At 36.9% G+C, this 71,530-nt stretch overlaps 4 protein-coding genes and 1 pseudogene across 7 annotated transcripts; 2 read left to right on the top strand and 3 right to left on the bottom strand.

The window, feature by feature from the left end:
• The first annotated feature begins 29,649 nt into the window (after window positions 1-29,649).
• LOC113288268 (snRNA-activating protein complex subunit-like) lies at window positions 29,650-33,898 on the top strand. Of its 3 annotated transcripts, none has more exons than XM_026537247.1 (12): window positions 29,650-29,799; window positions 30,141-30,392; window positions 30,686-30,741; window positions 30,870-30,936; window positions 31,016-31,065; window positions 31,170-31,386; window positions 31,738-31,826; window positions 31,913-32,003; window positions 32,216-32,311; window positions 32,434-32,559; window positions 32,639-32,899; window positions 33,512-33,898. In XM_026537247.1, the coding sequence occupies exons 2-12, from the start codon at window positions 30,231-30,233 to the stop codon at window positions 33,794-33,796; spliced, it is 1,500 nt and encodes a 499-aa protein (XP_026393032.1). In that variant the 5' UTR covers window positions 29,650-29,799; window positions 30,141-30,230; the 3' UTR covers window positions 33,797-33,898. The 3 variants fall into 3 exon arrangements, with proteins under 3 accessions (XP_026393032.1, XP_026393031.1, XP_026393033.1); XM_026537246.1 differs by having other exon boundaries at window positions 29,650-29,844; XM_026537248.1 differs by lacking the exon at window positions 33,512-33,898 and adding an exon at window positions 33,272-33,499 and having other exon boundaries at window positions 29,650-29,844.
• Window positions 33,899-35,009: 1,111 nt separating this feature from the next.
• LOC113288267 (KH domain-containing protein At5g56140-like) lies at window positions 35,010-38,848 on the bottom strand. Its single transcript, XM_026537244.1, has 7 exons — window positions 38,432-38,848; window positions 38,118-38,203; window positions 37,310-37,455; window positions 36,486-36,605; window positions 36,247-36,363; window positions 35,809-35,952; window positions 35,010-35,716 (listed from the first exon to the last, which is right to left on the bottom strand). Exons 1-7 carry the CDS (start codon window positions 38,554-38,556, stop codon window positions 35,567-35,569), a joined length of 888 nt encoding a protein of 295 aa, XP_026393029.1. The 5' UTR covers window positions 38,557-38,848; the 3' UTR covers window positions 35,010-35,566.
• A 10,939-nt stretch (window positions 38,849-49,787) lies between these two features.
• On the top strand, window positions 49,788-53,034 carry LOC113288266 (THO complex subunit 3). Its single transcript, XM_026537243.1, has 11 exons — window positions 49,788-49,957; window positions 50,059-50,154; window positions 50,310-50,439; window positions 50,602-50,693; window positions 50,783-50,851; window positions 50,941-50,998; window positions 51,206-51,305; window positions 51,481-51,567; window positions 52,300-52,378; window positions 52,565-52,697; window positions 52,818-53,034. The coding sequence occupies exons 1-11, from the start codon at window positions 49,880-49,882 to the stop codon at window positions 52,850-52,852; spliced, it is 957 nt and encodes a 318-aa protein (XP_026393028.1). The 5' UTR covers window positions 49,788-49,879; the 3' UTR covers window positions 52,853-53,034.
• A 179-nt stretch (window positions 53,035-53,213) lies between these two features.
• Window positions 53,214-56,907, bottom strand: LOC113288264 (E3 ubiquitin-protein ligase WAV3-like). 2 transcript variants are annotated; one of them, XM_026537241.1, is made up of 3 exons: window positions 56,235-56,896; window positions 55,704-55,799; window positions 53,214-55,007 (listed from the first exon to the last, which is right to left on the bottom strand). In XM_026537241.1, the coding sequence occupies exons 1-3, from the start codon at window positions 56,343-56,345 to the stop codon at window positions 53,502-53,504; spliced, it is 1,713 nt and encodes a 570-aa protein (XP_026393026.1). In that variant the 5' UTR covers window positions 56,346-56,896; the 3' UTR covers window positions 53,214-53,501. The 2 variants fall into 2 exon arrangements, with proteins under 2 accessions (XP_026393026.1, XP_026393027.1); XM_026537242.1 differs by lacking the exon at window positions 55,704-55,799 and having other exon boundaries at window positions 56,235-56,907.
• A 1,057-nt stretch (window positions 56,908-57,964) lies between these two features.
• Window positions 57,965-62,871, bottom strand: LOC113288263 (annotated as a pseudogene).
• Between the last annotated feature and the right edge of the window lie 8,659 nt (window positions 62,872-71,530).

Below are 71,530 nucleotides of genomic sequence, written 5' to 3'. Positions count from 1 at the left end.
CTTGGCAGCCAAGGGCAAGAGGCAGGATTGTGCACTGACTTCAGTGCACAGTAGCTACAAGATGCAGGAACATAAAAAGCAAGAAAATATAGCTGAAATGCAAACACACAGGACTTGAAAAAGTGACTGAAATTAAGATTGACTGAAAGAGAAGTGGTGGGTAAGCCAAGGCTTATGATCCACCTTGTGTCCTAATCAAGTGACATGGTCTAGGTTATGTTCAATCCTAAGCATACAACTAGAAATGAAAGAACACCAACTTGCTCACTAGTCTACCCCTAGCATTGGCTGTCTTTTGACAGTACAGCCAATCACAGGCTCTATGAACATTGACATCTCTCATTTGCACAATCTAAACACAGCAGGGAAGAACTATCTAGCTCATTCACACTTGACAGTGCACAAGGCTTCACTGAGCCTTGGCCTGAAGATGATTAGCTCATGCTAACCATGAAGTGACAACATGCATACACTAACATAGATAATTCATACATAACTAGCAACATATCAGATAATTCAACACATAAGCAACTTGCAACTGTTAACTGAGAAGAACACTGAAATTTGAAATTCATAAAATTTTAGCAAATTCTCTACTGGCTAGTCCAGAGAGGTAAAATAGTCTTCTACACCCTTCACCCAACACCCCTTTATACCCAATACACATAATTTTGGTTTTTCCCAATTTTTCCCCAAGTCAGTAGAACTAGGGTTTGGTGAAATTGATTTACCTACTGTTGATGAGATACTCGCTCCATCTCGTCGACCCAATCTTCTCCTGCTTCTTCTCGTTCCTCTCGAGCTCCAATTGATGCTTTAATCATCATTATATCACCAATTTCTCACCTAGGGTTTCAGGCAGAGAGATGAGAAATTGAGGTTGTAAATGATGATTAAAGAGATGGTACGTGATGGGTTTAGGTAGAATAGAGTTGGGGAGAAATTAGTGGAGTGATTTGGGGGCGTCAGGGAGAGGTGGTGATGATGGTGGTGCGGCAGGTGAAGAAGGTGGTTCTGCAGCAGGGTAATGGCGGAGAAGAAAGGGTTCGATGGTTTGGGAGAGAAGGGTGTTTGGTTAGGTGGATGGGTTCGGTCGCTAGGGTGTGAGGCGGCTTCATCCAATCTTGATGTTCTGTGACGCTGAGTCACTGGATGCGAAGCTGGTAGATAGATCGGACGGTGATGTGAAGTGAAGATTGTAGAGACCGTCAGATTTTTTGATACAACGAAGTTAACGGCTCTAGATGGGGTTAGGTGTTGTAGTGTAAGGCGGAGATATCAAACGTTGATGAACAGCAAGGAGCGACCGTTGGATTCAACTACCATCTAATCTGAAGGCTTGGAATTTCAGCGCTGTGGTGCTTGGCAGAGACTCAGATTTTGATGCTCTATGAAGGAGCGACCATCGGATGCTTCTGGGAACTGATCTGACGGCTGAGAACGGAGGCGCTTTTGTGTGTAGAAATGAGGTTGTGCGCCAATTCTTCGCGGCTTCCTTGCGTAATTTCCCCGCTTTTCACTACTTTTCTGCTCTTTTCGCTCCGCGACTCATCCGAACTTTATTTATTACCTAAAAATGCAAATTAATTAATAAAATATTTATTCTTGAAAACAATGAAAATACAGAATATGGGATAAAATGTAGAATTAATGCATAAAAGATGAGTTAAAATGCCAACAAAAAGGGATAAATATATACATATTTGGCACTCATCAAATACCCCCAAACCTGAATTTTACTTGTCCTCAAGTAAAACAGAACTAAGGAAATCCTAACTATACCACTGTCGCTGGTCTCTCGAATGCATTTAGCGTATGCACTAAGCCTTTTAAACCACTAAGTGTCCCTAGTGGACGAGTTGAAGTCTCGTGAAGGTTTACCAGAGGTGTGCCTACAAAACCTAAGGACAAAATATAAGCTCATTCCATCAAAGTGACATGTGCAAAACAGTTAAGCTCACAGCAAAATGGAGATGTCAATCTAGCTATCGAAGGCACAATCCTAGCACTGATAACAAAAAAAGACATGTGATAAGAGTGTAAAGTGTATCTACACATGTGTAAAGAAAGATCTGAAGTCATGACTACTAATCACCAAGAGATAGTTTCTCAGGCTAAGAACTGAGGTCGAAATCTAGCTAGCTGTCCGGACTTTACGAGAATTGTGAATGAGTTGGAGGTATTTCACAATTACTCGCGTTGTACATCAATGGCATACACCCTCCTTGCTTATTACAAAAACAACAAAAATGACTCTTTACATGACTCTTATTTACATTGACATTCTCTTTTTATTTTTGGAACAAGAGATGATGGAATTGATAAATACTTGATTTTTTTGTATTTTTTTTATTTTTTTTTTTTTTTTTTTTTTTTTTTTTTTTTGAATATACATCGTTTTTTTTTTTTTTTTTTTTTTTTTTTTTTTTTTTTTTTAAGAACACTTTGATACATATACAAAAGGAAACAAAATTACATGACACTTTGCAAGAGGTAGCCCTTTTTGATGCACCCAGTTAAATTCGATGGTTGTCTTTCTTAATGTAACCTCCACCTTCTATCCCAACCAACCAAAGAACAAGCTAGTCAAGTTTCGTTCAGTATTCTAAAGTGATTGGCAATCGTAACTTCCTATCAAACACCTTGAAGATCGAGGCCAAACATGTATTGGTAGATCGTGCGCGTGCAAATTTCTTATCACTATGTGAATTGTGCTAGAATCAGGGTGCCTAAATATCTAGACTAAGACTCCTAATAAAAATACATATTTGCACAAGAGTCAACATTTCACGGTAAATGAGCTCCATTTTTATGATTTTTTTATTTTTTAATTTTTTTAATTTGATTTTTCAATTTTTTTGGAATTTTTCAATTTTTTTCAAAAAGAAGGAGTTTTTTCAATTATGCATTTATGGTATCTACTCTATACCCCCAAACCTAAACTAAACATTGTCCTCAATGTTTCAAAAATGGAAAGAATTAAAACAATATGAAGAGGACATGCTGAGTAGAGTAAAAAGGAGAATACCCGATTGTACGGTGGTAGCTCGATTAAAACTCCGTTATTTCAAGGCAAAAATCCATCATATTAGCAGTCACAATGGATGAGCACAAAATATATACAAAAGGAAATTTAACTAACACATTATCTACAAGAAAATTTGGTTTTGATGGGAAAACGAAAATTTTGGTTTTTAGGGAACATTTGGAAAACTTTTTGGTTATTTAGGGAAAGAGTGGACCAGTTTAGTCCACATAGACTGGGTCCTCCAGGTCGGTTGTTTCAATGTCGGGTGGAAATGGCTCAAGGAATGGCTTTAATCTCTGCCCGTTGACTTTGAAAACGTTCTTGTTGGAGACATCCTCCAACTCTACAGCTCCATGAGGAAAAACTGTGCGTACTAGGTACGGACCCTTCCATCTGGAACGCAGTTTTCCTGGAAAAAGATGTAATCGGGAGTCATACAGCAAGACTTTCTGACCAGGAGTGAAGGATTTGCGCAGAATGCGCTTGTCATGAAATATCTTCATCTTCTGCTTGTACAGCTTGGCACTGTCATAAGCCTCATTTCTCAATTCTTCCAACTCGTTGAGTTGAAGTTTCCGTTGAATTCCAGCTTCGTCAGAGAAAAGTTCAGCTCTTTGATTGCCCAGTAGGCACGATGTTCTAATTCCACAGGTAGATGGCACGGCTTTCCATACACTAGACGATAGGGGGACATGCCAATTGGTGTCTTATAAGCTGTTCTATAGGCCCACAAAGCATCATTCAATCTCAATGACCAATCTTTCCTGGACGGGTTGACCGTCTTCTCCAGAATGTGCTTGATTTCCCTATTAGACACTTCCACTTGTCCACTAGTCTGAGGGTGGTACGGAGTAGCAACCTTGTGAGTTATGCCATACTTGCGTACTAAAGACTCAAAGTACTTGTTACGAAAATGTGAACCGCCGTCACTGATGATAGCTCTAGGGGTACCAAAACGTGCAAATATGTTTTCCTTTAGAAATGAAAGTACCACCTTGTGGTCATTTGTTCTGGTTGCTATGGCTTCTACCCACTTAGAAACGTAATCAACTGCGACTAGGATGTACAACTTGCTGAAATCTTTGATGAATCGCCGGTAAAAACCAGCATGACCTAGAAATGATCTGATCTCCTTCACAGAGCAAGGTTGTGGTAGATGTTGAATGAGGTCAACTTTAGCTTTATCCACTTCAATTCCTTTCTCTGAGATGATGTGTCCTAGAACTATTCCTGAATTCACCATAAAATGGCATTTTTCCCAATTTAGAACAAGGTTCTTTTCTTTACATCTGGATATCACGAGGGCAAGATGCTTCAAACACTCGTCAAACGAGGAACCAAAAACAGAGAAATCATCCATAAAGATCTCGAGAAAACTATCTATCATGTCAGAAAAAATGCTCATCATGCAACGCTGAAAAGTAGCAGGTGCATTACACAACCCGAAGGGCATACGTCTATAAGCAAACGTCCCAAATGGACACGTGAATGTAGTTTTTTCCTGATCTTCCGGAGCAATGTGAATTTGGTTATAACCGGAAAAGCCATCTAGAAAACAGTAGTGACTGTGTCCAGACACACGTTCTAGCATTTGGTCAATGAAAGGGAGCGGGAAGTGATCCTTCCTTGTTACTGTGTTCAACTTCCTGTAGTCGATGCATACTCGCCATCCTGTGGTTGTACGAGTAGGGACTAATTCATTCTTGTCGTTCTGAACAACAGTAATGCCTGACTTCTTAGGCACAACTTGAATGGGACTAACCCATTTGCTATCGGGAATTGGGTATATGATACCCGCATCAAGTAGTTTCAGGATCTCTCCTTTGACTACATCTCTCATGTTAGGATTAAGTCTCCTTTGCATTTCCCTCGATGGTTTGGCATTCTCTTCAAGGTTAATGTGGTGCATGCAAATGGTGGGACTAATTCCTTTGAGATCTGAGATGGTCCATCCTAAGGCCTCTTTGTGTTCCTTAAGTACTTCTAAAAGCTTACTTTCCTGTTCCGTGTCTAAACATGATGAAATAATGACAGGTAAAGTATCAGAAGAACCTAGGAATGCGTACTTCAACGTACTAGGCAATGGTTTCAATTCAAGCTTGGGTGGCTCAACAATGGATGGAATAAGCTTGGAATCAGAGAATAGGGGTTGTTCCACTTCATATTTCCTTTCAGTGACGTCCATTTGAGGTACAGATTCGAGCAGAGATAGGACGTCACTACAGTATGCATCATCATAGAAATCAGGGTTAAAGTTCTCCATACATGCTTGAAAGGGGTCAACGGATAGAATGTTAGTCAACGAATCTTGCATTAATCCTTCAATCATATTAACTTCATGTACATCATCATCATCAAGATTCACAGGTTGTTGACTAATATCGAACACATTCTACCGTCATGTTACCAAAAGACAGTTCAACACTCCATTCCGACAGTTGATGATCGCGTTGGACGTAGCCAAGAAAGGACGTCCTAAGATGACAGGAATGTGACAGTCTGGGTTTTGTACAGGTTGAGTGTCTAAGACAATGAAGTCTACGGGAAAATAGAATTTGTCAACCTTGATCAAAACATCTTCCACCACTCCACGAGGAATCTTGACAGATCGGTCTGCCAGTTGTAGAGTGATAGATGTTGGTTTCAACTCCCCAAGACCTAACTGCTCATAAACAGAATATGGCAGTAGGTTAACACTTGCACCTAGGTCTAATAACGCTTTATTGACCGTGTGTTCTCCTATAGTGCAAGAAATTGTTGGACATCCTGGATCCCTAAACTTGGGTGGAGTTTTGTTCAGAATGATGGAACTCACCTGCTCAGCTAAGAAAGCACGTTTTTGCACATTGAGCTTGCGCTTTTGAGTGCACAAGTCTTTGAGGAATTTGGCATAAGCAGGGATTTGCTTGATTGCTTCAAGAAAAGGAATGTTGATGTTGACTCTCTTGAACAGATCTAACATCTCATTGTAATGGGTACTTTTCTGTTGAACAATCTTTGAGGAAATGGAGCAACAGGAAGATGAGTTGGCAAAGGGACATTCACAGCAGTAGAATTGTCAGATTTTCCAACTTGCTCAGATTCTTTGGTTTTCTGGGGTTGTGGAGACAACGTGGAATTTGTATCAGACTCATTAGGTTCGCCTACGTTGTTCTCGATGACTTTACCACTTCGGAGGGTGGTAATGGCATGGATTTGATCAGGTGAGGTTTCAGTGCAGGATGTTGTGCCTGTTTGAAATATCCTCTTTGGATTTTGTTGGGGTTGGCTCGGAAGTTTACCCTTTTCTCTCTCACATATTTGATCCATCTTTTGATCTAGATTTTTCTGACTTTGCATCAAACTCTGGAACATTTCCTCTAAGGTGGACAATCTCTTGTCGGTATTTGTTGAGGATGATTGTTGTTGAGAGTTTGATTGTTGTGAGGGTTTCTCGGTGTTGATAACCTTGATTGTTCTGATATCCCTGATTGTTTGATAGCTCTGATTGGGTTGAGATGGTCCTCCTTGAGTGGGCCTTTTGACCATGAAAAGTTAGGGTGGTTTCTCCATCCTGGATTGTAGGTCTGTGAATAAGGGTTATGCTCTGGTTTCTGAAACATGGCATGTGCCTGTTCAAGCCTAGACTCCTGGACTGCAAGCAAATCTGGACAATTTTGGAATTGATGGTTGGGGTCGTTACAAGCAGCACAAACAGATGAAGCGACATGTTCTCGGAGAGTAGTGGTGGAAGGTTTTGAATTTTTATGTAGTTCTAACTCTTCTAATCTCCTAACTATTGATGCCATGTTTGCTCTACCCTCAAAATCCGCTTCAATCCTAAAAGCCTTTGCTTCGGATGTAGTCTTTCTGGTTTCACGGATGGATTCCCACTGTTGCGTCTTTTCAGCTACTTCAATTAAGAAGTCCCAAGACGCGTCAGCAGTTTTATCTACGAATAGACCATTACACATCGACTCAACCGTTGTTCGGGTGGACACATCTAGACCTTCATACAAAATTTGCACAAGTCTCCATTTTTCAAAACCATGATGGGGACATTGGAGCAATAATTCATTGAATCTCTCCAGGTATCTAGCTAAGGTCTCACCTTCTAATTGCACAAAGCTATTCAGACTTTGACGAATTGTCGCAGTCTTGTGGTTCGGGAAAAACTTTTTGAAAAACTCCTTTGTGAGGTCATCCCATGTCATGATGGATTGAGGCTGTAAAGCATAGAGCCAGGCCTTTGCCTTATCTTTCAGGGAGAAAGGAAAAAGCCTTAACTTCAGGGTTTCGTCGGTCATTTGAGTGAAACGCAGAGTTCCACAAATTTCCTCGAATTCTCTCACGTGGTGGTACGGGTTTTCATTCTCAACACCTCTAAAAATAGGAAGCATCTGTATTGTGCTAGATTTCAGCTCATAATGGCCATTAGCCTCGGGTAGCAAAATACAGGACGGTTGACTGGCTCTAGTTGGGTACATATAATCCTTGAGGGTACGTGGTTCTCCCATTGTTTCTGGTTGATCTGGACTGTCTCCCTCAGAACTTAGAATTTCGATAGGTTCGTCTGGGTTAATTCTAACAAGTCTGTTTGTCTGGTCTCTGTAGGTCACAATCATGTCCTAGTAGGTACCTTAACTAACATGTTGGTCAGACAGAGCAATCGGAAACAATTTGGCCCAAGGGTTATGAAGATTTGGTTTTGAATGGGTTTTGGTTTAAAGAAGGGGTTTTGTTTTTGGTTTAAAAATTTTGGTTTTTGAAAATTTTTGAACTAAACCTATCATAAATTATCACAACTCATAAAAGAAAATAAAAACAATAATAATAATTAAACAAACCCATAAAAGAAAAAAGAAAAATAAAAGAAAAATAAAGAAAAAAAAAAAGAAAATAAAAAATTATTACAATCCCAAATAATAAAAAAAAAAAAAAAAGAAAAAAAAATTATTACAATCCCAAATAAATAATTAAATAAATTATTACAAGCCCAAATTTGAATTTAAATGAGGCCCAAGTGGGTTAACTCATGGGTTAGGCTTACTTGTTTTTGGAGGGAAGCCCAAAAATAGGCTTTTAGTCCCCTTTTAGTTGCAAGCCCAGTTGGGCTTTAGGATCGTCCTAGCAGCTCACGTCCAAGCCCAGCAGCAGCAAGTGTAGCAGAGCCCAGCAGAGCAACGGAGCCCAGCTGAAGTTGCAAGCCCAAGAGCAGAAGTTGCACAAGCCCAGCAGAAGTTGAGGTTACTGAGCCCAGCTCAGTTGGTTCAAGCCCAGCGCAGAGATTGTTGCACAAGCCCAGTTCAGAAGAGTTGCACAAGCCCAGCAGCAGAGGTTGGCAGCAGCAGGCTGGCAGCAAGCTTGGCAAGTGCAACAGCTTGGCAGCAACCACCAGCAGATCAGCAGCAGCAGTTGGCAGCAGTTGCAAGTTGGCAGCACCAGCAGCAGCAGAAAGTTGGCAACAGCAGACTTGGCAGCAGCAGCTCAACCAGCACAGCAGCACTGCAGCAGCTTCACAGCAGAGTCACCAACACTTGCACACCAACAGCAGACCTTGAAAACTTCAAGATAAGGCAGCCAGCTCCCCGGCAGCGGCGCCAAAAACTTGGTGTGATTCTAGAGATGCACACAATACACTTGCAAGTATACAAGGTCAATATTTGTAATAAAAGAGTGAGTAGGGGTTTGTCCACAGGGAGAGGAGCATATGAGAAGTTTTCCTAGCTAAGGTGTGTAATGAGCTAAGGGCAGGCAAGGTTTCAGGCAAGAAAAAGAACACAAGGTAAAGCAATAGAGAAACAGGCTAAGAACCAAGCAGGGAAAGATAAGCAAAGAACCAAAAATGCAGGGTAAAGCAATAAAGAAGCAGTTAAGAAAAGCAACAAACAACCAAGGCTTGGCAGCCAAGGGCAAGAGGCAGGATTGCACTGACTTCAGTGCACAGTAGCTACAAGATGCAGGAAATAAAAGCAAGAAATATAGCTGAAATGCAAACACACAGGACTTGAAAAAGTGACTGAAATTAAGATTGACTGAAAGAGAAGTGGTGGGTAAGCCAAGGCTATGATCCACCTTGTGTCCTAATCAAGTGACATGGTCTAGGTTATGTTCAATCCTAAGCATACAACTAGAAATGAAAGAACACCAACTTGCTCACTAGTCTACCCCTAGCATTGGCTGTCTTTTGACAGTACAGCCAATCACAGGCTCTATGAACATTGACATCTCTCATTTGCACAATCAAACACAGCAGGGAAGAACTATCTAGCTCATTCACACTTGACAGTGCACAAGGCTTCACTGAGCCTTGGCCTGAAGATGATTAGCTCATGCTAACCATGAAGTGACAACATGCATACACTAACATAGATAATTCATACATAACTAGCAACATATCAGATAATTCAACACATAAGCAACTTGCAACTGTTAACTGAGAAGAACACTGAAATTTGAAATTCATAAAATTTTAGCAAATTCTCTACTGGCTAGTCCAGAGAGGTAAATAGTCTTCTACACCTTCACCCAACACCCCTTTATACCCAATACACAATTTGGTTTTTCCCAATTTTTCCCCAAAGTCAGTAGAACTAGGGTTTGGTGAAATTGATTTACCTACTGTTGATGAGATACTCGCTCCATCTCGTCGACCCAATCTTCTCCTGCTTCTTCTCGTTCCTCTCGAGCTCCAATTGATGCTTTAATTCATCATTATATCACCAATTTCTCACCTAGGGTTTCAGGCAGAGAGATGAGAAATTGAGGTTGTAAATGATGATTAAAGAGATGGTACGTGATGGGTTTAGGTAGAGTTGGGGAGAAATAGTGGAGTGATTTGGGGGTCAGGTGGTGGTGATGATGGTGGTGCGGCAGGTGAGAGGTGGTTCTGCAGAGGTATGGGAGAGATGGGTTCGATGGTTTGGGAGAGAAGGGTGTTTGTTGGTGGATGGGTTCGGTCGCTAGGGTGTGAGGCGAGTATCGAATCTTGATGTTCTGTGACGCTGAGCCTGATGGAAGCTGGTAGATAGATCGGACGGTGATGAAGTGAAGCTTGTAGCGACCGTGATTTTTTGATACAACAAGTCAACGGCTCTAGATGGGGTTAGGTGTTGTAGTGTAAGGCGGAGATATCAAACGTTGATGAACAGCAAGGGAGCGACCGTTGGATTCAACTACCATCTAATCTGAAGGCTTGGAATTTCAGCGCTGTGGTGCTTGGCAGAGACTTCAGATTTTGATGCTCTATGAAGGAGCGACCATCGGATGCTTCTGGGAACTGATCTGACGGCTGAGAACGGAGGCGCTTTTGTGTGTAGAAAATGAGGTTGTGCGCACCATTCTTCGCGGCTTCCTTGCGTAATTTCTCCCGGCTTTTCACTACTTTTCTGCTCTTTTCGCTCCGCGACTCATCCGAACTTTATTTATTACCTAAAAATGCAGAATTAATTAATAAAAATATTTATTCTTGAAAACAATGAAAATACAGAATATGGGATAAAATGTAGAATTAATGCATAAAAGATGAGTTAAAATGCCAACAAAAAGGGATAAATATATACAATATTTGGCACTCATCATTGCAATAGTCTAATTAGTCATGCGACAACGCCTCATAGATAGAAATATGAATATAACTTAAGAAATAGGTGGTTCAGTCTTCACTGACCTTTTGTTGAAGAAGTTCTCCAAATTCTTCGGTTGATCTTCGACTTCAAGCGGTAGAACACGGTAATGTGCGATTCTCAACTACATACCTCTATCCTAATCAGAGACTTAACTAATTGTAGACTAGAAATCAAGATATAGTTTTGATCAACTAAATTTTACAACAAACTTGATATAGCAACACTTGTGAGTTCGACCGAGCAATGCTCTAACAATGTATAACACACCCGTTATGAGAAAGTGTCAAAAAGAGCGGATAATTGATAAGTAGAGGAGTAATGGGTGCACAACCATCCAGTCCTCCTTCAACAATAAGGACACAGTTTTGGTCAATTTTACACGATCTCTATATTTTCACTACTTCACAACCTCCACTTCCTATGAGATCGGGGTGTTCAATTATGACTCGATATAAAATAGACTCTAAAATCTATTCACGGATCATCACAAGTATCCATAAAACACAGAGAAGACAACATATTACCATTTACAAGCAAGTTCTACCTTCTGATACATAATCATAAAAAATAACATCCTACAGAACTTGTCACTCTGATCTCAACGCTTACTCTGCTTCCCTCCCTATGAGCGACCCTTCTACTTCCTTTATGACCGAAGCAAGACTGAACAAACCATTTCTTGGTTTAGGACATAATTGTACAGACTGATCTCTTGAATCTAAAGTACTCCTGTGCAATATATTTTTTTAGGGTTTAAACTCGCTTCTCATCAACCAACCCCATTTTACCATTTTGACAGAATCAGTTTTACCCTACTATAGTGATATAGGTCGCCGGACCAAAAACCTGGTGAATACTCCCCCCCCCCCCCCCCCCCCCCCCCCCGAATTGATGTCTCATGTGAAAGTCTGCCTTGTAGATGTATTTCACATGGTTAACTGTTGACTAGTTAGACTATGAGTCTTAACTGATGAATTAAACATAGTTCATAATTCTATGATAGACGGATCACGAAGTGTTTGCTGGAACAATAACATCCTTTGTGGACCATAAACGTTGAGTCAGATGGATTACTGATAATTGTGACTTATCATTGTGCTAGATGGCGCAACAATGATAGTTGAATGACTTGGATTGATAAGCATAGGTTTGATGAGATTTCTGGGTCGATCATAAACCATTATGTTGTTGTGTCAAGCATTTGACAGGAGAATGATCATAGAAGGTTTATCTCGATCCATATGTCATGAGTAAGTCGAATGACGCAGAGAGATTACAACATTAAAATAATGGTCGAACTAGGTTGGTGTACCAACTAATTGTTGGTCGATGGACCAAGAAACTACTGTTATAGCTGGATCAACATGAAATATGACTCATATTTGAATCAATATTGCTTCGCAGAGCAATTGATAATTGGATCAATAAAATATTGATTGAAACATTAATAAAATATTGGTAGCTGGACCGAATATTAATTATTAATTAAAATATTGATTGTTGGATCAACATAAACTATTGGTGTTTGAACCTGTTCAGAATTATGCTTTGCGAAGAATTTAGGTCCAAAACCTTAATTTTGATAGATGGATGATATGCCAATGACTGAATGAGGATCAACCATGGATGAGAGGGGACTGGCCATGGTGGTGATGGATCAACATAAACCTTTGTGGCGCCAATGACTGGCCATGGTGGTGATGGACTGGCCATGATATACCAATGACTGAATGAGGATCAACCATGGATGAGAGGGGACTGGCCATGGTGGTGATGGATCAATATAAACCTTTGTGGCTCCCAGATGCTCGATTGAGCATTCACCAAAGGCAGTTACAGAGCATTTGGCGAATGGATGATTACTTGATGTTTAATCATAATTATAATAGTGCTATGTGGAGCATTAGGTAGTAAAACCTAATTATGGAAGAGGGACGACCAACCAATGGTATAGAAACCGGTTGTTGGTGGTCGTCGTTGGAGAGAGTTTGAACCAATTATGAACTCCAAAAGATTAATTAGGTCCTTAATCAATGATGGATGTGGGACCGTATTTTGGAAGCCAAGGAAACCGACCATGGTGGCATGCTTTGATAGGGTGTAGAATACATCCTATTTATTATCTATTGTTTATGCTTTCTCTGCTATTTTTCTTGTAAATTATGTATTTTACGCGTGTTTTGAGTTTTATAGGTACTTTGGAGTCACGCGGAAGAAAAGAAGAAGAAATAATCCAAATTGAGCGACAAGGGCAAACTAGTCATTTCAGAGGCGAACACAATTCAGAGCCAGTAAAATTGAGCTGACTCGGATAACTCCCTTCCTTGACGCATCTGACTAACAGAAGACCGTTAGATTGACAGTTAAATATAACGGTACCGGACAGAATATTCTGTCAGCGGCGATGAAGATTCCAGCGACCGGCAGAGAGCTTTCCGGTGGTACCAGTGAAGTTCCGGCGACTCAATTAATGAAGAATTTTCTAGACCCATCTAGACTCACGGGTTTGAAGAATTGGGCTTGGATTTGGAAAGAGAAGATGGAAGATTTGAGAAAGACTTGGATTTGGAAGTTGATCTACAAAGGGAAAGTGGTGTTATTATGGAATGAGGATTCTATTCCTAAGAGGATTGCTAGGAAATTGAAGCCTATAAATAGAGAAGTTCTCTACACACCTCTACACACACAACACTTGTGTTTTTGCTTGCTTTCAAAATTCTTCTTTTAATTATTTGTGTGAACTTTAAAAATTTTCCTTTTAATTATTTGTGTGAATTTCAAAAACATGAGTAGCTAATTTTCTTATTTATTGAGGATGAATTCCTAGTTCTTAACTCATGATTTGAGTTTTTGTTTTAAATCTACTTTGAAGTTTTTCACATGATTATCGTTTGTTTTTACTAATAGGAATGTTTATACATTCATGGTTGATTGATAGGTCGTTTAGGATGCATACTAAATTAATTTGTTAATTTATCTAAAGCTACTGAAAGTTAGGGGATGAGTAATCGTTTCTTGACTCTTTACACAAGTGGCAAACACGAGACCTTGCGGAGGGATTCCGTGGAGCAATTGTGTGTGAAAACAACATTAGCAAGTAGACCTTGAGCTAAGAGTCTAACTACTAATATCAACTTAATAAATTCATAAATCTTAATGCATTTAACTAAATTACATCTTGAGTGGGCTACTACTAGGTGGTTTGGTGAATAGAATTCGGTAGTCGAGAACTTCCGTATCCGGTGATACTAGGGATTTAGGGGTTTAGCACTGAGCTAGCTGCTTTACCTACGGTTGGTGATAATTTGTGACTAATAAAAAGTGGAAAAGAACATAACTTGAATCATTGTTTTGCAACGAAGAAGGATTCCTTGATCTAATCTCTCTTATTGGTTTCAACATACACTTGTAATTGTTTTATTTACTTTCTTTTGTTTTTAAAATCTAAAACCAATCCCCCCTTTTTGTGACAACTAAAAAATTAAAACCTCTTGCTCCTCGTGGGAACGAACTTGACTACACTATATTACTTGTTAATTAGGTGGAAAAATATTAATTAATTTGTTGTGGTTACGACACGCATCAAATTTTGGAGTCGCTGCCCGGGAGCAGCGGACGATTTTAATTGTTCTTATTTTTCTTTTTCCTTTATTCTTGCTTTGTTGGATTCTATATGGTATCTAACTTAGTTTTTTGAGAATCTTATTTCAGGTACCAGTTTTCCATGTATGGTGGACAAGAGCAAGCATATTACAACAATCCATACGGTTTTCAACCTCAAAATTATGGCAACTTCCAACCATCCTTAGGATACACACTTTATGGATATTCTCATACATATCAACAACCTTATGACGGGTATGTAAGTGAATAATCACTAGGAGGGGAGGATAGTAATGCTTCTAAATATATGCGTGATCTCCTCGGTGTAAGGCAACCTAGTTTGAGGAAAATTGAGAGAAGGTTCTATCTATTGATCGATGAAGGCCTAGCATCGGATGAAGCAATTCTTGAAGCTAAAAGAGCTTTAAGAATGGAGCATGAAAAACATTATTATACAGGTCACGATGATGATTTTGAACCTTATGAAAATTATTGTAACAAGGATAAAGTTATTCCAACTCCGGATCATAATAACGATCCTTCACCTCTTCAAAAGGAGGAGATTGGGTGTGACTTACCTATTGTTATAAACGGTGTAACACCCTGATAGACGCATTTATGTGTCTATTTTGTTCTCAATATTCTGTATTGTTAGACTCGATTAAGTACTTATTGTGTTATTTTGTGTTGTTGTAGATGTTTTTAGAGAAATAAGCCTTTGCGGCGAAATGAGCTCGAAAAGTAGTGTTTTACACCCCAGGATAATGTACCGGAGGCACCTCATAAATGCACCGGAAGCGTCCCAGAAATGTACCGGAGGAACCCAGAAAAAATACTATTTCCACCCCAAAATTACTATTTCCACCCCAATTGCTAAAGGGATGCCCGTACAGGATTAGGGGGAGGACACTTTTCTTCTCATAATTCAAATTTTGGAAAAAGGCGGAAAAATATTTCTTCTCACTGGCAGTTGGGTCGATCGATTTTTGGAGGGGTTAAAGTTCGATTAAACCTCTGATTTTCAATGGGTATTTGTGATATGGATAGAGGAAGACATTTTGGGTGTTAGGATCGATCATAATTGGCTGGAATCATCGCAATCAAGAAATCAGGAAGCACGTTCAAGAAATGAATATCACACGATCACATCAAATTTAGACGTGACTCATGTGTTTGGAGAGTGTTGATTCAATTCTACAGCGTGTAAGATCATGTTTGGAGTGTTTATACATCATTTCAGCGCGTGGAGAGCTAATTAAAGGAAGAAAATATCCAAAAAATATTTTCTCTTTAAGCCGAGTAAAGAGATAATTATCTTGAGTTATAGCGTGATTAAATGAGGCTGAGGAGTATAAATAGATTTCTGGTATCACAGAGAATGGGTGTCGAGAGTTTGGGGTCGAGAGGAGGTCCAGAGAAGCAAAAATCAAGAGTTGATGAAACTCTGTTTCTGCTGCTGCTGATGATGAAGAACACCAAGAACACGAAGAACAGACTCGGAAGGACGGTAGTTTATCAACAGTTTCTAAGACGCACAGCCGTGGGCCGCAGTGCAGTCTAAACAGCAGCAACACTTGTTTTTTATCGTTCATTCTATGACGCTTTTTGTGCGTCGCAGATTACAGTTTTACACCATTTTCTCTTCTTCTCTTCATTGTAAACACCATTTGAGCAATAAATAAATATTTTGAGCGTGTTTTTATCATGATGAGCTAAAACCCAACACTGAGACGACGAAGGAGGGTGAATTTCATACACGGGTAAATTTATTTTATTCTTTTTTATGACTTTTGCATTGATCTAAAATTGAAATATGATTTCAATTAATTGGTTGTTATTTAATTTGATGATGTATGCTTAGCTTAGGTGTTTTGATACATCATGCTTAGGACTTACAATCGATGTTTTGAGAATCTATCTTGGCAAAATCAGAGTCTATGTTAATTTTATTGAGTTTTATTTGTCAAAGAATATATGAATGAACCCTGTGTAGTGAATTCGGCCAAATCCTTAGTCCCAGTACCTCTCGCCCATTGTTAATACTTTTGTATATATATTTTTTTTTATTAAATCTAAAAATTTCATTTCCTTCACAAGTCTGAAACGAATCCTATTTACTACAACCCCATCAAAAATCAGTAATCACACCCTCACAAGAATATCTTGAGATTTACACCGAAGAGGATTTTATGAGAGAGGACTGGCCCGATTCCGATGATGAAAATGTTGAAGAGATGATGCTCGAGAATGAAACCAAATTGAATGATATTGTGGAAGACCCAATTGAACTTGCCAAAGATTTTAATGATGCCAAGAATTTGGTTAAGGAAGAAAACGACAAAGAATGGTTGCAAGGTTTGATAGAGGACCATGATATACAAGATGTAAGTAATTCACTTGAATTTTTTAAGGATGAAGAGGATTCTGTAATACAAGAGATTGTGCAAGGTTTGTCTAACTTTTTGCATATTGATTCTTCTCCTTTACCTCTTATTGGTTTGAATGTATGTGCTTCAAAAGTATTTTTGGATGATTTTGTTTCTAGATATCCACCATTGGAAATACTTGATGCTAACACTATGCAGGTTTGCCAAGAGAAATACATGGAAGTTCCCAAATTCTATGTTCTTTATACACTTCCGAGTGTGGACAAGAATAAATGTGGGGGAAATTTCTACCGGGCGATAATTTCACTATTGTTTTCTTGTGCTAATATTTGTATGAAGCCAGTGTTTGCAAAACAGGTACTATGGATGGATCCCCAAATTTCCGACTGTTAGTATATGGGGAGTAAATCTTACAAGTGGCAAGTCAGGCCGTCGACTTTAAAACAAACGCTTAATGGGAGGCAACCCATAGGTTTTGTATTTCTTATCCTTTTACTTTTTATTTTCTTTTTGTTTTGTTTATTTATTTATTTTCTTGTTCCACATCATACTAGGATTTCCCACCTTGACTTTACTTGGACGATTCGATTACATTGAGGACAATGTAAGGTTTAAGAATGGGGGAGTGGTTAAGCATATTAAAAAAAAATTTGCATAAAACCTCCAACTTTTAGAGATTTTAGAGTCACTAGCATACTTCTGGGTATGTTTACATAGAGAATTCTGACCGACATAACTGAACTTGGAAGTGTTAGGGAACTACGTTCGGATTTCTTGCTTGTTAGAGTGTTAAATAATGGATTTAATCATGCCTGTGATGCAGATTAGGAGCAGGGAGACATGCATTATTAGAGTTTCTGATCAATCATTAGTGGAGACTACCCTATTTATATCATACGAGGCACCGACCAAAAATTCTTTATAAATAACTAAAGAGCTTTCTTTTGAGTGTGTGTCACTATAAATTAATTCTGGGTAGAATGGTGAGCTACCCAACCTCCCACCAATAAAAGCACTACTTTTTGATCTCTTGAGTGCTAATTTTGTCAATCATGAGGGTGACGTCTATAGATGAAAGCCTCCTTCTTGTAGTTCGATTTGCAGTTAGCACAATTCTCTCTCTCGACAACAACGGGTCCATAGAAATACCATCATCATCAACAAGGGAGCGACATCAAAATCTACAAGGAAAGTTGAAAAAGTTCAAGGTTTACAAGCAACAGAACAAAAAAAGAGTAAATTTCATATCCAAGTAAAGCAACATAAAATGAGCGGATTTTTATATATACATGTTGAAGACTTACATAGCAATGAGCATAATTTTATATCCAAGTTGAACACTTATTTACAAGAGCAAAGAAAAGCAATAGGTGAGAATTATTGAAGTTTATGACTTCGAGACGATACAAGTTGTGAAGAATTAAGCGGTAAAGTATTTTTTCCCACGGCCATGGTTTGTTTTTATTTTCACCTTGTTTTGTATTTTATTTCTCTTGTCTCTAAAAAAAAGTAAAATGAAAAAAAAAAATGAGACAAGAGAAAAATTTATCATTGTTTTTAATATTCATTTAATAAGCCGTGGGGAAGGAAAAATCTATAAGGAAGTTTCAAGCGACAAGGATTTAAGGTAAAGAGTTACAAATTGTCAAGGAATTACGAAGTTCGAGCATTTATCATCAATAGTTGAAGCCGAAGCCGAAGACCAAGAAAATAAAGACGAGGAGCTGAAGACGTTTCTATTGGATGCTGTGAGAGTGGTGTTATCATCATTGGGGATCGGATGTGAAGGTGAGTAAGTAATCTCATCCTCGATAATAGTGGTTGATTTCCTTTCTTGGAGATCGTCAGAAAAATAGTTTTTCAAGATGTTAAAAGATGTGGGTTTTTAAAATATTTCGGAAGTTTCCTTCCCACCATTCAACGTGTTGCAGGAATTCTCTCTTCATTCCTACCTGCACAAATGTGAGAACCATAAAAGTACGTCTTTTGAGTGCAATTTCATAAAACCCTTTTTGGTGAGGCAGAAGTCGAGGCGAAATGCTTATTGATCGCTTCTCAAACACGCGTTCTCTCATTATGGTGTGGTTATTTCTCACTCAACATTTGAGAATAATAATATGTTCTTTAGTATTTCTAACTTCTTATTACTAGCATGCAGAAACTCTATGTCCTCATAACTCTTTGGATGCTTGGGACGCTGGAACGCTTTGAAGCTGTAAGTTTTAGTTTGATTTGCTCGAGGACTAGCAAATTCTAAGTGTGAGGGAATTTGATAGGGTGTAGAATACATCCTATTTATTATCTATTGTTTATGCTTTCTCTGCTATTTTTCTTGTAAATTATGTATTTTACGCGTATTTTGAGTTTATAGGTACTTTGGAGTCATGTGGAAGAAAAGAAGAAGAAATCATCCAAATTGAGCGACAAGGGAAAACTAGTCATTTCAGAGGTGAACAAAATTCATAGCCAGTAATATTGAGCTGACTCGGCTAACTCCCTTCCTTGACCCAGCTGACTAACAAAAGACCGTTAGATTGACAGTTAAAAATAACGGTACCGGACGGAACATTCTGTCAGCGGCGATGAAGATTCCAGCGACCGGCAGGGAGCTTTCCTGTGCCGTATTCCGGTGGTACCAGTGAAGTTCCGGCGAATCAATTGATGAAGAATTTTCTAGACTCATCTAGACTCATGGGTTTGAAGAATTGGGCTTGGATTTGGAAAGAGAAGATGGAAGATTTGAGAAAGACTTGGATTTGGAAGTTGAGCTACAAAGGGAAAGTGGTTTTATTATGGAATGAGGATTCTATTCCTAAGAGGATTGCTAGGAAATTGAAGCCTATAAATAGAGAAGTTCTCTACACAACTTTTAGACACACCTCTACACACACAACACTTGTGTTTTTGCTTACTTTCAAAATTCTTCTTTTAATTATTTGTGTGAAATTTAAAAATTCTCCTTTTAATTATTTGTATGAATTTCAAAAACATGAATAGCTAATTTTCTTATTGATTGAGGATGAATTCCTAGTTCTTAACACATGATTTGAGTTTTTTTTTTAAATCTACTTTGAAGTTTTTCACATGATTATCGTTTGTTTTTACTAATAGGAATGTTTATACATTCATGGTTGATTGATAGGTCGTTTAGGATGCATACTAAATTGATTTGTTAATCGATCTAAGGCTAGTGAAAGTTAGGGGATAAGTAATCGTTTCTTGACTCTTTACACAAGTGGCAAACACAAGACCTTGCGGATGGATTCCGTGGAGCAATTGTGTGTGGAAACAACGTTAGCAAGTAGACCTTGAGCTAAGAGTCTAACTACTAATATCAACCTAATAAATTCATAAATCTTAATGTGTTTAACTAAATTACATCTTGAGTGAGCTACTACTAGGTGGGTTGGTGAATAGAATCCGGTAGTCGAGAACTTTCGTATCCGGTGATACTAGGGATTTAGGGGTTTAACACTAAGTTAGCTGATTTACCTATGGTTGGTGATAATCCGTGACTAATAAAAAGTGGAAAAGAACATAACTTGAATGATTGTTTTGCAACGAATAAGGATTCCTTGATATAATCTCTCTTATTGGTTTCAACATATACTTTTAATTGATTTATTTACTTTCTTTTGTTTTAAAAATCTAAAACCAATCCCCTCTTTTTGTGACAACTAAACAACTAAAACCTTTTGCTCCTCGTGGGAACGAACTTGACTACACTATATTACTTGTTAATTAGGTGGAAAAATATTAATTAATTTTTTGTGGTTACGACACGCATCATGCTCGTGTTGCCATGTCTCCCGCGACCATTCCTGAGAATTTTGGTATTTCATGATGGTCCGTCGAGCGTTATTTGGTCCTTTATGAATAATGTGAGTTTGATCGAAACTCTTAATTTTGCTTGAAAGACCAAAAGTTAACGATATTTAAATAATACTATTATAATATTTATTATGGTGGAAAGTCGTATTGGTTGCAGGAACGCTTGCTTTGCAAACCATATGGTCCATGAAGTAAGATTTGCCAAGATAAGGAAATCATGAGTTTTGATCAAAATAAGAAGTTCTTGAAAGAGGTAACCCTAAAATAATAATAATATTCTAATATAAAATAAAAGGGAAAAGAGGTGGGGACAAATCAAAACCGGCATTGTGGCCGACCGGCAAATAATATTTGATTTGAGTTTAATAGATGTGATTGTCGATAGGTTGTACGATCCATTAATATGAAAAACATAGGTGACCGCATCTTTCCAACAACAAAATGACAAGTAACTTGTTATAACTCGATTGGCCAGGGTTCTCGTACTTTTGTTCACTAGTTAAAGCCATTAAACTATTTTAAGCACGGGAAAGAAATAAGAATCCAAGATCTAATGCGCGTCAACATAACAATTTTTTTATCAACAAAGCATATCGTCACTTATTTATTTTTGATTTGGTGGAATGTTTTGTGTCACCACGGTAAATTTTTCACGATATAATGAAATATTTTGATTCACGAAATAGATATGTAAAGGTTAAAATAAGAGATTAAGATCACAATACATAAATATTTTGAAATATATTGCAAATTCTCGTCACATAATAATTTTTGTTATCTTGAGTAGATTTTAAGTGTTAAGATAAGGTTCCGCAAATCCAACAAATTTTGTATCACATCTTGGATCGTGAAACATGCAGTTTTTAAAACATCTAACAAATTTGGGTCACATGATGGATTTTTGTACTCTAAAAAATTTGAATCACACATGAACATACTTTGAGTCCCGATGCATATTTGAAGTCACCACCGAAGTCGGATCATGAGGTAGATTTTAGTAACCAAGGAAAATTACCCCGAGACGGTTTTGATGCTCATTTGACTTGAATTCTCATATTTTGAAGTGATTATCGAGCTACGACTATGAGAGCCACTCTACCAATATTATTCACTCTCTCTCCCCACTATTTTCCCAACTCCTAACACCCCATCCACTATTTTCTTGTAATGAGAATACAATTAGTGGGTAACAACTTATATAATCTACCATTGGGTAGTTTTTTTAAGAAAAAAGCCTAGTGAGGCATTTGATATAGTTCTCAAGTTCGTTATTACTGTTGTAGTCATGGACAATCTAACTTTTTCATGTATATAGTCAGCATACTCTTCTGCAAATCTAGTCGTTCTGACTCGCAACAGATGCATATCTACCCACTTCAAACTTCACTATTCATTTGCTTTCCCTTTATACATATCCTCATCCCGAGTCAGTGGTAAATATCTCTTTTTAAGGAAAAGATGATTATGAGATTTGATCATGTATTTCGTCACTCATTCTTCACCAACATAGTCATGTATCGACTATTGAGATTGGTCTACATGGCAAGGAAAATTCTGCCGCTACAATTGTATTTAATGTTTCTTGCCTTTTCACAAGCTGGACATTGACACAATATAAAAACTTCTTGTATATAAAAAACAAGATTTACAAATGAAACAAAACATTGTAAAACAAAATGTCAATGTCAAGTTAATACTTGATATATAATGTGTTCCACCAAGATCATCTTTCTAGCATTCTTTTGGAGAACGTGTCATTTAGTAACTCATTTTTTTTTTAAATCTTATCACCGCACATGACCCTGGTTCACATTTCAACATCTCTAGTAAATGCTAAATTGAGATACATAAAAACAAAGTTATTTATAAGTTGTTCCAAATGAAAACACAGTTAGTGCCAAATAACTCATATAATCTACTTCTAAGTAGTTTTTTCTAGAAAAAAAAAATCAGCGAGGAACTCAATGTAGTTCTTAGCAAGTTCATTAATATTGATGTGGTCATGAGAGAATTTAGATTTTCCACGTGTATAATCAACTTGGTCTTTTATGGATCTGGTCGTTATAACTCGCAACAAATGTGTATCCACCCACTTTAAACTTTGTTATTTATTTCCTCTTCCATTACACATGCCCTCATCTTGGGAAACCAGTAGATATCTCTTTTAAAGGTAAATGTGATTCTAAGATTTTATCATGTATTTCGTCACCCAATCTTCACCAACATAGCATGCCTTAAGATTGCTCCACACGGCAAGTGGATTCCCCCCCCCCCCCAACAAATTTTGTATCACATCTTGGATCGTGAAACATGCAGTTGTTGAAACATCTAACAAATTTGGGTCACATGATGGATTTTTGTACTCTAAAAAATTTGAATCACACATGAACATACTTTGAGTCCCGATGCATATTTGAAGTCACCACCGAAGTCGGATCATGAGGTAGATTTTAGTAACCAAGGAAAATTACCTCGAGACGGTTTTGACGCTCATTTGACTTGAATTCTCATATTTTTAAGTGATTATCGAGCTACGACTATGATAGTCACTCTCCCAATCTTACTCACTCTCTCTCCCCACTATTTTCCGAACTCCTAACACCCCATCCACTATTTTCTTTTAATGAGAATACAATTAGTGGATAACAACTTATATAATCTACCATTGGGTAGTTCTTTTAAGAAAAAAGCCTAGTGAGGCATTTGATATAGTTCTCAAGTTCGTTATTACTGTTGTAGTCATGTACAATCTAACTTTTTCATGTATATAGTCAGCATACTCTTCTGCAAATCTGGTCGTTCTGACTCGCAGCAGATGCATATCTACCCACTTCAAACTTCACTATTCATTTGCTTTCCCTTTATACAGATCCTCATCCCGAGTCAGTGGTAAATATCTCTTTTTAAGGAAAAGATGATTATGAGATTTGTCATGTATTTCGTCACTCATTCTTCACCAACATAGTCATGTATTGACTATTGAGATTGGTCTACATGGCAAGGAAAATTTTGCCGCTACAATTGTATTTAATGTTTCTTGCCTTTTCACAAGCTGGACATTGACACAATATAAAAACTTCTTGTATATAAAAAACAAGATTACAAATGAAACAAAACAATTTAAAACAAAATGTCAATGTCAAGTTAATACTTGATATATAATGTGTTCCACCAAGATGATCTTTCTAGCATTCTTTTGGAGAACGTGTCATTTAGAAACTCAATTTTTTTTAAATCTTATCACCGCACATGACCCTGGTTCACATTTCAACATCTCTAGTAAATGCTAAATTGAGATACATAAAAACAAAGTTATTTATAAGTTGTTCCAAATAAAAACACAGTTAGTGCCAAATAACTCATATAATCTACTTCTAAGTAGTTTTTCTAGAAAAAAAATTCAGCGAGGAACTCAATGTGGTTCTTAGCAAGTTCATTAATATTGTTGTGGTCATGAGAGAATTTAGATTTTCCACGTGTATAATCAATTTGATCTTTTATGGATCTGGTCATTCTAACTCGCAACAAATGTGTATCCACCCACTTTCAACTTTGCTATTTATTTCCTCTTCCTTTACACATGCCCTCATCTTGGGAAACTAGTAGATATCTCTTTTTAAGGTAAATGTGATTCTAAGATTTGATCATGCATATCGTCACCCAATCTTCACCAACATAGCATGCCTTAAGATTGCTCCACACGGCAAGTAGATCCCCCCAACCCCTCCCCCCCACCCCCCACCCATAATTGTATTTAATGTTTTCTTAACTTGGAATTGCGTTTTCACAAACTGGACAATGACACACAATATGAAACTTTCTTGTATAGGAAATAAGAAAATAAATGAAAATCGACATTGTGAAACATAATGTCTGTATCAAATTAATACTTGATAGTGTGTTCCACCAAGATCATCATTTTAGCATTATCTTAGGAAACATGCGATTTTAGTTGCTCCAAAAACTTAAATCTTGTTGTTACAGTTGACCTTGGTTCATATTTTAACATATCCAGTAGATGCTAACTTGGGATACGGAAGAACGAGGTTATTTATAGATTTTTGAATGAGCTGTTAGAATGAAATCAACGACTAAAAACTAACCGTCATCTCAAAAAATTATATATATTTTTTTTCCTTTGAAAATTTTTAAACTTGGTGTTTGTCAGTAGGTTCAACCATACAAAGCAGCATAAATGAAATGTAACATTCAAATCTAACATTGTTTGAAACCACGTTTCAGTGAGGCGGGTCAAAAACTTACGCTTAGTTATGATTGTACAATATGGTGATGTATGCTGAGTTACCAGGTGCATATTGAAACTACCTTTGATCAAATTTGGCATAACTATTGATAACCTGTTTGGATACATATGCATAAATTACTTTTCGGCTGGGTAAAAAATTAGAATGACTTCTAAGAACAAAAAAAGTAATTTTTTTTTTTGTGAAACAAAATAATTTTGCGAAAAGCACTTCTCCTTAAAATATGTCAAGTGCTATTGTGCCTAAATCTGGGATCAACAGGTTTAGCCAGAATCATGCATAATTTTTGGTGGGGTCACTCAACTGAAGCAAGGAAGACTCATTTTATAAAGTGGTAAAAAATGGAGAACAACAAAGCCGCTGGTGGTCTCGGCATCAGATCCTTCCACGAGCTAAATAAGGCTTTAATTTGTAAGAACATTTGGAGATTCTTAAGTGAACCAGATTGCCTTTTGAGTATGATCATGAGAGCCAAATATCTAAAATACTCATCTTTTTGGGATTGTAAGAGAAAAACTAGAGGTTCTTCAACCTAGAATGCTATGCTAGATTGCAGAGAAGACATGAAGAAAGGATGGTGTTGGTTGGTTTGGGAAGGAACTAGAATTGAAGTATGGAAGGACCCATGGCTGCCTCAAACTCCGAATCACTTCATACAGGAAGAAGTCACTCCAAGATGTGAGATCAGATATGTCAGTGACTTAATGGAGAGGAACCCCAGAAGGTGGAACAAAGAGCTCATATAAGAGTTGTTCTCAACCCAAACTGTTTTGAAAAGACGAGGGTACCCAAATATACCTCAATCTAAAACTTTTCCACGTATAAGTTCTTTCTCCGAAAGTGATTGACTATGGACAGAGTCGAGACAATACAACTAATAAGTTCACACTTCATATGATCGTCTATGGATACGAGATCGAGACAATACACTTCTTGATAATAGGTTCAGACTTAACCAAGCACGATAGGATTTCTATCAAGTAAATAAGAATTAAATTTTGTGTATTTTACTACTAATTATAATAAAAACAATTATATTTCGGAAATAGAAAAGTAAAAGACACAACAAGATTTTGTTAACGAGGAAACCGCAAATGTAGAAAAACCCCGGGACCTTGTCCATAATTGGATACTCTCAGGATTAAGCCGCTATACAAAATCTAAACCAACTTCGTATAGTGGAGACCAAGCAACTAAACCTATAGTTCACCTAGTTCCGTCTGTATCCCTGCGCCTCCAACTTGCAATAAGTCGTGCACTTGGAACAATTCCTTTGGTTCGTATTCCAAATAGTAAAGGAACAACAAATTTGTTCGGTAACAACTCTTTTCAAACAACGTGATATGAGTTTGACAAAAGGCTCTTTTATTTATCCCAATAAACTCTTTTGTCATGTTCTTAGATATATCCAATAAAAACTACCGAAGTAATTGTCAAGACTTTGCAATCAATACTTCGAATCACAAAGAAACCTATTGATGCCGATCTACTCAACTAGTCAATCAAGGTTATCACAAAAATAAACCGATTATAGTTGGATCCCCATCCGATCAAGTTTTGTGCACACCAAAGATTATGAACCCAAATCAGAAACCTTCTTCGTATTCAAATCTACTTAGATCTTCAATAAACACCTGCACACAATCAACTTGAATCTCTTGTGATCAATCATATACAGAACGTAGTATGTTAACAATGGATTATCACAAGACGTCTTTAGATCTATATACAATTCTAAATATCCCTGTCGAAACTTCGATCTAGTTTGAGTGAATCTTATATCAGAAGAGAAGATTCTCAAGCATAAACAAAATAGGTGCAATCAAATTTCAACAACCGTTAGTCAGTCAAATCAATCGAAAACTAATAATAAACTGCAATTATCTAGTTTACCACCAACGGTACTTGTAGAGATTCCCAATCCCAAAGAAGTCTTTAAAACGAGCGCTCGTAAGAGATTTCGCCTAATTATGGTACTTTCCTCTCTGAATAGACGACTCCACCAGTAACAACATACTAGGTTGTTTTGCTGGCTCTGAGGATTAGTTTCCTCTAAATGCAAACTTCAATATTTATAGACCAAGGAATTTCCAAAACCGAATATTCTCAAAGATATGCAATAAGGGAAAAAACGGTTTTCATAATTCCTGGAAATGCTCCGTCCAAATATTGACCGAAAATCTCAGTAGAAAATCTCCAACTAGTAAATGCACATTACTAATTTATATTTTCTAAAGATATGCATTTTAATTGCTGAAAATTAAAAGCATATAAAACTAAAAACCTTAATTAAAAGATTCTCAATTTATTTCGATCCGGGATTCTCCTTTAGCTATTAAGGAATATCTTTGAACAATAAAAGATTAGAGTTACTGCACATGTTCAAATTATGTCGACATCTTTACTTGGTAAATTCTTTTTCATATTTACCATCTTGGAAAAGATTTGCCACACTTCCAAACAAGTTTAGAATTGGTTCATCTGACTTCCAAGAACTATGTGATTGATTATCCTATCAAATCACCAACCATGAGTTTAAACGGTTCTACCAAAACAAGTTTCGGTTCTACCTCCATGTGGGTACTATAATTAGTCACGCTAGTTACCATAACTTGGTTGACTAGGTACTAGGATCGGTTCCCACATATATATGGTATCTAACTTGTATTTGGTGCACATGTTCATAGGATCGGTTACCCAATAACTAAAAACTTGTTGCACCTCTTACAAGGATCGATTCCCCTTTTGTGATCGGTTGCACCTCTTACTAGGATCGGTTCCCCAATGTCTAGAGTAGGTCATACCAATTACAACAAATCGATCATACCATCTCAGGTGATTATTTAAGATCGGTTTCACTAATAAAAGTCATACCAATACAAAAGTTAGGTCTTGTGAATAGTTTTACCAAGATACATAAACAAGTTATGAACGGTTATACTAAACACACATATTGGTAACCAAAAGATTTTCAATGGATAACAATACCAATAAGCCTAGGGATTTCCCTTTCGATTCACAAAACAAGTTCATGAATTTACTTCCTTTTAAACGAATGAAAAAAATTGTTTCCTAGGACGAAATCTTCACCCATAACCATACATAATCACAATAGCATTCATACGATTATGTCGTTGTCTTATATACGAAGTTCAAATATAGACGTTATACTTCGTATTTTAATTCCTTAATACTATGTCTAACTAGAGTATAATCAGTCACAGCTTCGCAGTTATGTTTTGAATATGCACCACTTGAAAGATACGTTAGGAATGAAACAATTCAATTCAAATATTACTAACCTCAAGTGGAAGGATGATGTCGCCGTTGTAGCTCTTTACTTCTTCACATTCTTCAAGTCTTTATGTAATACTCGTAAGTCTCATATCCTAGTAACTTTCTAGCTAACCTATACGAAGTTGACTCTAGTAAATAATCAAGTGACTCTTTAAATGGGTTTTGATTCACTAAAATGTGACAACCAAACTTGATATACCAACGCTTAGTGGGTTCAATCGAGCTATGCTCTAACATGCTTGTCAAATTTAAGATATATACATCCCCGATGACATTGAGGAGACTAAGGACAAATTGGTATGGACAAAACATCCTAAAGGTGAACTATCTTCAAAGTCCATTCAAAAGATGTTTCAAGATGAGCGTGCTTCTACTTCTTACTCCCAAGAAGATGATATCCAATGAAAGAAATTATGGAGTATAAAAGATATCCCCCCCTCCCAAAAATCTTGTTGTTTGTCTGGAGTATAAAAGATATCCAATGAAAGAAATTTTGAAGCTACTTTCAATAAGGTCAAGCCAAATGTGAGTAGTATTGTTAGACATGCTAGTTACTGGTTTAATTTCTACAATCAACCAGCTGGAAAGGAGGAAGGTACTGATGACACAAGCTCTGTGATTGTGGCTACTCAACCTGGAGATTCAAATAGCAGTTGGTCCCCACCAAATGAACATGCTATAAAAATCAATGTGGATGGGGCTTATGTTGATGGTAACTCGGCCTGTGATGCAATTGCGAGAAATTACGACTACAAGTTTGAAGGATGCTGCACTGAGGCATTCATTTTCCATTTACCAGTAGAATTTGAAGCCAAAGCTTTTATTCTCGTTCTTCAATTGGGGATCAAGAAAGGTTTTGACCATATCGTTGTGGAAGGCGACGCGCTGATCATCGTTAACATCCTAAAGAATAACTCCATCAAAGTTCTTTGGAAAATCAGATCTCAGATCTTTCAAATCAGGGAGCTTATAAAGAAGATTCAAGAAGTCGATTTTTTTTTGTCAGAAAATCTGGTAATTATGTTCCTCATAACCTTGCCAGTTTTGCAAAAAGAAACCAGTTGCCTAACCGGTGGTTAAGTACTCCTCCTTTGTGTATTGCTCCTCTCCTTGCTGAGAGCATTTCTACTTAGTTGTTGTTTATTTTGTCGTTGTTTTTTCCGCCAAAAAAAAACAACAACATTTGTTTCACCATTTACAATACCATTTGATGCATATATGACATACTCCCTCCGTCCCACTATTAATTGACCTATTTACTTTTAGATTTTGTCCCATAATAATTGACCTATATCACTAAACAATGAGATATTTCTAAAATTATCCTTTTAATTGATTATAAGAAATATGTATAATTTGATATGCATGTTTGTATTCGTTACGTAGGTGTTTTAAAATGCTTTTAAATGGTATGAAATTTGCGAACATACGTGGTATAATTTGAGAGATAATTCATTTTAAAATTTCACTAGTTATTATCCATAAGGGTATAACTGTAAAAAAACGCGTAAAATTATTTTTTTTCCCTAATTAACTTAAAAATTGTGCAAATTTGAACTAGTGGGACGGACGGAGTGTTTGGTAGTTATTATTTGTGGATGCCCCTAACAATACCAACGACGAATACTACCACGGTCAATTCACGAAACGTTGGAAGAACGAAGAAGGAAAAAGAGTAAGGAAATCTCTCAAATCTCTTTCGCTCGCTCGCTCTCGTCTCGCATTTTAGAAATCAGAAATTCAGAAGCAGAAGAAGAATTGTTCCTCTGTGCCAAATTTAGGTTTACATAAACACTCTCTCTCTCGGTCTTCCTTTTCTTGTTGAGGTATTTGGTTCAGAATAACTATTCTTTAGCTATTGACTTGTTTGATGTGAACTTTGAATTGAGTATTGTTATTTTCGGTACAAATGAACCTACAACCTATTCAATCAATTTCCTCACTAAAAAATACTTGGCCTTTTCGAATTTGCTCTTCAAAGATGGTTTATTTACCTTAAGATGCTTCTTGTTGAGTTCAATTCCTTCTTGGATTATGTCTAGAATATTATAATTGCTTGCAGATATAATTATCTTTGATATGAGTTTTACTCCTACTAAAGAAGTTTAAACGGAATTTACAGGGTTAACTACCTTCAGTTACAGACTATTCTACTCCGTTGGATAAAAAGAAGCACCTTAAGTGTTTCTGAAAGAAAAGAAAGCACCTATATATGGAATTGGTCGATTATTCCATTGAAGAAGGATTGGAAGAAGAAGATGAACAATCTGTTTGTAGTTCCATAGCGCGTGGTGGGCCTATTTACGTTCCTGATCTTACTAGTCCCCTCATCAGATTAGGTCATTTTGAGGATTTGGTTCTTGAAGAACTGCAGGTTTGTTGATATTACTAATACTGTCTCAATTTTCTGTTTCTATATTTATTTATTTTTGCCGCTGAACTCACTTTTATTCCCGCTAATTAATTGATTATAAGAATACACTGAGCCGATTAACTCGCTAAATTCATCGATTATAAGATTACCCTGACCCTTTAAAGTTTATAGTAAGGGTCTGCTTGGATCGTCTGAATGGAACCTTATGAAAAAGCTGTAATTTCCGATAGGTGAAGTTGGTTCCATTTTCTTTTCTGTAAGTGACATTGTTTATTTGGTTTGTCCCGCTGCAGAGTTTAAAGGCAGAATTATGTGTAGATTCATTCCATTTATGTGAGGAAGATCTATCGTAAGTCATCTATTAGAACTTGTTTTTTACGAGAATACTTACAATGCTATAGAGTTTGACTATAATTTTTAGAATATTATCCATACTAGTTTGTATTTTTCTTTGACATATGCTATGGGATTTCTCAGTGTTGATGAGCTCAAAATCTATACAGAGGAAGAACTGGTAGAAAAAGCTTTACAAGAAGCATTTCAGGTACTCATCCTTGTTAGTTCCGAAGAGTTCAAATATTTTGATCAGCATTTTTTACTTAACTATCTGTTGTTGCTTGCAGAACAATGATGAAAATGAACCACAAGTTTTAGAAGATCTCTCTAACAGAATGTGAGTAATAATGTGACCATGTTGTAGGCCTGTACCTTCATTGCTAACATATGCACCACATCCTGCATTCATAACCCTGTGTCTGAATTTGTGTCATATTTTAGGAGCAAAGATGACCTAGGAACCTCATGTTGTGCTATTGCTCATTCAGAAAGCTCAGAAAAGAGAATAAATACATCGCCATCTTATGAGTCACTAAACGGCTCTCTGGTTCAAGTCGGTGATCCTGATTCTTCTGGCATATTGGTTGAAAGCAACTCAAAGAAGAGCAGGAAAAGGGGGAGAAAATTTGACAGGGATTGCCGTGCTGCAGAACTGGAAGTATGTATGCATTTGCTTTACTAACATTTCATCCCCATTCTTTGACCTCGGTAATTAGCTCTAATTAAAACTACAAATGTTAAAAACTAGAGCTCTGTATTTTGATATTTGTCTCGACGAGTTCAACCCTTTGTAGATTAATAAGTCAGAAACATAGTGAGGAAGTAGATCGATTAAAGAGTAAAACGTTGGTCGTTTCCTTCTGTTGAATGAACTTAGCTATAATCTCATTCTGTTTCTGGATGTTTTATTTAGGTTAGATTGCTTGGCATTGCTCGAGGTTTTTCTCCACTTAGTATTTATTGATTTTGATAATCTATTCAAAGTTTTGCTGTTCTATACTCCTGTCAGAGTAGTTACACTGCAAAAGTGAAGCAGCTTGCAAACCTCAAGCAAAAGCAGGATGAGGATAAAGTGGCTGCTAGATTACATTCATTCAAGTATGTGACCCAGTGTATAACAATTCAACTAGCGATTATTCCCTTCTGTTTCTCATTGTCACTTTGATGAATTATATGTTATGCAGTGGGAGCTGCAATGCTGGTGATGGAGTAGTGCCTTCTTCAGAGAATATCGAGAGGATGAGAACACTTAGGTTCATCAATTCTTCAACGAAAGTACGGATCCATGTGTTTGGGATATAGCCCCAGTATCTTAAGGCATTTTTTTATTCCTAAATATTCCTGGTTTCTTCGTCTTCTCTATATCTTCCAGTGTGATATTTCTCTTATACTACGGAGCTTATATGTAATGTAGGTGAAGTTGGATTGAATGAATAATATCCTTGTCCTGATTATGTTTCATGTTTCCTTGTCATAAAACTTTGTAGATGAAATCATCAAATACTCGTGAACACGTGGCTGTATCTTTTCAGGAAGTGGTTCTTTGTGTTGAGATATATCACAGTATAAAAAAGACCATAAAGGTATTTCTGTTCTTCTCTTCAGTGGAAGCTTCTCACTCATCCATCTCTGTTGGCCCATTGATGTATTTAACTGTGTCACCTTTCCTACGCTACCACTTACATTATCTGAAATTGTTTTGTAGACCCAGGAGTTCTTGGTGTTAGGGAATCAAACTCTAGCAGAGCTGAGGGATCAAATTTTTTGCTCTACAGACCAGCTGATGGAAAAAGAAAAGCAGTCTGATCCTTCTGGATATTTTCTCATCGAAGTAAGTGCTGACTTTATCATACATTTCTTATCTGGTTAAATTGGTATCTACCAACATGATACTTGTTTCCTTTTTCTAGGACGTATTTTGCAATGATTTGAGAGATCCAGATGCCGTAGATTATAGCGAACCTATATTCGACTGGATTAGGAACTCTAAGAAAGAAGCACTTGAGAAATGGGACTGGATCCTATCTGGTCCTCTACAGTCGAAGGAAAAAGCGTTATTTGGAGATACGAAGACCTCTCACTTGCCTAACTTCAAAGCTGTCGATATGCATAAGGTCCGCTTCTGCGACCTGAGTTTTAGACTTGGAGCTGGGTATATATATTGCCACCAGGTACCTCTACCATCCAGCTTCTAAAATTTTGCCTTAAAATACATGTGTGTGCATAACCTAGACCCTTGGAGGGTGTTTGGATACTGCGTCGAGGGCACTTCTGCTTATCACAGAAGTAGAAGTGCTTCTCAGAAGCAAGAAGCAAACACTTTCCCAAAGCAGCTTCTCCACTTAATTAAGTCGAAAAGCCAAAAGTTAATTTGGGACCCATCACAGAATGACTTTTGAAGTTAAAACAGCTTTGCTTCTGATCTGTGAATCAAGTTTTTGGCTGTAAGCAACTTCAAGTTTCTTGCTTTTAGAAGTTGAAAACTTGAAAAGCAATTTCGTGAGTGGTTGCCTAACACGAATTTGCTTTTCGACTTAATTAAGGCAAAAGAGCGAAATGCGTGAACGGATACCTTAAAAAAGAATAACGATTGCTGAAGTTGTTTAGAAGCAGAACAGCAACTCTTGAGAGAAGTTTTCCCTGGTGTTGCTGTGTTTGTTTGAATGTGAACGGTTTGCATTTGGAGGTTTGCAGTAATAATTGTGTGTTTCTTCTCCAAACTTGGGTCCCGTTTAAAAGTGAATGCTTATGCTGTTTGTTGTTTCAATACAAATGTGCTTTAGGGAGATTGCAAGCACTTCATGGTATTAAGGGACATGAGGTTGATCCATCCAGAGGATGAGCAGAACCGGGCAGCTTACCCAGTGCTTATGTTCCAACTAAAAACCCGTTTTGAGAAGTGCTCTGTCTGCAGGATCTACCGTGCTACAAAGGTAACAGTGGAGGACAAGTGGGCCCCAGAAAATCCTAGTTATTTCTGTGATAACTGCTACCACCTTCTTCACTACAATGAGGATGGATCCTTGTTATACGAGGACTATGCTGTATATGATTATCACCACGACTAATCTATACTGCATTTTCAATTTAAACCTAGGGCATGAAAGTACTTATTTTATACTTGTAGAAATACCTTTTGGTCTTTAATTATCATGGTGGAGTTGCCGCTATCTGTGTAGCTTTTGGTGTTTTTAGATTAGAGCTGTACTTGGATCGGTCGGTTCCGGTTTCACCTAAAACCATCGACCAAACCGCTAGTACCTCGATTTTATAAATTAAAACCAACCCCGCCTGTATCTTCGTTAGTTGCTTCTGGAAACCCAAGACTCTATACGGTACCCCCACCCCGATTGGAGTCGGTCAGGTTTCGGGTTGATCTAGTCAGGTTCTAGCCAAGCGGTATTAAGTCTTCGAAGTTAAGATTAAAATCTAAAAAGATAAAAACAAGTTAAACAACTATGAGTTATTAAGTTTTCAAATTTAAGATTAAAATTTTAAAAAAAATGTACAAAAAAGTCCTAGTATTAGGACCCGATTCGCAAAAACATCCCATTGTTACAAACTTAACAAAATGATCATACTTCCGTTAGGAAAAGAGTTAAGTGGTGACTCACAGTTAAATATGTTAATGAAATTATCTAGGTGTCCTTATTTATCCCTCCATACACAATTTTAAGTTTTACCTTCATTATATAATTTTTTTGACGGGGTGCTATTTGTAGGTGGCGGTGTTGCCGCTTACATATCGTTACATCGTATTCAGGAACGTAAAACCACATTCAGGTTCGTTACACCGTATTCAGGATCGTTAAACTGCATTCACTCAAAGGATTCACCGCTTCTCCTCTAGAAAGGGTATTTTCGGGGAGGGTATATTCAGAAAAAATAACATCGTTTTGTTCAAAAAGTGTTAAATCGGGTGGAAAAAGACTATTTTGCAAAACAATAAACCAAGCATGATCATTTCGCAAACCAATTATAAAAAGTAAGACCATTTTGTAAATGGCCAAATCTAAAATTCAAAAATGGACACTAGGATTAATTTTCATCAATTAACTATCGGTTTATTACGGGTGGGTTCAGTCGGTTTTTATACCGAACCTGTAAAACCATCGATGTCAGGCTTTTAGCAAGCTGCTACAGGCGAGTTCGGTATAAAAACCCACGGTTTCACCGGGTACGTGCGGGATCGATTTGGATGGGTCGGCCCTTTTGCAACTCTACTTTAGTTGGAAAGCTGAAATTATTATATAAACTGCTAAAAGAAACAAAAAAAGAAAGAAAAAAAAACAGTAACTGATATAATGCGACATCTAATAATTTCTGGAACTTCAAATACAACCTACACTTCTCCTGAAAGAGTACAAAGCACTGCATCAAGTGATTCAAATCCCACTGGCACCAGGACACTACAAACAAGGGTCTATGTTACCTTTTCTTCTGAAATAAAGACAACAGCTAGCATTACATAACTTTTTTTTTTCTTCCCTGGACCATTTATCAAAACTGCTATCACCACTTCTGACCTAACAAACATCATACTACAGACTAGACACAGACAATGATACTGACCAACCAACATGAAGGCAATCTTTAGAAACGAAAATGGCGGCACCCACTAGCTTCCCTACTTATCATCAAAGCATCCATCCTCCTGCCGCTTATGCAGATACTGAGAACACACTTCATATAGTAACCGACACAGCCTTAGTTACCAGTGCTCCACCGACAATTGAGATTCCCCAGTGCTCATCACACAGATTGTAGAGGCACTATCCACAACAAGTTTTCACACCACAGGCCCCAAAGACCACCTTGGATTTGCAGACCCAGAGCCTCTAGCCCCTTGTTTTTGCCCTCTTCATACCCAGGCTGTCGTTGAAGGGCGACACAGACCCTGACATATGTGAACCTTCGTCACGCAGAGTACCATTGATCATCGCAAGCTCCCGGAGTTGCTGTTTCTTGAAAAAGTCCTGAGATTCATCCTGGATTGAATACACAGAAGAAGAAAGAAAAGGTGAAGCACGGGAAAAGAAAAATAAACTAGAATTAAGTAATTGTGAGGGCAGGAATCTACCACTGGTCTGAGCAACTCTTCGAGGATTTCACGGGCTTGCATCAATCGTGCATCAATTATTTCAGCTGGTAATTCTGCCTCCACGAGTATGTGGAGAGGTTCATTCAAATGCTCAAAGCCTGGTTTTCCTCTCATCATCTCCTCCTATCAAACATCAAAACAAGGTTGACGTTTTCATGATTGGAGAACCAGAAGAAAAGAAAAGAAAAGAAAAAGCGGTTCTTCTAAAAAAAATTGCCCAGGTAACACAACATCATTATGTAAACTCATAGTAATTCAAATGAAACGTACTATTCAACGACCACAGACCACATGACACGTGCAACAAAATTGCCCAGGTAACAGTTACTAAAAAAAGCGCATTTCAAGTTTTTTTGCATGACTGAGTCACTCGTATGTCATAACCAACAACAAACAAAAAATTAATCATGTTATTACCCGAGTAGGATCCTTGATGCTTCCGTGCCCTCTGATCAGCACCCGACAATCCGTATTTGCCTCCACGCGCTTAAGAGAATTCCCCCTTGGTCCAAGGAGACGACCCACAAAGTTGAACTGTAAAAAATAGGCAATGAAGATAAACCTTAAAATTCTTTCTAAATTTTTTTTTCCTGAAAGCCAACTGCCTAGAGGGATTTGGCTTTGCCATGTTAGAGAGAAAGAAGCTTGTTACATACAGTAGGGTACTTGTCTACAGGAATGTCCACCCGAATTGTTTTCTTAACTATAAGACCCGAGGAGCTACCTTGTGATCCAAGCCAGCTTTGAGCTGATGATTGCTGTAGCAACCCTAACCTCTGCAGATTACAACTCCATAATTCGTCAGAACTTAAAAGCATAGCAGATTATTGTGTCTCGAAGCTGCTAAGAATGCATATATATCACAACATTCCGTGTAATAAACAAACCATTGAAGTACATAAAGTAAATGCAGAATGGGATCATTTAACATGCTTCCTGCGTATGACCAAAGCTCAAATCATATAACATACTATGCCAACATTCTAGCAAAATATTTCAAAACCCAAAAGCAAACCATCTGAAGCTTCAGTGTGCAAACAGTTCTATGAGACGTCTCCGGGGAGAGTGAACCTAATCTCAAGCAGGCAAATTTCTAATCTGGTCGAAAATGCACAGAAATTTCGCTGTCTGGGCCTCAGAACCTGCTGTTTCCTTTCTAAATACGATCATACTAGGCACCGGAGTTAAGTTATGGTGCACAGGATACACAAATGACGTGTTTGGTCACGATGTAAAGAAGATAATAAGATGGTCGACTTTCTGATTGTTAATTAAGCCACACTGGTGAATATCTACTAATTCTTCCTTCAACGATGTTAGTCTTACACTGCAAACCTTAGAAAAAATGGATATCCGATGTACCATCACTAAAAAACAAAAGTCAAGGTTAGCACTGGATGTAAAACAATTAAGTCAGAATGCTTCTGAAAGAAGTAAAATTAGATGGAAAAGGAGTTATGTTAATGGTCAGTATCCATACTTCTGATTGAAATGCTGATGCCCATCCACTAATATCAGCTCCTCCATTTGAAAATAATCCTCCAGATGACAAGGGACTAGCATGTTCAAGCCCACTTTGTTCAAAAAGTGATGCATTCCCCAACATTGTGGTTATACGCATTATTTCTGCTCCAAAATGTCAATTTCAAGAATAAGATGTACACTAGTTAGCTTTTGTTAATATATTAGTCAGCATCTGCCACAAATGGACATACACCATGGGTTAATTAAATGGGTTGATCCAGAATTAGCACTCTCTACTGTAATAAAGTTAAGTATGTAACCTAGAGCACGTTAAATAGCATGTAGATCAGTTATACTTGAAGGTAGTTGGGCAAATTGGAAATACGAATGTGAGAGCTTAACAAGACCAGAACGAGGGCAAGTGACCAGCGATCCCTTTGAATGCTCATAAGCAGATAGTACTAAAACCCATTCTGATAACACTAACTCGGTGAAATCAGTAGGTTAGATATTAGACTCTATTAATGTTAGTACGTCATTAGAAACTCCATGTCGCCAATGTATACATTGTCCGTCCATCATGAAGCTGTACAGACAACATTAGCACTTTATTCTCTATCAAAGAAGTGCAATTACAGCACGACGACAGATTCACCTTTGAACACTACTCTTTACCACACGATGCACAATTTATCCCAAACCACAAATATTTTATTTTCTTTGATGAAAAGATAAAACATACATGTGGTATTGGATCAACCAGGATTAAGCAAAGACAGCTCCACGTAGCAAAATAAAATTGGCTAATGTTGTTGGAAACTGACCTTGGTTCAACAAGCGACAACAGTTGGGTAGTATTGGCATAAAAGGATTCAGCTTCTGACGCTCAGCCAATAACTCTGAGAGGTACCTGCAGGCACCCCAAATGCCAGCAATTAGCAAAGGAGAGCAACTACATCACTGAGTATCCGAAAATCAAAACCATTAACATATTATGAAGATCAAGTATATTACATAAGAATAGCAAAAACATAATAGTATAATCACATAATCTCATGAATACGATGACCTTAAACCAATAGAAACAGTTGATTAAATAAAAAAACAAAAAAACATAGGAATAGGTTTCGTAAATTACTTCTCTTGTTCGACGAGAGCAGTAGTAGCAGAGCGGATTCCAGAGAAGTGAGGAGAGTGAGGAGCGGTAGTACTTGAAGAAGGAGATGGTGAGTAAGCCATGTACCTTCCAACTGATGAAGACATATTTGATCGGATCTTGCCAGATTAGATTATACCCAATCCAAAATCAAAGCAGGAGTAGACTTTGTTAGCGATGGTGGTGGCGGCGGCTGTGGAATCAGAGCGGCGCCTAGTATATCTCTTTACTTAGTTACTAAACCTAGAGTTGGTCAGTGGCGGTGGTGGCGGTAAAAGAGAGAAGAGAAGAGTTTTATGCAAAACTGAAATAGAGATCTGGAGATAGATTAATAGTAGTAGAGAGAGTCTAGGACTCTAGGGTAGAGAGAAGAGTTGTCGTGGGATGATTTCTTGATTTCACTCCTTTTTACGACTCTACTACGAATCGTGATACTGTCCACAAATCAAGGACATACATACAAACAGCTTTTAACACGGTCCTAGATTTTTACTGCAGATACAAAAATATATTACTGTTCTGCTGATTCAATGATTGTGAGTGTGCGCTGTTGCTAATAATAAACATAGTCTCTTTGACTATATTTGACCTTCACCAAATTGTTTCGGTTACGAAAACAACCAATGTTTCTAGGCTGAAGATTACAATATATCCTGTCATTTTGATACCACCTCTGTTTCTGAAAAAATATTACTTTTATTTTTCCAATTTGACCTATTTTTAGGCTAAAATGAAGCAACGAAAGGAGTATTACATACCGTGATATATACGCTGCAAAAACAACCTTTTTTGACACTTTGCAATTTAATCAGTTCGGTGGTCAAATGTAATAAATGAACACATGAAAATGGTGACTTTATTATATGTGTTGTTGGTGTGGCTAGGACATGCCACATACATATATACAACAACAACCAAGCAAGTAACCAACCGACAGATCTAACAAGCGAGAGAAACCACTTGGCACGAGTAGAGCAATGCAGCAGTACCAGAGTGTAGTTATTACATTGGCCGATCAAAAAAAAAAAAAGCCAACAAGTCTTGAGAACCCCGTGCAGAACTTCAACATAGGGACGTTTTGTGGTAATTTTGATGAAGCCCACCGGTGTTTTGGAAGTTGGGAGTTTAGTTCATCGTGATTAGTTATAATTAAGATGGATTAAGCTGCATCAACTAACTACTGCTTAATTAATGGACCAACTGCTAGAAAGGAACAAAGTTAATAGTGGGGCTGGTCATCAGCTATAAAAGAAAAGAAAGAAAAAAGAGGGGAAGGTAGCAGTGAGTGGAAGAAGAAAATTGGCGAGTCGCAATCAAAGCCAGCACTAGATATAATAGTGGTAGTAGATCTAGTACTGGGTGCAATCCATCTGCATGCCCTACTCTTGGACTTTTAGCAGCCGAGCTATAAATGTTTTCTTCCGTGACACAAAAACAAAAACAAAACAAAACAAAACAAACCAAACAGGAATGCTTTTCTCGTGCCAAGATTCTTCTCTCTACTGGGCAACGCCCACAACCACAGGCTTCACAATCCAAGAGAAAAAACATATTGCATGATATACTAGTAACAATATAGCATGGTCTGTTCTGTTGCATATCTTCGTGGAGTACAACCCATCTTCATCTTACTACTACATACTGTAATAATTAAGTTTGGTGGTTGGGTCTTGAATTCAGCTTCAAAATCAGTCACTTAATTCCAATCGGGACCATGTACTCATGAAATCAGCCAATTAAGATCACGATCAAACACATCAACTTGGGGATCTCGTTTTACTTTTATTATTAACGCTACAAGACTAAATTTCTCTCTTTTTACGCATGTTCTGCCATTCAGTACGAAACTTGCATGCAGTACAAGGCCCGCATGGTGTGTCCTGCGTACTCTGATTGTCCAAAGGAAAACTATTTAACTTAGCTGATGAAACAGTTTTCATGTGAAACGATTCCAGTTTTTAGACTAATTATCACTCTGGAAGATGCAAGAAAACTATTTTTCTTTGATATTCTCTTTTATTTTAAGGTGGTCAATTAATTTGCTCTTAATTTTTGTTCACGGATTTTATTTGTCAATATGAAACCATGTGTCGAACCCTCATACGACACTAGATACTAAAATGTGGACATTGTGGAGTGGTCCAACAAATTTGGATGGAAAAATTATTTTACTTTTTCATTTCATAATTATTGTTGGAAAATCAAGTTTGATGATGTTGATTAAAATTAAGCTTAATTAGTGGTGCAAACATCAACTACTCCTCTTTTTCTTCTTTCTTATCTTTAGATATAAAGGCAAGACAACACAAAATGCATTAGGTTTAGTTAACACGTTATTATGTCAAATAATGATGATTATTTAAATGCATCATTATTCCTTGAACTTCAAATTTCTTTGATAATAAATTTTTTTATTCATTTTTTGGAGCAAATCATAAGGCCTCACAGTCATACTTGACAGTCGAGAGTATACTCTCCTTTCCCGCCGATGCAGACCTAACCAAATTCAAAGAGGAAACGGGACCATTGGAGTAACTTAATAGGAGTATATTCTTTCGTATATTCTCAGCAATAATTTCACGCATGCATTCTATAGGGCCGACCCAGACACAAAACAAGCAAAGCCTTGTCCTGGCACATGGAGGGGGCCGCATTTTTGACGGACCATAAACACAGCCCTGAAAGCCCTCGAGAGCCACTAAAAACATTTTAAATTTGATTTATTATTATGTCCACCGTAATATTTGAATAGTGGTGATGTTCTAGGGTGATAATACTAACGATCTGAGTTCGAAACTCGTCAGCAAAACTCATAAGCATGAGGCGGATTATTTTTTTTCTTTTTTTCCTAACTTCCTGGTCTGATAGGTAAGTCTTTTCGAGATTTTAACTTTAATATAATGTTTGGGCTTTAAATCAAATTGTTTGAAAATAATTAAAACATTTTTTTTAAAGACCACGATTATAAAATTTAAATTGTAAATTGTAAATGGTGAAAGAAAAATTGATATGTGTATTTAAGTTGTTAATATTAATCATAATCAAACCATTATCAGTATATTTCGTTTTCTCTTTGAACGGTGAAGAATTGGTGCTAACGAGTTTTGAACTTGGGCACTGGTATTATCATCCAATAACTTTACCATTGTTCCACTGTACTATTGTGACATCGACATTGTTAATACATTTTATTTTTGTATTGTGTGGAGTCTTGAACTAGTTTTATATTCAAAAAAAATAAGCTAAATCCAATATATTTGAATAATATTTCTTGGCCACTGTAAGTTATTTTTTTTATTGAGTCGCAATTTTTTTTTTCATTGAACAAATGAATTGTTATTATTAAATCTAGTACGGAGTATGTGCGTCGCACGTGTTGAGTTGTTTCTTGTAAGTTTGAGAGATAATTTCTTATGGATTTTTAATTCAATTTCTGTTGTATCTGATTCAACGGGCTCAGATCAATTTTGGTAAGCAATAAGAGATATTAGAACTATCATCCATGATTATTGTTGCTCGGGGGAGATTGCGATGCGATTTTAAATTAAACGAAAAGAAATGGAGATGGTTTTTCTGGAGCAAATAAAGATGGTGTGTACCTTCTGAATAGAAGAAATTCACGAGATTTGTCAACACTTGTAATTTAGTGAACTTGCAGTCGTCTGGAAGAAAACTCACATGGAAAATTTTCCAAAATCTGTCACTTTTAGGTAGATTTAACAAGTTTTAATTTATGCTCTGCAAATTGGGAGGAAAAGAGCCCAAATTTGGTTCAGTTCATAATGGGGAGGCCGATTTCTGATCATGATCAACGTTGGTACTTCTCCTCATCTTTCAGTCAAATTGAGAATTAATTTCTTTCTCATCCTCTGTTTCTTCATAATATGAAAATTCGGTGGGCTAGTTACTTTTGTGAGCATGCCAAGCTTCATTTTGGCCAAAAAAAAAAATTCAAGTTCTAAGAAAAATTCATAAAAAAGCGGGGTACAAAAACCCGGCAAGCTGAAGTGAAAAATTTGATTAATATTTATGATAGCCTTGAGGAGATTAACTATTTGTCTGGAGAGGATTTCGTTGCTAGAAAAGTTATTAAGGTGAAACATAAATCTGCTTCTTTGAATTTGGCTAGGAAATGACATGTTAAATCTACGGGGCAATAACTAGTTGATGGGAAAAAGAATTCTAATTTTTCCACAGAAACGTTTCTCATAGACAGAGGCCAAATAAGAATAATTTTAGTCATAAATAAGACAATGTGTCATGACAAAGAGTTGGCTAGTTGTAGTTAAAAACTATTATTCAAACTCGTTTATAGAGCATTATGCTAGAAAGGCCCTTTGATGGAGATGATTTAAAACAAATGTTATTTGGCACTTCGGCAAAAATAAATTTCCAAGTCATGATAGATGTAGTATGGAAATTTTCAAGACGGTACGAGACACTATAAAACCTCAATTGATACTTGTGATTAACGAATTTGAAAATACCGGCATGCTAAATTGGAGATTAAATTGCAACAATGTTATTCTTTTTCCAAAATGTGATGGTACAGTTTCAATGAACAATTTTGAACCCATTAGTCTCGTTGGAGGTATATACAAGGTTATCTCAAAGCTTCTTTATGAAAAATTAAAGTTTGTTATACCTTCTATCATTTCATATTTACAAGGAGCATATGTTGATGAAAGACAAATCACCGAGGACTTTCTTATAGCCTCATAACTCTTTGACTGAAGACAGAGATCAAACATACTTGGTTTGGCAGTGAAGGTGGATTTCCAGAAAACATTTGATAACATTAGTTGGTCTTGTTTAGATACTACAATTAGTAGATTCGGTTTTGGAAACAAATGGAGAAATTGAATAAAATGGTGCATTTTTAGTGTCGGATTCCCTATGTTAATGAAAATTCTTTAAGCTTCTGAAGAGTAGTAGAGATATCTGACAAGGTAATCCAATATCACATATCCTTTTCATTGTGTTGTAGTTCTTTTTTCCTTAATGATAAAAAAATTTGCTTCTTTAAGCCTAACTTCTGGGTCCAAGCCTTCTTTGGATGGCGGTGCCATAAATAATCTAATTATTTTTGTTGACGATAGTGTGGTGAATATTAAGAACTTGCAGAACATTCTTCTGGATTTTCTGGTTTGAGTGTCAATTTTATGAAAAATATAATTGTTGAGGTTGGTATACATCAAGATGCCACTGCTTATGTTGATGTGTTTGGTTGTCTTAAAGTAAAATTTTTTATTAACTACTTAGGCCAAGCATTATGGTGTAAGGTTTTCTTAGCTTTAGATACACTATAGCCAAGGGAAAGCATTATGGTACATCTCATGGATATAGTGTAGCCAAAAGATTTGGCTTAGCTAGTGAGGGAAAGCGATATGATCCTCATTCAAGCTACGAGATGGACGATAGAAACTCAATTTTCTTAATGTGCGGAAACTAAACTCCGTCTTCAATTTTTAATTTGCATTCATGAATTTATGCTTTAACGTATATAGACATTAAAAATCTAAAATATCAGTTCTTCAAATACACGACGAAAACTTAGCTTTTGTCACTATAAGCCAAGCAAGAATGAGTTACCATAGGGATGGTTTTTCTCCTGCGCTTGGCTTCGTTATAGTCAGGAAAAATGTGCACCACAGTGCTTGACCTTGGGGATTCCATTTGGTAGCAAGTCCAAATATGTGGAGTTTTGGAGACAATATTTTGCAGAAATCTCAAAGGAAGTTGAGCGGTTAGCAGATAAATTATCTCACTAAAGGTGGTAGGCTATTTCAAATAAATTTTATTTTAACCAGTTTGCCAATCTACTACCTCTCTTTATCTTAGATTCCTACATTACTAGGGAAGAAAATAGAGAAGATCATGACACATTATTTTTTGGAAATCTTCTGCTCAATCAAGAAAAAAGTTAGGTAGGGTCGAATAGAGTTTATCTTCCTAAATATAAAAGTGGAGTTTGAATTAAAATGTTGAGAATGGTAAATATAGTTATTTGTACTAAGTGGGTATGAAAATATAAAAAATAAGAAAAAATACTCAAGAAAAAGTTCATTCGCTATAAATTTGGCGGAAATTCCAAAAAGAAAACCCCAAATAACTCTAACAGGTTTGTTGGTAAAATTCTGTGGTCTGGCAATTTGAAGTGTTAGGAGATGGTGACAAATAATACTGCAATACAGGGCAACTGATGACAAATAAAATTCCTTGGTATAATGATTGGGTCATTGAGCAATCTTTAAGTGTTTTATTCCATTCTCTCTTTAAAATATCCGGGTATAAGCTCTTAACCATGAAGGATATAATGATGCAAATTGGTAATATCTTAGGATGAATTCATGCTTTTCAAGAATCCTGAGAGATGATGATGACACTTAAGTTGTTAATCTCATCAATTATATCCACAAACCTTATTTCTTAACAACTGGTGAAGATACAAGATCTTGGAGGCTGATGCGTGTCGCAGCGCGTCAAATTTACTTACTACTTAAGATTTACTATGAAAAAAGTGTAAAATAGGATCGTTCCTTGGAGAGCTCTAAGTAGTTATTTGTATTCAATCTTTTATGTAAAACCGAGAGGGGGTGGGGTATTAATGAGTTAAGGGAAACTAAACTGAACATGGAAAAGTACACAAGCAAATCAGATATATGAAAAATATTGGTTAAGGATTTCATTTTCGTTCACAAACATGTTTTTATATCATTAAGTAGAATTGTTAGAGCACTGCTCGGTCGAACTCGCAAGTTGTGTTATATCAAGCTTGTTGTCAATATTAGATCCATAAAACTATATCTTAAAACCTAGTTTATTTATGTCAAATCTCGGACTAGGATTGGAGTATGGTAGTTGGGTATCAGGCATAAATGAATAACACTCGAAGATTGAAGACTAAAGATCAAACAAAGATATGTTGAGAAAATTAATCAATAAAGAGGTACGTGAATACTAAACCATTCTATTTACTCACATCGTTACCATTATATCTATATGAGACTATATCGTATAACTCCTAGTAGATTTAATATTGCGAAGAAGAAGTTTCTAATCAAGCTGGTCTTGTTAAACATCTCGAACTATGATTCAAGCGATGGATGTTCATAGATCCTTTGCAATCTTCATTCGAAACAATTTATCGTTCAATAACTATTTTTGTATCAAACTGATCATTTGGAAATTTCCAAGCAATGATATTTATATCTATGGAGATTGGGAATGTTTCAAAACATCAAAAGAGAGTTTTCAGAACTACTGAAATATTGACTCAGGGTAGGTATGCATGCCATAGATATCTGAAGTTCCAAAACGTAGGTAGGTGAAATGATGAGGGTACCAAGTACAATACGTAATCTTTTCGATATCAAACTATATGACAGATACCTTGCGTGGCCTAATTAATATAGACAGAGACTGTCAAGAATATAGTAAACATAAGGTATACACTTGGTATATATAATAGGTATCGAAATCGAACCTAACTATAGGGATCAACCCAAGTATTTTGATTAAATGTACGAGTGAAAATACTTTAATTATACGAAGACGATTGTAATTTGGAAATAAAATAAAGCACACACCAAAATTTTGTTAATGAGGAAAACTACAATCTTGTTGAAAAACCTCAGACCTAGTCCAATTTTGAATACTCAACGAATTAAGCTACCACAAAAAGTAAACCTGCAACTTCGTGTAGGTGAAATGACGAGGGTACCAAGTAAATTATGTAATATTTTCGATATCAACCTGTATGACAGATACCTTGCGTGACCTAATTAATATAGACAGAGACTGTCAAGAATATAGTAACATAAGGTATACACTTGGTATATAAAATATGTATCGAAATCGAACCTAACTATATCAACCCAATTGTTTTGATTAAACGTACGAGTGAAAATACTTTAATTATACAAAGACGATTGTAATGCAGAAATAAAATAAAGCACACACCAAAATTTTGTTAACGAGGAAAACTACAATCTTGTTGAAAAACCTCAGACCTAGTCCAGTTTTGAATACTTAATGAATTAAGCTACCACAAAAAGTAAACCTGCAACTTCGTGTAAACGAGACCAAACAATCTAAAACCCTAGTTACTCAACTTAAAAAATATCCTTGTTTTGATAACATCTAGCAGAACCTGAATTCTCGATAGACGTTTGAATACTAGATATCCTAGCAGAACATGTGTACTCTTTAGGAATAGTTCTAGTAAATCTATTTAGTAGATATTCTTAATGAACAACAATAACTTCTTCTACCAATCTTTTAACTGGTAATACGTGAATAATTAGTCAGCAAATACTTATCTTGATGTGAATGATAAATTAATCAACAAACTACAATGGTGGAAATGTAAGACTTTGAATGTTGTTGGGAGAACTACTCTGACTAGATATGTTCTTGATCCCGTCTCAAACCATATCATGTTTAAATATCCAAATGGTCTTATCTCTAGACTGAATATGTACAAGAAAAACTTTTCATGAGGAGGGGACAAGGATAAGAAAAGTTTATATAAAGTCAAGTGGAGTAAGGTACGTAAGCCTTTGAGTTTGGGGGTTTAGGGGTGAGGGACACGGAGGCTAATAATATTTCACTTCTAGCAAAAATGTCTTGGAAGGTATTTTCCCATTCTAATTCAGATGTCACCAAGCTTTTGAAAGCAAAGTATTTATTCTGACAGTGAGCTTTGGAGATGCAAATGTGAGTCAGATATCTCCATGAGTTGGAAAAGCATTCTCAAAGGGAGGGATGTTGTAAATTCTTGTACTAGGTGGAACATTGGGGATGGTAAGAGTGTTGACCTTTGGAATGAACCATGGATATCTGATCTTCATTTAACTGCAATTGCCTACATTTTTAGTTAGAATGTGCCTAATTTGCTTATTAAATACATTATTCATCCGCATACTAAAACTTGGAGTTTGAATGCCATTGATAGTCTAATTTCACTGCAGGTGGATAAACTGATAAAATATATACCAACTGGTAGTAAAAACACTTGTGATGATCAGGTTTTTTGGTCGCATAGTAAAAGTGGGGAAGTAACAATTCGAGATGCTTATGGTTATCTTATCTCTAATAGGATGTGCATTGATTTACCTAATCCTGACTGGAAATTTTTGTAGAAGTTGAACTGTTCACAAAAAATACACTTTTTCTTGTAACTACTTTGCCATAATAGACTTGAATGAGTCTTTATACCGGAAACATATAAGCTCCCACCCCGGTTGTTGTTTGTTTAATAATAACTTTGAAACGATGCAGTGTGGTTTGTCATTATAGAGGAAGATAAATAATTTGATTGATTTCCAACTAGTTACTGATATTTTCTCACCCATAATGTTCAAGAATATGTGCAGTTTTAAGAGGAAAATTGGTGGGGTGGAGTGGCAGATCATTTTCCCATTTATTCTTTGGGCTATATGGAGAGGAAGGGACGACTGGATTTTTAAAAAGATTCAGTTTGTACCTACTAAAATCCTTGTAGGTGCTTTAAGAAGAGGAAGAAAATTCTGCAAGTTGACGAAAGAAAAAGTCAGAGTCAAGGATGTAGTAGTCCCTTGGATGTACTCCAAATATGGTTAATGTAAGATCAATTGTGACGGTGCTTCAAATCAGCACCATTACATTGGAATTGAAGGAGTGATTCATGGAGACGATGATAGTTTCCTGACCTGCTATGCAAAACACATTTACAGAAACAATAGTAATAAAGGATGGTAAGTTGGCGTAGGAGTTGGGCATAAAGAAACTAGAGCTGGAGAGCGACTTAATTTATGTTGTGATTTTACGTAACCGTGATGGAGCTATCCCATGAATTATGAAGGGGATGGTGGGGGATACAAAAACGTTGAAAGAGGAGTTTGAAGACATTATTTTTACTCAAAGATATAGAGAATCAAATGGAATGGCGGGCTACTTAGTGAAGGCAAGTACAACAAAGGAGATGAAGGGTGTGCGTACTTTGCAACCTCCAAAAGAAATTACACATTTGTTAAGTGCGGATTTTATTGGTAAAACCACTACTAGAACTTTGAGAGTTGAGTTTTAGTGTTTGGTCTTTGGCCAGTGTACCAAAAAAAAAAGTTGTTATTACTAGTAAATTGTTGATAAATAAAAAAATAAATATATTGGCTAATGAAGATAACATATATCAAAAGTTTAGGCTTTACCATCCTATGTATTTATATTAAAATTGTGTGTGACATGTACTGTGTTTTTATAGTGTGACTATATACATCCAAGCATCAAAAACCCTTCCTTAAAAGTTGGCTTCTTAAAAAGTCTAGATCCGTATTGTTTTCCTTTTTTTAGAAAATAGATGACTCTAGAAAGAGATGACTAAATACAACCCCTATTATAGTCAAATACAACCCAATCTAGAATGAAAGAAAATTGTAAACCACACATGAAGCGGGTAATATATCTCGCTCTATTAACGAAGAAGTTCGTTATTTACCCGATATGCAGTTCCAAAATTTTTAGTTTATCAAAATTACTCAACTGAATCACCATGAAAATCTTACTTTTTTTCTTTTTCTTTTTATAGATCAATTTTAGGGTTGTCTTTTTGACTAGGTTCTAAGTTCTTTAATTTTCTTAACACTGCCATTAAATCAATACATGATTTGGAGAAATTCAATCTCTTAGTACTTTTGTGACCTGAAAGATCCGATCCTCCAAATTTTAAATTGTTAAATTCTAAATGAGTTAAGAATAGGGGTTTAGGAGTAATATTGGTGGTGAAAATTCTGATCGATGTTGATCATTTGAAAATATCGGATGTGGATATGATTTTAAGAAGTAAAACGAAATATTGACGATAAATATGATTTGTTAGATCAAGAAACTAATATAAGGTTTCGGATTTCTTAAGTTACAGAAATAAGAGTCATAAGACGGTATAATGACGATTTCTTAAAACTAGTAAAACGATAATGATGACGAGAGAGTTAAATTTTGATCACCTACTTTAAGATGGGTTAATAATTTATGTAATCACAAAAAGAGGTTGCATTTAGTCGAGATTTGGGTTGTATTTAATCACGGCCCTCTAGAAAATAGATAACACTTGTGCATTCTAAGATAGAACTACCATGCATTACAAGAAGAGAGAAAGGCGTATCATTACACTTAGACACTACCTGACATACCAAATTCTCAGGCCTGCACATATCAACTCCATTGGGCCCTATCGGGCTTTTGTGGTACAATTAAACGGGCTATACTATATATCTCATGGGTCCGCCCGTTATTAAACGGGCTGATTTTGTTGCATTATTAGGGTCTTGGACTAAAATATACTTAGCACCACCAGTCTTCATCTCGACTGTCATCTTCTGAGTTCTGAAACTAAAAGGCAAGCTTTAACAGAGGAGAAGTGAGATTCGCAGCTGAAGAAGAAGAAGGAGAATGGAGGAAACCACTACACCACAAGTACCATTTAAAAACAATCTTCATAGCAGAGAATTTCAAGGTCACAAGAAGAAGGTAAACCCTAACTAAAATTGAAAGTTAGATTAACCCGGGGAACTATTTTTAGTTTGTTTCAAGGTTTCTAATCAAAAAAATTACTTTCGCTATTCATTTAGGTCCATTCGGTAGCTTGGAATTGCTTAGGCACGAAGCTCGCTTCAGGTTCTGTTGATCAAACCGCTCGAATTTGGCACATTGAGCCTCACGGGCATGTATGTCACTCTTATTCGATTTAGGGCTTTTTTTTTGCTCACGATAAGCTCAATTTTTGTTGTTGTTGTAAGTTTAGGGTTATTAGTTCGCACAATTTATCTGTTTTTAGTCCTTTCATTTTGCTTCAACTCATTTGGAAGAAAAATGGGTGCAGGGCAAGGTTAAAGATATTGAACTGAAGGGGCACACTGATAGTGTGGATCAATTATGTTGGGACCCTAAACATGCTGAATTAATTGCGACTGCATCTGGTGATAAAACTGTCCGACTCTGGGATGCTCGTAGTAAGTAGTTTTTAAACTTTTACGGTTTCATTCAGAATTTTTCCAGGAGCTTCTGAGTCTCATATAATAGATACATTACGTTGTAGTTCACTGTGGCGACCTGGTAGTTTTTACTTCTTAATGTATCGATGGTTATCACTCAATAGTGTGTGATCGCTGTAGGTGGTAAATGCTCTCAACAGGTGGAACTCAGTGGGGAAAATATTAATATTACATATAAACCAGATGGGACACATATAGCTGTTGGAAATAGGGTAAGCCGTGTCTTTCTGCAATTTTTATTTGAGCAACGATCTTCAAAGATCTTCCAATTATAATTATCAGTTCCCTTCGTCTGGTGTAGGATGATGAGCTAACAATACTGGATGTTCGTAAATTTAAGCCAATTCACAAGCGCAAATTTGGTTATGAGGTATTGGATGTCTAAAACTCTGCTGATAGTACCTATTTATGAGTCTATGGCCACCTAGATCTGTTCTTGAATTGTGTTGTTTTAATCAGGTAAATGAAATTGCTTGGAATACTACGGGAGAGATTTTCTTTCTTACAACAGGAAATGGTAAGAACTAACAACGGCTATTGAAATGTCTTCTCATTTATTGCAACCTCTGCTCAGCAAATTTTGCCTTCTGCGATGACATGCTGATTGCAAGGAATTTAAATTCATGTTCTTCATTTAAGTCTGTGTCATTGACTCATTGATATCCGTCATACTGGTTTGCCTTATATCCTAATCCGTGGGGTTTAATTTATACCATCTGCTTAGGTACTGTTGAGGTTCTAGCTTACCCATCTCTTAAAGCACTACACACTCTGTCAGCTCATACAGCAGGTTGCTATTGCATCGCAATTGCTCCTAATGGAAGGTATTTCAACTTTGTACTATCATTACCCTTGCGTTCTCCGTCTTCTCCTCATATATTGTGCTGCTAGGTTGTTTTCATATATTGAAACCTGTTTGGTCCTCCCCACCTTAATATTAGATACAATTCTCAAGTATGGTAACTCATTTTTCTTCTCTACTTCTTTCATTAATGCCAGATATTTTTCTGTTGGGAGTGCTGATTCTCTAGTCAGCCTCTGGGATCTGTCAGAGATGCTCTGTGTACGGACCTTTACAAAGCTTGAGTAAGTTTCCATTGGATTTACTATGATTAGAATTGGTCCTCAGAGACCTTGTACCTTCAGCACACATTTAAGTTTTTTTTTTCTTCTTCTTTTTTGTGGTTGGCAACAAATAGTTTAAGCTAATCCTTTAATAGTTCAAGTTAAGCCGGATTAGTAGTATCTGGAATAAGGTATGATTATGTTTGATCATGCACTAAAGACTCAGCTTATGGTTAATGCTAGATTAAGTAGAGTAGTTTGAGGTCTCCCGTGTGACCTAATGTGGTGTCTCTCGATCTCATATGGAAAGGCTAGAGAGACACATGGCAAGCTTGACAAGGACTCTCTTCTAGCCTTGTGGAATAGAAAGAAAATCTGATTTATCCATCATTCAAGCATGAGGAGATAGAGGTAGAAGTTAATTGTGAAGTAATAGTATTCTTATCTTACTACCTCTTTACTAGGTATGGTGCTGACTTTTTAAGTTGAAGTATGAACTGATTGCTACATGTATGGTGTAGTTTATGCTGTTGAACATGGTATGTTTATACTATATATGAAGCTGGTAATATGTATGCTGTAAAATATGATAATTCTAGGAGTAATAATTATGTCAACAAAAGGTATATTTCATTATCATGGTTAAGGTTCAGTTTTATCTTATAAGACTAAGAAGCTGATAATTTAACGCTCACCACTTTAGAACTTTTTGAATACGTACCATTGCAGTTAACCCTTTCTATTTCTCCTCAGATGGCCTGTCAGAACCATAAGCTTCAATCACACGGGAGAGTTTATTGCTTCAGCCAGTGAAGATCTATTTATTGATATTGTACGTGTCGTTGAATATTTTCCTCACTTCTTGTATATTTTACCTCCATCCCATCAGCCACTGTGATGGGATGGAGGTGGTCTCTTATGGAGTTTATGAGCCAAGTTTTGCCTCCCCTTGCAAACTGGCTGGCTTGAGCAATAGGAGATAGCAGCATATTAACGCCTTTCCTGCTGTTTCATTCAGTCTAACGTCGAAAGTGGTCGAACGGTTCATCAAATTCCTTGTCGGGCGGCAATGAACAGCGTGGAATGGAATCCCAAATATAACTTATTGGCGTATGCAGGAGACGACAAGAACAAGTACCAGGCTGATGAAGGTAGATAACAATTTTCCCCCTTATTTCCATGTTTCTGTGCAATCCGAGTTTCGGTACATATTGTCAACACGTTCTGTAAGAACTCAACTCTAACTGCTGCTGTATATTACTTGCTTCCAGGTGTTTTCAGAATATTTGGGTTCGAGAGCACCTAATAACCAGCTGTCAAGAGGCAAGTTTCATTGTCATTTGAACAAATGGATGCTTATTCCTCTTTTTTTTTTTTCATTCTTATCAGTTGTCCCCATGATTAGGCTTTACTTGGGAAATTGATGCTCATATGTTGTAACTAGAAGTAGCCTTTTATTAATTAATAGAAATAGTAAATCTTCATTTCTGGTTTTCTAGCAATTTATGTTTTTGGTCAGTTATACCATCTTGGGTCATTCATAATTGAAGTCCATCTCTGTTTTACCAACATGCCCTGTGAAGGTATGACTCATACGCAACTGTTATTAGCAGTAGCGATCACATTGGCCAATAGGTAGTGGGGAAAAGGGATTAAATGACACTTAGTAATCAAAACTGTTTGATGAATGAATATTGAACTACCTATGCATCCTTATAAATCAACAGTATACGGAAACTGTTGAACTATCAAGGAAACACGACTCTGACAACTTATGTTACATAAAGAAGGAAGGAACAACTGAAATTTCAGTAGAAAGATTCCAGAAAACTTTGGTGGTATTCTATGAGTAAAGCATAGCCTGGCTAGTCCAGCCAAGGGTACATCCTAGTCTTAGAGGCTTGAGTAATCTCGTATCTGTATTATGTATCTTTTTCTTTTCTTTTTTATAGGAGTTACAATCTTTGTCCATGTAAATGCTTAGCCCATCTTCTGGTCATGTAAGGATCATGGTAATTCCAACTTTCTGCACTGCTTGTCCTTGCTGCAGAGATAATGCTCATGTCTCTTCTACCCCCTGCTTCTCCACCATCACTGACTTCCCTCTTTTCGCACGTGCTAACCACAATTTCTCCTGTTCTTATATATTCTTCAACCCCACCTTCAATGTAGCTATAACCAACACGAACAAATCCGTTCTCGCCCAACTCTAATGGAATTCTCCTTTCTTCTCCTCCCCTTAGTTCTCCCAGCCTTGCTATCCCTCCATCCTCCCCAATCATCAGCTGGGTTTCTCTGATCACCCCTCCTAGCAATCTTGTCAGGAATTCTTCGAATTCATGCATCACAAATCCATATGATGAGCCAAACCCAAAGCCGACATGAAATCGATGGATTGGTGTTGGGATGGTAGTGACATCTATGTCGTGACCTATGTAAGATCTCGTAGGAGAATCAGAAAGATGGAGGATGCATGATTCTGGGTTCTTATGTATACGATCTTCGAGTATCTTTATTGCTTTCTTGAGTCCTGCACCTGGGTCTGCCTCTCCCATATAAAATAGACGGTCAATGACTTGCAAGGCTGTCCGTTTACCATGAGAAGTCATACGCCTCAGCGGGAAGGCGCGTGTAGCAGCAGAAGAGTATGTGACAATAGCCAAGCGGTCGACTGACCGCAGAGAGAAAACAACTAGTGCCATGGACTGCTTAAGAAGCCTAAGGTGGGGTCCATTAGGGCTGGCGACTAAGACTATGTCTGTAGGTTGTTGATGTGCTAGTTTCACAGATAAGTAAGCTCTGTTGTTACTGAAGCTGAGATGATGGTAAGGGTTGTTATTTCTGGTAGAGGGTGACATAGTGTTTTCTGGTGATACTGGGCACGAGCTGCAGAAGTGATGATGTGGTGGGGTCGAAAGCTCACAAGCGTACAGATGGTATGATGGGCTGGTGGCACCTTGTAAAGATGGGTGTGGAAGAGGGGAGAAGTTAGAGTGAGGATGACCAGTACAAGGGACAAGAGTAAGATGGAGACGAGGGTGATTGGGTGAAGGCATTGTGTGATCCAGTGGCTCGACTGGGTCATCATCATCATAGCGAGCAGAGCGGAGGGAGGAACGCCTGTGAACCCGGAAAGTAGCAATGGACTCATCGAGGATCCGTAGGATGGGATCATCTGCCTGAATCTGATTATTGTTGCAGGTATTAGGAAGCAGTTGTTGACTGCACGAAGAAGAAGAAGAGGAAGAATGGGTATACAGAGTGCGAGGGAGCTGAGACCAGTGAGCCCTACATATCGGACAGGTAACACTGCCATGCCGGACATTTGAGGATATGCAGGTGAAGTGGAATGCATGAGAACACTGTGCTGTAAAAATAGCTTGGCCAGGACTGCTGCCCGTACTGCTACTGCTGCAGTTGTTGTTGCAGCTCAATGGCTCCAGGCATATTGCACATAAGCTCTGAAAACATCAGACAAACAGAGGGGGGAGAAACTTTTAGTTTTAAGGAGCCCTGTTAAATTCCTTAGAGACAATAAGACAATACAATAATGTTCAGCTTTCCAATTAGATAATATTAACAAGAAAGAAAAACAAAAAACTCTGCTGAGATCCCCGGAATAGGGGTTAGGGGAACGAAGCAATCTATCTAGGACAAGGGATCAACATTCTAGGTGGCAGGAGTATGAAATGGCAAGTATATTCTCCCGCGTAAGATCTTGAGATAGGTGGTCATAGAGATTTGAATAGAGAGCGTGAAAATCCAGCCTGGACTGGAACCATGGTTTTTTTTGTCATCATGTTTAATAATAAAATGCTCCCCCCTGACTCAAAAGATGGTAGCTGAACCGAGGAGTAGAAAGAAGTGTGGACTACAGCTCTCAGGGACTGAGAAGACAAAATCTATAGCATGGCCCATGCCGCTCATGAATCCCCATCAAAGACACCAGACAGTCGCAGACAGAAAGACCAGAACAATCAAATTTGGGGTATTTCACTTTACTGCATCCATCTATAATTCAAAAAGCTTAAGCTGGTTGGTGGTGTTGATGACACCAAATGGCAAATGACAAGATAGTGGTTTGGTCTTTGGCTCTTTAACTTTTCAAGTTAGTTTTTTGTTTTTTAATAATGCAAAGCAAAGTTAAAGTGAGAAACCTTGATGGCGCTGCTTGATTGTGTTTCCTCTTCTGTTAGAGATGATGAAAGATTCTCCTCCTTTGCGTAAACACTTTTTTGTTTACAGTTGGAGATCTGCAATAACGACACAGTTTCTCAGAGGAGGTCAATTTGAACACAACCAAGTTAGAGATCCATAAACAGAGAAGCATAGAGACTCTTAAGTGCACTAAAATGGGGCAGAGCAAGGAGTGAACTGAGAATTTGTGGAAACAAGATTTTAAAGGAAAATTTTGATGGAGGATTTTTCCAATTTTTCTCGTCTAAAAAGGGAAAGTTACTGAGGTGAGCCACTCACTAAAAACCTTGAATTGTTCCTTTTAGTTTAGTGGAATGCAATGAGGATGATACAGAAAATAAGACACAAAACCAACAGAGAAGACCCCAACAAGAACAAAGCTAGGCATAATTCAGATTGATGATGGTAAGAAACGAGCTAAAATCAGTCTGAAGCAAAAAGTAAAATTAGGGGTTAATTAATTAGAAGAAAAAGATAAAGAAGAAGCATACATTCCTGTGAAGAGCCGTTGGATGATGATCATCATCAAGGTCAGCACCAGTAGCACCACAAGGGAGTCTAATTTTTCTCACAACTTTTCTGATTGCCAAAGCTACTCCCATGGCGTTGTTAATCTCTCAATCTCCTTGGTCTCTTCTTCTCTATGATGTCTCTCTTGAAAATGAATCTAAATGTGATTACTCCTTGTTGTATTGTGACTTCATTTAGCAAAGAAAGTGGATGAGCAGCAGCAGAAGAAGAAAAGATAGAAACACAGAAGTGAGAAGAGAAGACGGACACAAGGACAAAACAACTCTGCAGTATTTTTTCCCCAAACCTTCTTCTTCTCTCTCTATTTTCTTTCACCCACTCTCTCTGTTTGCTTTATTCTTCTTCCTTGCCTTGGGTTTCTTTTCTCCCCACTATTTATTACTCATCATTATTATTTATTATTTTATACCATCACCATCCTCTCTATGCCTCACTCACTCACTCTCTCAGCTTTAACTACTCTCTCTCTCTTTTCAATACTTTAATACATTTCACTTCCAACCTTTTCTTTATCTTCTTCTTCTTCTTTTACTTTTATTTTGTTTTTTTCCTTTTATAAATTTTCGAACAACAAAAGGATGCAGATGTTTGTTTGCTTGCTTCTCCATTCTATACAAAACACGATACAATGTACAATAGATACGCACTACATGGTTATGTTTTCAAATTAAAATCACCCCGAATGATTGTTTGATTTGATTCCTCTATTCATTTTATATATGTGGATCCTCTCTATAATTCCTCGGACACAATACTCGGCATGTTATTGTTTTATTTTAAAGTTAAAAAACTGGGGGGATTAGGTTGGGGTTCGAGCCCCCCCCCCCACCAATAAGAGTAAAAGTCTTTAAGTTGGATGGAGTGTTCAAACCGTCAAACTTCAAACTTCCAAGAAAAAGAAAGGAACAAAAGAGAAGTGTAGTAGTGTGAGAGGAGAAGAGTATGAGTATAGCCTTGCATCTGGTTTACATCCTCAAGTTAAGAAATGAATATCCGGTTCAACTATTTGATCACGTACGCATTCTTTCTTCTTCTTTTGATACTGCAGCACGTTTATATGTATTGTCTTAATTTGCTTTTCTCATCCACGCATCCTTTCACAAACAGTTGAAGTCCAGTGAGTTTTCAAGTCACAAAAAAAAGTGACGTGCTCCGACTCCAACGGGTATGTTGGTCGCATTTCATGCATGTTCTTTTATTCTTGGCTAAGTGTGTGTTACTTATGAAATGTGAGTGAATGGTCTCTGGATGTTGTTTGCTTTTGGTGCTATAGTAAATAAACACCGTAATTAATTTCCTTTAACCAAAAATGGAGTGGTAAGTAATGCCTCTCTCGAGTCTCGACAAAAGAACATGCATCTTCCTTTTGATGATCCTAGTAATTTTCTAGGGGGTTCTTCTGGTGGTCCATCTAAGGGGATCTTAACACTAGGGTTTTCACTTCTTTTTAGAGTAAATTTTATGGTGGAATCCAAACTATTCCAAGTATGGAAAAATCATGGAATGTCAAGTCTAGTGGCTTCCAAGTTGGGGTCTTCTACGGAAAATCCAAGTAAGGTTTCACAGTTTCGTGGAATCCATCTGAACGCCAATAAGAATAGCGTGAAACACAATTAAGAATGAAACTAAAAAACCCAATTAAAAATTATGTTTTTTTTTATCCGTAGATTTAAAATGAGTTGTTGAAATCTTCAGGTTTCTTTGCTGGTTTCTTTGCTGGCTGTGACAAATTGGGAGGAAAAACAGCCCATCCTGATTAATTCCTACATTCAATAATGTGTGTAATGTAAATTAACTCAACGGATCTATGTGTTGTGTTATCTTCTTTTGATGTCTTTTTCTTTAAACATTCTTAGTACTGTATTAAAAGAGTCTTCTTGGTCAAATCCCAAGTATTTGCCGCCCAACAAATCTTCTGCTTCACAACTTGTATCCTTGGGGGACCGCCACGCTTAACAAACAACAGATATACTGCTAAAAAGAAAAGAATGATTAAAATAAAAGTAAAAGAGAAAGATCGAAAGTGAAAATTGGACCGTTAATTTTGAATTGTAACTTCTTTATTCAGATTGATTGAACTAATGTAACTATCATCATCATCGTAAACTTGGCCATCATTTTAGCTTGCTTGTCATAAAGTAACTAAACAGAATGAGTTGGCGCCAAGAAAATACTTAAAAGAAGTTAGTCCACCATCTACTTGGCATCTATCTAGCTCCGACGACGACTCGTGAATCTTTCAGTCATCATATTCAAAGGGATTGGATCATCTATATGTAAGCTGAATATAGGGATTATTTGAGAGAAATAGGGGTGAATCCCTTTGATTCTGCTTCTATATCCTTTTCTTTCTTTCATCCACATCCCTCCAATAACCAACAACTAATCAACTACTCATGGATGCAACAACCAAAAAACAAAGAAAAGAGAAAGGATTTACTAATCAAAATTGAACCCATTTTTTTGTTATATAATTTTGTCGGCTAGACGCATGGTGAGTTGGGTTTGGTGAAGTTTTGTTTGTGTTAGTTGACCAATTCTTAGTATATACTAGATGTTACAAAAATAAAGCATCCTTCATTATTTATCTTGAAGCATAACATCATGAATCATGGCTCATTTCACTATATCTATTTAGTTGAAAAAACTTAAAATAAACTTTTCTTCTTTTCCTTCCTAGCTCAATAACATAGTTTAGTATGAGTGGTTTAGTATCGTAAGGAAAAGAAAAAAAAGGAATAAGAAACATTTCCTCAAAGCCAAAGGAAGACAGCCGACATGAGTCAGTTACTCAAAGACAAACTAGATTGTGCATAATCATCCTCCTCCACCGGGCAGGTAGTCTTAGGATGATGATATGCATTCCATTTTGTCACTAATCTAGCTAGAACATAGTTTATAGTACTATCAACCAAATCCACCTAACACAAACTGCACATTTTTGTTGATTATAATTGGGGCTGGGCATTTTCTTATTAACCCAAAAGAGAGGAAAGTAAATAGTAGAACATAATTAAGAAACCATGCATGGTAAAACAGCGGAATCGATTACCTTCCTTGTGAGTTGTGACTGAGACTTGAGTTGAGTAAGACACTTAAGAAAGGGTGTGTTCACTCAGTCCTTCTTTTATCCCTCCACTTTGCCTACATAACCAAAATGTGATAATGATGGGTGATTTTGACATAGTCAAACGAATTTAAACAAATGCTAACGTACAAAGTTGAGACAATATTAACATGTATTTCCAAGGTCCTAATAGATTACGTGTGTGCTAGTTTGGTGTGATTGAGATTTAGCATCCTCCTAAATAATACAATCGGAACAAGCTTTATCTTAACTGATGATAATGATAACTCAGTTGCATGACAAGCCCAAAATTAGGTAGTCCATCAACTACTGTATATACTAGTATTTGATAAAGTTTCATCATTTTCAGTACTAATTTTAGGTCAATCAAAATATTTATAAGAGATAGAATTTATCTGCTAAGTGAAACAATTACTAAAGGATGATTACTAGAGTAAAACGAGAAACAAAGAATTCTTACAGTTAAAGTAATCGCCGAGATACGCCTTTAGCAGTAACAAAAAGCCGTCCAGGCTGCCTAAGAAAGCTCAAAAGAAAAGCTAGCAGCCTTTCCATACAGTAAGAACCTCCGAATAATTTGACCGACAAAATTCCATTTTGGGAATCCAATGAGGCTCTTTTAGCTGCAGTGAAGTAATGACGAATGTAAGAAACAACTCCCTCCCTCCTATCAAAGACCAATTGAACAAAAACTGAGATATATGATGGTACCTATTTTTCGACTGCAATGTTGGAGGAAGGCTACTTAAGATATGGCGATGGTACCTAGTCTCCACAAGCACTTCTGATCTTCCCCACCTTGAATTCCTTTAAGGAGTTCTTCTGAAGCCTCTTTATAACAGGAGAGGTAGTCAACCCATTTCATTCTGCCAAGTTATGTTTCTAAACAGAAGTATCATGAATGTTGTTGGTTCCAAACTTCCGATCACCTGAGATCATTCCCCAAATAAAATGCCACTGAGAATCCTATACATCTTAGTATAGATAAGAATCAAAAGATAGAGAAATGGCCTTGCCAACGACGCATCTATTATGGACTAGTTCTCAAACAAATAGATTTCAAAATTTAATAGCTCCTTTACCACAACCAATTGCTAAAGCTGCACCCCATATCTTTCCTCGTAAAGTTGCCAAATCCCAGTTCCTTGAAATTTAGAGTATTACACGTCTTAGAAGTTATGCAGCCTTCCTTCTTATATATACTTGGAGATGTTCTTTGGAGATCAATGAGATTTATCCTTACTATTTCGTCTCCCACCACTTCTGCAGAGAATGCCACAGGTGGTGCATATGTTCTAACTTCCGGGTCTTAGACAGTGAAATTGAAAATCCCTCTAAATGTATTTGAATCAACTAACATATTTGCATCCAGAACTACTATACAAGAATAAAGGGGTTGTTATGCAAGTAAGCGATATCCTTCATCGGTGGTAGAAGCGTCTCTCTTAACATTGCATATATTTCCTTCACCTGTGGGTGTGAATTACCTCCAACAAAGAACGCATAAGTTTTGTCCTTAACTGTAATTTGACTAAAACCAGCTACTTTCCTCACCTGCTTATCCTTCATCTTCTTCCTTACTCGTGCGAAATCATCCCATTTCCCTTGTCCTGCATATAGATTAGCCAAAAGCACGTACCCTCCTGAGCCAGTTGGATCCATCTCTAAAAGTTTCTCCTCTAACTGATTTGCAACATCAACATTCCCATGCAAATTGCATGCACCAAGCAGTGTCCCTATAAGAGCTCCATCCTTCTTTTCTGGTGGCATTCCGTTCACCACTTTCACAGCCTCAATGATGTGACCTGCTGCTCGACCCAGAAGGTCGACAAGGCATGAATAGTGCTCCGCTTTTGGTTCCAGGCCATAACCGTTTCTCATTGAGTCAAAGATCCTCCGGCCTTTCTCAATAAAACCTGCATGGCTACAAGCGGACAACACGCCCACGAACGTAATGTGGTTTGGCTTGGTCACAGACCTCAACATGCAGGCAAATACCTGCAATGCATATTTCCCATATCCATGATTTGAATATGCCAATGTCATAGCTGTCCATGACACAATATCCTTATCCTGCAAGGCCTTGAAAACATCTTCAGCGGCTCCAAGATCTCCACTTCTAGAATACATAGTTACAAATGCATTTGATATTGATGTTTCAGAGTCAAACCCAAGCAGTATTACAAGGGCATGGACTTGCATGAGTTCTTGCATGCTCTCACAAGCAGTCAGGGCACTGGTTATAGTAATATCATTTGGCCTATAACAGGTACGAAGCATCAGAGCTAGGTGCTTCAACGCCTCATAGCCTGGGCCATTTCTGGCGTAACCAGTAATTACAGCATTCCAAGATACTGCATTCTTCTCTGGCATTAAATTGAAAAGCTCATTTGCCTCAATCATGAGACCATCGTCAGTATATGCCGTGATCATTGCATTCCATGCAGCCACATCTTTTTTAGGCATCTGATCAAAATGCTCTCTTGCAGCTTTGATCAGTCCATTTCTCGCCAAACCTGTAACCATGCTAGTCCAAGTAACTGCATTACTTTGAGGCATCATTACTCTAAAAAGCTCAATAGCTTCTCCAACTCTCTTGTTGTCCAAATAACCAGATATCATTATATTCCAAGAATATAAATTTCTGAATGACATCTTATCAAACAATTTCCGGGCTTCATCAATCTGCTTGTTTTCCACATAAGATTTTACAATAGAATCCAAGCAACAACATTTTTCTCAGGCATTTGATCAAATAATTCCCTCGATTCCATAATCAAACCACTCCGAGCATAACCCAAAATCATTGTGGTCCAAGTAACAGCGCTTTTGTCAGACATTTGATCGAAAAGTCTTCGCGCTTCATCAATTTGTCCAATTCTTATATACCCAGATATCAAACTCGTCCACGAGTAAACATTTCTCTCTGGCATCTCATCAAAAATACGACAGGCCTCTTCCATCCGACATGCTTTGGCATAAGCATCGATCATGGCAGAATTAACTACGACACTTGCTTCGGCTTCGGGTACTATTTTCTTTTCAGCATTTCCTAAATCACCATTTTTTAAATAAACAGTAATCATGGAAGCATAAGAGACATTGTCTTTGTATGGCATTTTATCAAACACATTCCTGGCCTCTTGAGCTTTTCCACCACGACCCAATTCTGATATCATTGAATTATTGTCATAAATATCTGAAGAAACAAATTTGGAACAGAAATCATTAACATGACAATTCAAATCCTGAGGCTGTTCCTCGTTTTTACAATTCAATTTCTTTGAGATGAGCTGATCGTGAGAAGAACACAATGAAGTATTTGTATTAAGAAAACGAGGGCGAAACAATAGAAACTTGACAACACTGAGACGGGAATGAGAAAAATACCGGAGCCTAGACAGTAACAACGTCATCGAATTCTCTGTTCTAGTCTATTAAATTCTCTGTTCTAGCCTATTACCCTCTCCAACATTATTGGGCTGATTTTGGTAAAGATATTTCAAAAGAAAAGGTTTTTCTATTTCCCATCTCCGGTAAAATAGAGTAAAGAGAGAAAGAAGAAAGAGTTCTCGTTAAATGTGTATTATAGACGAACACCGAAGCCTCTATTTAAAGGGCTAGACACAAGGGCATCCCAATAATAAACGAGATTTATTCTAGATATTCTTAACATAATTATTACACGTTAGTAACACACTCTCCCCGATGTCAATGTGTCTAAGCTAATTGCCTCGTTAAAATCTTGTCAGGAAACCCCAAAGGAACAAAACCTGATCGAAGGGAAAATAATACAACTGTGAGTACACTTAAAACGGAGCTGGACTTGCATATGTTTCCTCATTAAAACCTTGACAAAGAAAAATTCAATGGGACAAACCTTGACAAAGGAAAAAGAGTACAACATGATAGTCCTGTAAAATACCTTTTACTATGATGCTCCCGCTGATAAGTAATTCAGTTGAATCTTGGATTGCAAATCTTCGAGTCGCACTTCCCAATTTTGATGATCGAATTTATGTTGGAGACAACAATGCTTTCATGAAGATGTCAGATAGTTGATGAAGTTTTCTTTTGTGTTAGTCTTCTAATGGTAGTGTTCTCGAGTCTTCATGCTTCTTCAGATACATTGAGGACTTGCTTCTTGGATTGCTAGCTTCTCGAAGATGATTTGCAGAAATAGTTGATGTAGTTTCTTCAACAAAGTGCCAATATGCATTTACAGTACCACAGGTTTACAAAATTTGTAGTCATAGTGTCATACCTTATATGGATCAAAATGATATCCAAATTCATAGGAGATAGTTATGTTGACGTGGTCTAACAAAATGACCTAGTTAATGGTGGGTATCCACCAAATAACCAAAATTAATACAACTCCCCCTTGGATGACCACCATGTTGAGTTAAATTGCCTCACTAATACCTTTCCAGTAAAAACCCGATGGGAAAAAAATATCTGGCGAAGGAAAAAGAGAACAATATCAACATTTTGAATAAAAATTCATCATCTGCGAGATGTTGCCTCGTTAAAACCTTGTCAGGAAAACCACATGGGACAAAACCTGAATCGAATGGAAAAAAATACAACTTTTGACGATTTATGGGTGCTAACTCAACTATATGAGTATTACAAAAAATGATCATCAAAATAATAACTCTAGTCAACTTCGTTCCGGAAGTACCCTCTTATTCTAATATACACCACTACAATAGTAAGCAAACACAATTCAATGAAACAACTAACTTCCTTTATTTTTTAATTTTTTTTAATTTTTTTTTTTTTTGGAGGAAATGAAATTTGAGTTAAAATTAGTCTAATTTATGCCCTGCCCAAAGAAATTTCAAAGTATTAAATGTTGTCAAGAAAAAAAACCTCAAACCTGCAGGAAACCAATATCTCCAATTAAAACCTAATATTTTCTACGTCACCACGTACCACCACATTTTCCCCTTCTCGTCTTCTTCTCTATCACTAATACCATAACAAAAACCAATGAAATGATAAGGTGAAAAACACCATAACAAAAACCAATGAAATGATAAGGTGAAAAATATTTGTGATAGACGTGACATCTCCTTCAAGAGGAACTTCGAAAAACCCTAGCTATGGCGCTCCTAAAATCATTTAAAAAAATAGTAAAAAATAATAATTTAAGTTTATGTAATGTTTTGCATTTAGTCCACCTAATATTTATATTTAGTTCACTAATGTCCACGATTTTATATAATTTTTTTTAGCCTCCTTATATCTTTAGACATGACAGACCTTCTTGTTGTGTGTAAGGTGTCGCGTTGGTTATAAAAATGCACGTATCAAAACAATAATGTAATTGTGAATTTTCAAAGGGAGAAATCGTAATAGAACCTCAAGAAGTCGGTAATAGTTTTGTAGTTAACCTTGAACATGTTGACTTAATTCCTGAACCTCATTTTTAGAATCAAAGAGTAAGTAAAAGGCAAGTAAAAAAAGAGAATTTTTTTCTGTAATAAATATGAACTTAGAGCTAACCTTGCTCTTATACCAGATGATAGGATTCGACACCAAACAATAAAACCCCGAAGATTAAAATCTTTTGAATTGAGAAATAGTCACCAAGATTAACAATACTTGATAGATTAATTTGAGTTGAGTTTCTTGCACATTTCTGGACAAGAGTATTTAGAGCATGCTGAATTCTAAAACAAACAATACCTCTAAATAAAGAAATCAGTAGGAACCCAAACATTTTTTTTTCTAATCTTAAAAAAAAAAGGAGATATGGGCTCCCTTATAGAATCCTCTTTTCCTTTTTTTATTGATGAAACAAACATTGCGCTTTAAAGAATTAAACCACCCGAAAGATCAATAGAGAAACTTTCTGCTGCACCACTAAATGCATGTCTCTTACAATTATGGGTTATGTGATTGAGTGTCAGTATAAAGGACTATGGAGAATTCATTTAACATCTACTGCCAAAGCTAAGGTAGTCTTGTTGGAGGTGGAAGTTGAAATCATTCAAAGAAACATGGCAGTCATTACATGGATTTGCTCTTGGTTAACCTCTAGACCTAAACCTTGATACTGATACAAATTAACTCTTTAACTTAATATTGATACAGAGTAACTCTTAGGTGGCAATATGTCTTCTTGCAGGTGCTAGTTGGATACTAAAGAAAAATGCAACCATATGTTTCAGAATCAACACTTGATGCAATCACTGCTAGAAAAATCAGATTTTTACATAATCAAATGCTTACCTCCCTATGATGTGAAAGGTGAGATAGGCGCACGAGGTGTAAAAGGTTGACTGATATGAGCGCTAAGTATTTTAAATCTCCTAGATGAGTGTTAAGTATTTTCTTACTATGTGATATCATTAAAATAAGTTGATATAAGGAGTTGCATTTTAACTATGTTATAATGTGGAATCTCAAAACTTCCTTAAAAATTGACATATCTTTTGGTTGTATTCATTACGATCCCGCAATTTTCTTTCCCTTGTTAACTTTATTGACAAAAAGGGAGAGAATTATTAATAGTTTCATACTACATACATATGGTTTAGGGATCTTATATAAGGGGGAATGAATTAATAATCTATAGGTTTCACTTATTATACAAAAGATGTAAGTATTGATTAAGGAGGAGAAACATATCATCATAGTATTACTTCAGAATTGAGATATAATTGAACTTTTGAGAAGGAATAATACTATGTTTCTGTATAATGACGATTGAGAATATTTGTTTTCAAAAGTTGTTATCGTTATGGAATCGGTTCTTCAACAAAAACGATGCCGAGTTGAACACGTTCAGAATCATTGCAGCTTGAAATTACGAAGAGTTCAAGGCGTTGAAGAAGCCGAGAAAATGAAGACATGTTGGATTATAGAAGTTGTCGAAGCTTTATTTTTTATACATATGTATTTATAGTTTTGTCACTAAAATTGACGAAGGGGTCGATTGTTAGAGCATTGCTCGGTCGAACTCACAAGTGTTTCTATCTCAAGCTTGTTCTCAAATTTAGTTTTCAAAAATATCTTGATTACTAGTCTACAATTAGTTAATTCTAGGGCTAGGATAAAAATGTAGTTAAGAAATAGTGGATCTCGACAGTCATCATTGCGTTCTACCTTTTGAAGGCGAAGATCAACCGAAGCTTTTGGAGAACTTCATCAACAAAAGGTAAGTGAAGACTGAACCACCTATATCTCAAGTTATATTCACTTTTCTATCATTTGAGACGATGTCGCATAAATAATTAGACTATTATGCATAGACAACAATTTCGAATCAAGTTTATCTTGATAATAAATCTCGAAATCTAATGTCTAAGCTTAATGAACATTTGTTCATACTTGATGAATTTCGGTTAAGGACAATTTATTGTTCAAAATCAAAATCATGATTCAAGTTATCATTTGAAAATATCCTGGAACAGTGATATGTGTCATTGATGTTATTCAGAAATATTTCGGATCGATGTAGAGAGAATATATAACTACTATAGATTCGGATACAAGACAGTGGTATCAGTCTTAAAAACTTGGAAAACTATTATAAGTCTGAACCCGTATTACATGTACTTGTACGCATAACATAGTAGCTATATATCAACTTACATATTTGTTTATGTGAATCAGATTCAAAGATTCATCTAACGGGGGATAGTGTTTGCTTGGTACCAAAGCTATCTTAGTTGACTGCTTCTAAGACAAATAATACAGATAGATTGACACCAATACCTATTCTAATATTCCTTACTTGCCCATTATAGTCTATTGCGCCATTCCCAACCCAAAGCACATCAAAGCAATATGGTCTAACGGAAGTACACCGCATTTAGGAGCGCTGATTGTGCATGATCTTGATCAACGGAACAAAACATGTATCTAACGTCGATAGGATTTCTCTTTCTCATATTTTGTAAAGAAGATCCCTTTTCACCCGTCTAGGTAAGGTGTGGGAAAGATTCTTTCTTTTCTTTCTCTTCCAAATCAAATCATTAGCGACCTTACCTACGATTAATCGATAAGGTTGTTTACTAGCTTTCTTTAATAGGGGAAGGAAACATAATTACAGAAGAACAACTACCAACGAAATGAAAGCAACTGGGATCCACAAGAGCTAACAAACACCAGATGCAGGATATACCGGCAGCACCATCTCAACAGTTGGTTTAGTAGGGAAAATCACCAATCTTAAACTGAAAGCACATTTTTAGGAGGTTTACAAATTCAATAAAGAAAGGTATGTTAGAAAACGTTCCCGCTCTCTGTCAATCAAAGACTGGACGGAGCAAGGACAAACCCGGGAATCCCTATGAGTCGAAAGGGACCAGCTCACTTTATGGAATTTCACAATGATGGTAGGGCTTCATGGGTAGAAGAGTTCATAGAAGAAGGTGGCTCGGGTGAACCACATTGTTAGAGCCCTGCTCGGTCGAACTCCCAAGCGTTGCTATCTCAAGCTTGTTGTCAAGTTTATTTTCCAAAACTATAAGTCTTGATTTCCAGTCTACTTATAGCTAAGTCTCGGACTAGGATAGAAAGTGTAGTTGAGCTCAAAGACTCCATGGGGATCATCATACAAAGACGAAGAACTACTCAAGGAATTGGTGGAACTTCATCGACTAAAAGGTATGTGGAGACTTGAACTTATCTATCACTCAAAAGTCTATCTACTCTATCTCCTATCTTGAGACAAAAGTTGTATTGCTATATAGACGTTGATTATACACATTTTCTATTTCGAGCCGAGTTTATCTCGCTTATCTATTTCTCGAAATATGTGTTGGTAAGCTTTCGCTTTGTCCAAGTTCATCTTTACTAGTGACGAAAGTCATTTAAGTTTCGATTACTTGAAAATTGCTTTGACGAAAAATGGTTTGTGAATAACAACTATATAACGTCATATAAGAATGTTTCAATGATTGAAATGAGAGTTCAGATTATATAACCATGGTCGGATATAAACATTGTATGGTAACTCATACGTGTGTAATTCCTTATTCCTTGAAACAAAGTATGCGTACTTTGCTGCTTAGGAAAACCGGAACTAAAGTCCGCGTACCAGTACGCACACTGTCAGAAGTTCACATCCAAGTGAATTTCTACTGGAGTTTGTAAACTGAAAACAAACTTAGTTCGGGTACTTAAGTCCTGCGTACCAGTATGCGTACTTAAGTAGGTTATTTTCTAAAAATGATTATTCGCGAACTTAAACTTATATAAACTAAGGAATGCCAGTTTGCAAACCGTGGCTATAAAGTTCATGAATCGATTCGAGTGAATCAAATTGTTTTTTCTTCGATTGTGTCTTGTATACTTCTATAAGATCTAAGCAATTGAACAACCCTCTAACTAGTTCATTTGAGTCATTTGAACTAGTTATGGTGAATAAGAATATGGTTGATATGAAAGTGCTCATATGGCTAACCATTTGGTTAACTACTGTTGAACCAAGTAAGTGTACATGTTTGGGTATGGTTGCACAAACCTAAATAAACGTGCATTTCAATTATGTGTAACAACCTAAGTTTTGATCTAACGGTTGAAAGATATTAGCTTGAATCTAATCAGGTTTTCATCTAACGGTAAATATTGAATGCTTTGTTACTAAGCTAACATTGATTGCAAACCCTGATTTGAAAGGCTATATAAAGGAGAACTCTAGCAACTGGGAAACATAATTCACACACCTCCTGTGTGATACTAGTTGTATTAGCTAGAGTCGATTCTCCTTTAACCTTAGGTTTCTATGGAGACCCTGTAGGTTAACGACTTGAAGACTTCATTGGGATTGTGAAGCCAGACCCAAATATTTTCTTTGTAGTTGCGTGATCTGATCTTGCTGTTTCTATCGTACTAAATACAGTCGTAAGATTGGCTTGAGATTGATTTCTACGATAGGAAAGATTAAAAGAAGTCACAAACATCTTCGTCTCATCGTTTGTGATTCCTAAATATCTTCTTTCGCTAGTCGATTTAGATTATTGTGAGGTGATTGATAACTCTCGGTTGTTCTTCGGGAATATAAGTCTGGGTTATCAATTGGTTCTTGTTCACCTTGATTTATCAAAAGGCGGAACAAAAACTCGTAGGTATTTCTGTGGGAGACATATTTATCTATTACCGTAGACTTTTCTGTGTGATAAAAATTTGTTAATTAAAGTCTTCGACTTTGGGTCGTAGCAACTCTTAGTTGTGGGTGAGATCAGCTAAGGGAATCAAGTGCGTAGTATCCTGCTGGGATCAGAGACATAAGAGAGCATCTGTACCTTGAATCAGTGTGAAATTGATTGGGGTTCAACTACAGCCCAGACCGAAGTTTTTGTAGTAGGCTAGTGTCTGTAGCGGCTTAATACAGTGTGTGTTCAATATGGACTAGGTCCTAGGGTTTTTCTGCATTTGCGGTTTCCTCGTTAACAAAACTTCTGGTGTCTGTGTTATTTCTTTTCCGCATTATATTTTGTTATATAATTGAAATATCAAAGGTTGTGCGTTGAATCGATCAATTGGGAAATCCAACCTTTGCTTGTTGATTGAAATTGATCATTGAGCATTGGTCTTTAGTACCGTTCAAGTAATTTCTCTTGTATTAAATTAGACTCGCAAATTTCTATTTTCTTGAGTAAGTATTGAATTGAGAAAGTGAGATATAACTCTTTGATATACTTTTATTAAGATTGAGTCTAACTGTCTAGTTGATTCTCTTAAAAGTATATTGGAGTTAGTCCATACAGATTGCTAAGAGAAATATTGGGTGTGGGTGTTAGACCCGCGCTTTTTCAATTGGTATCAGAGCAGGCAAACACGTTTAAAGACCTTACAAGTCTGTGCTTATAGCGATCTGACTCTATGGACATGAATTCTATCTCCATAAACGTACCACCAGTCTTTGATGGCTCAAACTACTTATGGTAGAAAATTGTTGTGCGTGCTTTTCTTCAAGCTCGTGATTTTCAAACATGGGTATGTGTTGTTAATGTCTATGATCCTTAGGTTAATACAGAAGGTGATGTATCTATTCCTAAGGATATTGGTAGATACAGTCCAGAGGAAATTCTTACTGCAAAGCAAAATTCGGACGGCTTAAATGTTATCATACATGCCATCACCCCAGATCTTCAGCACCATGTGAATACGTGCACAAAGTATAAAGAAGCCTGGGATATCTTAGAAATCGTATTTGAAGGAAATACCGGTGAGAAAGAAGCTAGGATTCAAAACATAAAATCTGATTGGGAAAACCTTCGTATGGCAGATGAAGAATCCTTTGATGAGTTTAATCACAAAGTGTCTGAAATTGTTAATGCATCTTTTGCATTGGGTAATATCATTCCTGAAAAGGACATTGTGATGAAAATTCTCAGATCACTGCCATCTAGATACGATTCTAAAAAGCATGCCACCGTTGAAGGAAATAATCTCGCAACGCTGTCCAGAAATACTCTGGTTGGGAAGCTAAAGATCTTTGATCATGAGCATACGTCCAAGTCTAGTAAGGATGTTTCTTTTAAAGCGGTAAAGAACACTAAATTACTTGATAATATTAAAAGTGTTTACATCTTTGAAGAGGATCTTTCTGAGACTGATTCATCAGATGAAGATCTTGACTAGTCAGTCTCGTTGATCACAAGACAGTTTAGGGATCTTCTTTTGAAGAGAAGTAAACAGTTCTCCAGAGATAAATCCAAGTCATCAGATAAACCTCATTATCGTGTTCCTCCTAAAAATAGGGATAATGATGAAACTGATGACGAGGATATGCCTCGGTGCTTTAAGTGTAAAGGTTTTGGTCATTTTGCAAATGAGTATCCAAATCGAAAGAAATACACTTGGAACAAAGGTCTAACTGCAACTCTTGATGAAATGTCTAACAACTATGATTCTAATGAAGACGAAAAATCAAGTGTTGCACTTATTTGTGAAGATATTGATTTTGATAATTGTAGCAATACATACATCAATCTTGATAGTCTTTCAGAAGAAAACTCAACCAATCTGGAAAATAAAATTGACCTTTCTATTGGAAACTCTGTGTATAATGTTTCAGGTTCCACCATGTGTCTAGAAGCTTGCACATCTCAGATGCCTGAATTATATCCAAGATTGACGTGCTCGTATTATTCACTCAAAGGTCATGAACTATCAAAGTGTTACAAGTACGAAAACAAATTGAGA

This window comes from Papaver somniferum, chromosome 6 (assembly GCF_003573695.1).
Source record: "Papaver somniferum cultivar HN1 chromosome 6, ASM357369v1, whole genome shotgun sequence".
NCBI lineage: Eukaryota > Viridiplantae > Streptophyta > Magnoliopsida > Ranunculales > Papaveraceae > Papaver > Papaver somniferum.
The sequence above is the reverse complement of the archived record's forward strand: the minus strand, read 5'-3'. Positions and strand labels throughout refer to the sequence as shown.

What these genes read in the sequence shown, in the direction of transcription:
- LOC113288268 (XM_026537247.1), top strand. Translation starts at nt 30,231, where the DNA reads ATGGAATTGGTCGATTATTCCATTGAAGAAGGATTGGAAGAAGAAGAT. An exon ending in CTTTACAAGAAGCATTTCAG is followed by an intron (nt 30,937 to 31,015) that starts GTACTCATCCTT and finishes TGTTGCTTGCAG; the next exon opens with AACAATGATGAAAATGAACC. An exon ending in GCCGTGCTGCAGAACTGGAA is followed by an intron (nt 31,387 to 31,737) that starts GTATGTATGCAT and finishes TACTCCTGTCAG; the next exon opens with AGTAGTTACACTGCAAAAGT.
- LOC113288267 (XM_026537244.1), bottom strand. Translation starts at nt 38,556, where the DNA reads ATGTCTTCATCAGTTGGAAGGTACATGGCTTACTCACCATCTCCTTCT. An exon ending in CATCAGCATTTCAATCAGAA is followed by an intron (nt 36,606 to 37,309) that starts GTATGGATACTG and finishes TGTAATCTGCAG; the next exon opens with AGGTTAGGGTTGCTACAGCA. An exon ending in AAGAGTTGCTCAGACCAGTG is followed by an intron (nt 35,717 to 35,808) that starts GTAGATTCCTGC and finishes TATTCAATCCAG; the next exon opens with GATGAATCTCAGGACTTTTT.
- LOC113288266 (XM_026537243.1), top strand. Translation starts at nt 49,880, where the DNA reads ATGGAGGAAACCACTACACCACAAGTACCATTTAAAAACAATCTTCAT. An exon ending in TTCAAGGTCACAAGAAGAAG is followed by an intron (nt 49,958 to 50,058) that starts GTAAACCCTAAC and finishes CTATTCATTTAG; the next exon opens with GTCCATTCGGTAGCTTGGAA. An exon ending in ACATTGAGCCTCACGGGCAT is followed by an intron (nt 50,155 to 50,309) that starts GTATGTCACTCT and finishes AAATGGGTGCAG; the next exon opens with GGCAAGGTTAAAGATATTGA.
- LOC113288264 (XM_026537241.1), bottom strand. Translation starts at nt 56,345, where the DNA reads ATGGGAGTAGCTTTGGCAATCAGAAAAGTTGTGAGAAAAATTAGACTC. An exon ending in CAACGGCTCTTCACAGGAAT is followed by an intron (nt 55,800 to 56,234) that starts GTATGCTTCTTC and finishes TCGTTATTGCAG; the next exon opens with ATCTCCAACTGTAAACAAAA. An exon ending in AATCAAGCAGCGCCATCAAG is followed by an intron (nt 55,008 to 55,703) that starts GTTTCTCACTTT and finishes TGATGTTTTCAG; the next exon opens with AGCTTATGTGCAATATGCCT.